Source organism: Lucilia sericata, unplaced genomic scaffold (assembly GCF_015586225.1).
Source record: "Lucilia sericata isolate MDLA Ls3-8-SP2 unplaced genomic scaffold, ASM1558622v1 Contig001074F_arrow, whole genome shotgun sequence".
In the NCBI taxonomy this organism is placed as follows: Eukaryota; Metazoa; Arthropoda; class Insecta; order Diptera; family Calliphoridae; genus Lucilia; species Lucilia sericata.
The window spans coordinates 64,397-136,485 of NW_023995051.1; the positions used below are offsets into that span (position 1 = coordinate 64,397).

The window sequence follows — 72,089 nt, forward strand, 5'->3', positions numbered from 1 at the left end:
ATATGTTAAATGTTCTTGAATCTCTCCAAAAATCGGCAAAACTAAGTTTTATATAGTGGCCTCCGGTAGGTAAGTGATTACAGTTCTACTCTGGTAGACCGGAGGAGATGGGTTCGTTTCCCACCTGAGGCATTGACTAAAAAGCGCACAACAGGCCGATAGAGGTCTAGGTATATTTCTTCAGGTTATATGTATGTACATATTGCTTTCACAATACTAACTAACTAACTACTAACTAACTAACTAACTAACTAACTAACTAACTAACTAACTAACTACTAACTAACTAACTAACTACTACTAACTAACTAACTAACTACTAACTAACTAACTAACTAACTAACTAACTAACTAACTAACTAACTAACTAACTAACTAACTAACTAACTAACTAACTAACTAACTAACTACTAACTAACTACTAACTAACTAACTAACTAACTAACTAACTAACTAACTAACTAACTAACTACTAACTAACTAACTAACTAACTAACTAACTAACTAACTAACTAACTACTAACTAACTAACTAACTAACTAACTAACTAACTAACTAACTAACTAACTAACTACTAACTAACTAACTAACTAACTAACTAACTAACTAACTAACTAACTAACTAACTAACTAACTAACTAACTAACTAACTAACTAACTAACTAACTAACTAACTAACTAACTAACTAACTAACTAACTAACTACTAACTAACTAACTAACTAACTAACTAACTAACTAACTAACTAACTAACTAACTAACTAACTAACTAACTAACTAACTAACTAACTAACTAACTAACTAACTAACTAACTAACTAACTAACTACTAACTAACTAACTAACTAACTAACTAACTAACTAACTAACTAACTAACTACTAACTAACTAACTAACTAACTAACTAACTAACTAACTAACTACTAACTAACTAACTAACTAACTAACTAACTAACTAACTAACTAACTAACTACTAACTAACTAACTAACTAACTAACTAACTAACTAACTAACTAACTAACTAACTAACTAACTACTAACTAACTAACTAACTAACTAACTAACTACTAACTAACTAACTAACTAACTAACTACTAACTAACTAACTAACTACCTAACTAACTAACTAACTAACTAACTAACTAACTAACTAACTAACTAACTAACTACTACTAACTAACTAACTAACTAACTAACTAACTAACTAACTAACTAACTAACTATAAATAATCCACATTTTTCTCAAAATTACTGGTGTAGGGTACCATACCCGACTATACATTTTTAGTTGTTTTGTAGTTGATGCAATGATATGAAAAGTACTAGGGCGTATGATGAATATTTCTATTAAAACTCTTAACTACATATTAATCATACGCACTGTATAACTATTTAAGAAACATGATGGAATTCATTGCATTTGTCATTACATTTTTAACTCATTCGGGTTCCTTAATAGATTTTTAGATCATTTTGACACGTCCGTTAGTCTGTGTGATAAAGCATGATCGTGTCCATTTCAAATGCTAACCCAAATGAACTCTAGCTCTTGTAGTTCTCAAGATCTACGAATTTTAGTATGTGAGTAATTCATATGAGAAATACAATGACCACTGTTGAGGGTCCACCAACTTTCGTTCCAAATATTTATATTGATACTAAAGTTACTCATGTAAAATTTGAAGACTCTAGCTCCAACAGTTTACTAGATCTACCATTCCATTTCCCACTTTCTTTATAAGGGAGGTGACGCGACGCGTTTAGTTAGTAATTTGGTGACAGAAGCTATTGAAGTTTTTGAAATACAAAACAATACATATAGGTCCCTAGCAGGCCTAGGTCCCTAGCAGGCCGTTCCTACCACTGGAAAAGTGTTCATTTATAACCCTATTGAAGTCCAATGCGGTCACGGTTGAGTCAGATTCCCGAAGAGATTTGCTATATTGTTCCCGGTATACGATCGGATAGGTCTACTGTTTGTGTACTCTGATCTTGTAGTGGTATTATGTTATAATTTATGAACAAAGCTGTCAACCAGTTTATAAAGTCCTAGTTGGACTAAGCCACAAAGTTTGTTCTCTTAAATAAGGTTCTTCTATACAGCGCCCAACATCGATATGCTTTGTAATATTTCTATTTTAATTTCGGTTCATGTTATTTATACCGATTAGAGACGCTTTCGCTTTAAACAACGATATCTAAAATATTAATGACATCATAAATATTTGCAAATTCAAAGTTTTAGCAAGAATTTTAATTTATTTTTGTAAATTTACTCCAACATAAAATTATTAAAAATAACTACCAAAAAAAAAAAACGGAAGAAAATTATATTTATAAAAATTTCACACAAAAAAAAATTCTTGTCAAATAATTTTCTGTCTTGCTTGCAAATTAAAACTGCCCAAAACTGCAAACGAAAAAAAAACAACTCCAAAGTTATGAACTTATAAGGGAAAAACTGTCATAATGAAGAGAAACTGTAAAAGTATGTAAATGAGAAAATGCCATAATACAATTGCCAAACAATTTGTAGTCAATATAACACAAGAAAATTGGAGGAAAAAACAAAGAAAGCCATGTTCTACTTTTGATGAGCAAGAAAATTAAAAAAAAAAATTCTAAAGGAAACCCAATAAGATGTTCCGTACCATAATGAAGAAGACATAATGCAACAAAATAATAAAATAATGTTTATAATAAAGCAAGGAAAAAAATATGCCATAAAATGCAATTTTCAAAATTGATCTCTGCGGAACTTTGTGTTGTTGTTGCTTATATGTCCCATCCCTTAACGCCACTGTCCTCCGATGCCAATTATAAGTAAAAAGAAATTGGGTAAAAACCTTCAGTATTTTTTTAATTTTTGTTCATTTTGTTATGTCGTAGCCGAAGGAGAATAAATTACAATTTGTACATTGACAAGCAGCAAGCAAGCACAACATGAAGTTTTTTTTTTTGTTTATTATGTTAATCAAACAAATTATAGGGTTTTTTTCTTGTTGTTTTCTTATAAAATTTTTATTTCCTTTAAATTGCATTTTTAAGATATTTTCAAAGAAAATATGAAAAGTATAAAAAAGAATTCAATTTTCTTTTAAATCCATAAATCATTTTACACTCCCGAAAAATTTTAATTTATTACTTTACACATTCTATTGTTTACACTGAGCACATACTAATAAATTTACATACACAGTTATGTATCTAGAAGTGAATATGTGTGTGTTTTCTTATTGTAACTGTGAGCGTAAAATAAACTACATAACTGTTAATGGGTCCTTGTAGATGAAGAAGAGCATGCAAAAACACGTTCATATGTTTACAGGAGTAAATGTTGTAATATATTAACACTATTTTGTATTTATGTATGTGTGTATATTTTATGTAAATAATTTGTTAATATCTATAAGGAAAATAAGCTTTTACAACTAAGTATTTTATAAGTGGTGCGTTTTGAAATTAATCTTAAATTTTCTCAAATCGTTAATAAATACTACATCGAGTTGGAATTTAACCTCTATTTTTCTGTGAAAAAAATGGGTGTATAACTTAAAAATTGGAAACATTTTTCCATCTTTCTGTCAATATAGATTCCACGCCAAAAGAACTGCTTATCATTTGAAGCCAAGAACGAATCAAGTCAGTTTCAGATACAAGGAGAGAGCGTTCCTTGCCAATATAACTGCTCATCTTTTGAAGCGAAGAACTAATCATAAAAATTTCAGATACAGGGAGAGAGCGTTCTGCATCGATCGATACAAATAGTAGTCTACTGGCGAAAGCATTACATAGTTAATCTAATGATCTTTTTTTTCAAATAGTTGTTTACATCTTCCATTCCGGAAGTTTTTCGGTCAATTTTTGTTTCAGCCAGACTCCCAGCTTAAATACTTAAGACCATTTTGGGTTCCATCATCCCAACTTTTCGCTATAAAAAATAGCGTATCTATCCCATGATACTCCATTGGATTCGTCCAATTTAGATGAATCCAAATGCTCGCAAACGTTTTGAAATTGCAGCTTGAATATCTCTCAATGACTTTGCAAGCTTTTGTTAAGTTTGACAACATTCTTCATTGATTAATGCGACCAATTCTTAGCCTTTAAACTGACCTGAACGGTCTTTACTTGACAACTATTCTCATTGAGTTTAACCTCTAAATCGTTGTCTTCATAGCCTTTATTTAGACCAAGTGTTCAATAATAAATGACAGACATGTACCATAGAACAATCCTTTTAATGACATACTTCCCTGTACTTACTGTTCCTAAATTTCAAGAAAGCCTACGACACCATCTGACGATCTGCAATATGTGAAGCATTAAGATGAAAAGGAATACCGTGATAAGAATATAACCAAATAATTCAGGTATACACGTGGATGTTGGTGATTCAGATAAGCATGTGGATGTAGAACTCTCAGTTCTTCGCAAGTCAATCATTTCACACAAACGCTGGAGTAAAACAAGAATGTCCTCAATATCCCGTCAAACGTTCACTTTAGTGTTGGATGAGACTTCGTTCCAATTCGAGTATTATGCGGATAATATTTGTCAATATCGCAGTACCAGACCAAACATTCGAATACGTATATAAGTTTTGGCATCTATGCAGTACACTGATAACGAAAGGTGGCGCTGAAGCAGATATAAAGAACAAGCATTTGGAAGACTTCAACCAGTATGAAAAGAAACTTACAAATATCTAAAATAACTTAGCTTTCAATATTCAACGCGAATGTAAAGTTTTCTCTGTACTAAGGATTACGAAAAAGCTACATATTCTGGCCCAAGGATATAAGCAACACGAATCTCTGGATCCTACCCATGAGGATTCTACACTAACACAAATAAGATTTATTAAATGGAGAAATAATCCTGATATTATAACTATGATGTCTCTAAAGTCGAAGCCTTAAGACTCAAGAATACACGGTCAACCAAAGATTACAAACAGATACATAATACTCCAAGAACAAGGACTATACAATTTTTCGTGAGAAGATGCGAAAACAAGTACAATATAAGATGGGGTGTTTTGTGGAAGCCATATGCTGCTAAGATGGGTTTAATATAACTTGTACCCTATCACGTTTAGTGGTTGAAATAGGGTGCATCTTTGAAAAAATTTAAGAGAATCAGAGTCTCCCAAATAAATCCAGTCAAAGAAATGGCTAATTCCCATGATAAAATGTAGTAGTTTGCGATGGTTCAATCCCGAAAGTTCACCCAGTTCCCAGCCATTTATCCGTGAGATTCTGTATTTTAGGACAGTGGCTAATTATATGCTTGATCGTCTCTAGTTCTTCTGCATCTTCGCATTATCTACAAAAGTCCGGTATATTATAGGCCCACTTACTGACAAAGACCCTAATTAGTTTTTATAATGCTGACATTATAACAAGGATGTCGCTAGAGTCGAACCCTTAAGTCTCAAGAATACACGGTCAACCATAGATTAAAGCAGATATATAATACTCCAAGAACTAGGACTATGCAATCTTACATGGGAAGATGCGAAAACAAGTACAATATAAAATGGGAATGTTTTATGGAAGCCATTTGCTCCTAAGGGGGGTTAATTGATTGAAGTATGGTGCATCCTTGAAAAAATATGATAGATTCTGAGTCTCCCTATTAAATCCAGTCGAAGAAATGACTAGTTTCCATGATAAAACGTAGTAGATTGTTATGGTTAAAACCCAAATTTCCCCCAGTTCTCAGCCATTTAAACCTGAGATTCTGTATTTTATGCTTGTTCTCTCTAGTTCTTCTGCATCTTGGCATTTTCTACAAAAGTCCGGTATATTACTGGCCCAATAACTGACAAAGGCCTTTATAATGCTGACATTATAACAAGGATGTCGCTAGAGTCGAACACTTAAGGCTGAAGAATCCGTGGTCAGACATAGAACACAAGCGAATGCATAATACTCCAAGAACTAGAACTATGCAATCTTACATGGAAAACAAGTACAATGTAATAAGATAGGATGTTTTGTGGAAGCCATTTGCTCCTAAGGGGGGTTAAATACAACTTATAAAGCCATATAGTCCACACGTTTACTGATTGCAGTAGGATCAGAGTCTCCCTATTAAATCTAGTCGAATGTCTATTGTTATGGTTAAATCCCGAAATTTACCCCAGTTCCCAGCCCTTTAAACCTGAGATTCTATATTTTAGGACAAAGGTTCGATCGTCTCTGGTTCTTCTGAATCTTCGCATGAGCCGGTATATTACTGGCTCACTTACTGATAAAGGCCCTAATTGGGAATGCCCCGTTAGCATCTCTTTCATAATCCTACGACGTCTATCCATTCGTATAAGTATGGCTCACATCAAGTGTTGGCCATAAAACCTTTGAAGTACTTTTATATGATTCAATGGATTGCCCTTCTATTTCGCACAAAATAGATTTTGACACTTATAAAAATATTTTTATATAGTATTTTTGAAAAAGTTTGAAAATGGAAATTTGTTTTAACTATAACCTAATCTATTTACTATATGACTTACAAGTGTAAATAAAATTTCCATTTCATTAACAATTAGCCCCAACCTAATTTACATAGCAAATGTTTCCCTTGCTAAAAGTTTTTTGTTGTTTTATTACATCTAATACTAAATTCTCAAAAAATTTTGAAAACATTTCAATGTAAAATTTTGCTTAGATATCATGACAACAACATGTAATAATATTTGTTGCCATTAGTAAACAATGTATTGCGAAGTAAAAGTAAATTGTATACCCAAAGGAAACATTTGTGTATTGTATGTATGTATGTGTGTGTACTGGAGGCGTAATATTTAACAGGATTGTAAAAAGTGTGTGTGGCTTTGAAAGTTTGAATTTTATTGGTGAATAAGGTTAAATAACTGATTTATTATTATAAATTCAATTTTATTTTCTGAAGTTTTGTTTTCTTTTTCAAGCGGCTAAAGGCAAAGTGTTATCGTATGTATGCAAGAAAATTAATGTTTGAATTTAGTAAAAAATTGAATAACATTAGTTATTGATAGCTAATTAGAAATTTATGAAAAAATGGCGGAAAGTCTTTTTCCTAAAATTAACAACATTTTGAAATTAGTATTTATTTATTCATTTTAGTTAAAATAAGTTCTTTAGAACAACTCTAGTATAATTACTTTAGAATTGTTTTCTAGCACGCATTCCACAACAATTTCGAACTATGTGTTCAACATTTTAAAGTCAACTTATTTTGCATTTAAGTTTCTTTAGTAAACTTAAAATAAACATAAGTTTACTCTAACATTACTTGATACTTATTACGAATAGTTCAGCATAACTACAAGCATGTATTAGCAGGACTTCACTTACTAGAATCAAATCTCTCTAAGCTTTCATTAATAGACCCGGTACAGGTTCGTATAATTTTCAACTACACATATATATCTTCAACTTTAAACAAAATTTAGTTTTAACTTTAGTTTGTCTTACAAAAATTGCGACCACCTTAATACTCATAAGTGCATTCATAAAGTTCTGCTATAAGTGTGTGTTAATTTTATACATTTCTAGATATAGTATATGCATATATGTTTCTATACTAGTACCAAGTAGCGTGAAGCATTTTAAGCAAATATTTATCATTAACTTTACACAAGTTTTCGCAAAATTAGAATTTGTGATTAAGACAGAAGAAACTTACTAAAGTTACTAGGGTTTCTTACTAGATTAAAAACTGCATTTCACTTACTAAAGGCACACAGTGGTATAGAAACAATATATTAAATAAATCGATATCTCGTGGAATCATATAGTCATCATAATGAAATTTTATATAGTCGAATTTGATTTACAATAGCTCAGTTTTGTAGTTGGAATGGGGATCAGTGGCTGGCTTCGCAAGTAGGCCAACTTATGTATGTATATACATATGTATCAGCTTTAGTTTAAGAGATATTTTTAGTTATTGGAAGAGAGATTAAAGAAATCGTTTCATTACAATATTTACAATAGCCAACTAACGAACAAGAGTCCTAGGTTCATATTCGCTGAGAGCAAAGCTTTCGTGCGTACATGTAAACAACATTTAACACCCTATTTGTATGTACTTATTCAAGTAGTTATATGTAAGCGAGCGTAGTAAGTACTTACCTCTAATATCACACCGGATTAAAATAATGTGTTATAATGCTAATGAAGAAGTAGTGAAAATTGTCTTTTATACTTCATTACTTTTCAATGTAAGTTTTTGCTGGAACGTTTGATGAGCTGAATTTAATCGATTTACTAATGGGACGTTTAAGTAAAGGGATGTTGTTATAGGTGCATGGGCCAAATGAGACCCAATAATTTTCAAAATTTGCAGTGTAATTTATGTCTATATATAATTTGTTTCATCATAGGCAAAATAATGAACAGATTTCAATCATTTTCAATAGGCTCCATCCCGAAAAACATACATGTATAGAACAAATTTCATCAAGATATCTTGAATATTGCGGCCTGTATCTTGCGCCCAAGATTTACATGACGGATATGGCTTAGTCGATTCAGAAAGTAATTCTCTCCACTATGGTGGTTTAGAGAATACAAATATTCATTCAATCTATGTAATCGATCAATAGTAAATCAACTAGAAAAAAATCTCAGTTTCTACCATGCTAAATTTCTTTACGATATCTCCAATAGTTCACAAGTAACAGAACTACGAAAACAAACAAGTAAGAAGTTATAGTCGGGCAAGGCCGACCATGTAGTACCCTACAACAGTTATAAAATAAAATGACATTTAGTGTTCTTAATAAAGCATTTAAGTTGAATTGTACCTTGTTTCAGATATACTTTAGCCATTTTTTGTTGAATAAAATTGTGGACGTTTAAGTCAAATTTTGAAGGGGGCTTTGAATAGGGGTAAGGGTCAAATGAGGCCCTATTATCAAAAAACTCATAAGGGTCATGAAGGCTAGTGTAGAACTTGGTTTTGTAGCTTTTTGTCGAGATACGAGTACATTGAACATAGTTATGAACTCAAAAGCCCTATTGGGGGTTCAGTTGTATGGGGGCTAGGTCAAATATTGGACCGATGTTACCCATTTTCAATAGGATTCGTCTCTACTATTATAGAAGATCATCTTCAAAATTACAACCTGTCCTTTACAAGCCTTTTTCGGGGGTTCTGTTGTATGGGGGCTAGTTGAAATAATGGACCGATCATAACCAATAGGCTTCGTCACTGAAACAATAGAAGATCTTGTAGCAAATTTCATTGAATTGTCTTCAAAAATGTGTAGTTTGATTACAAAGTTTACATGGACGGACAGACAGACAAACTAAATTGGCTCAAAAAATGATTCTACTTTAAGGTGGGTATGGGACCAATATTATTTTGCGTTACACAAACGCAATATACCCTCTCCACTAAAGTGGTGTAGGGTATAAATACAGCTTCTAAACCACTGTACTGCATGTGCTTAAAGCAGAAAACTCGCTATGCAATTTTAAGTAACTTTTTCATTAATAAAGCTGAAAAAGGGGTGAAGGGTTCGAAGATAACTTTATAAACAAAATTAAATTTATTACTTTGAAATTTAAAACTAAATTTTAAAGAAATTTAGAATTATAAATAAATAGTAATATTAAACAAATTTTCAAAGTTCTGAAAGCTAATGTACATCTCTAGATATAACAAAGACATAATTTTGTACGAAATTGTATACATATCTGTTGTAATGGAATATTTCCAAGAAGTTGTCTAAGAAAACGCTCAAAGATATTACATAAATGTTCATCTTTCATAATCATATTCCTGTTCCGTCACTTGTCCATTCCTCTTAAACACAACCAAATCTTTTTTCCCTATCATGTCAACCCTTTATCAAATGTTATACAGAGGGAAAAAAGGAAATACACATGTCTGGTACCAAATTGACAACAAAGTGTTTATAATTTTTCAATACCATCCGTTGTCAAAGTGTATACATACTGACTATTGACAAACAATCCGTTGTCAATAGTGAGCTTAACACGTTTGTTAACATTTAGACAACGGATGCATGTTATCAACATTACATAGTGTTGTCGTACGTATGTATATACTTTGAAAACGGATGGTATTGAAAAATTATAAACTCTTTGGTGTCAATTTGGTACCAGGCGTATATATATCCTTTTCCCTCTGTGTACATTCCTACATAAACTATTTTTAAAGGATATTTTTTCTAAATTTTAAGAGGATCAATACCTAATAGATCCATCTTACATACATAAATTCAGTTTATGTCACTAAATTATCCATAAATTATGGAATTAAGATAAAATTTGCCAAATTCTAAAGAGTATAAAAGGCACTCTGTATCATAACATCCTGATCCTTGTGTTAAAATCGATATATGACAAGGTTTTAATAATGGTAACATAATTCAATTTAATTTGTATACCCTACACCACTATAGTGGGAAGGGTATTATGCGTTTGTACTGATGTTTGTAACGCACTAAAATATTAATACTATACCCAAATTTAAGTATAGCGACAGAATCACTTTCTGAGTTGATTTAACGATGTCCGTCCGTCCGTGTGTCCATGTAAACGTTGTTATCAAAGTACAGGTCGCAATTTTCAAGATAATTTGATGAAAATTGGCATACATGTTTCAAGGACGAAGCCTATTGAAAATGGTTAAAATCGGTCCATTATTTCACCTAGCCCCCATACAACTGAACCCCCGAAAAGGGCTTTTGAGCTCATAATTCTGTATAATATCAATGTATCTCGATAAAAGTTCTCACAACTAAGTTTTATACAAGCCTTAATGACCTTGCCGAATTTCTAAATGATCGGACTTCATTTGACGCTAGCCCCCATACAAACCCCCCCCCCTTCGGAAAATGGCTTGAATATCCGCAATTCACCTTTTAACACTGTTATTGCAATGAAATTTATCACAGACAATTATTATATATAAATATAAATCTATCCAGCCCATTTTATCGGGATCGGTTCACATTTTCTCCTATCCCCCATATAAAGCCTCTTTCAGAAAATTAGTTTTTCGTCAATAAATTGCTTAAATAAATCGCAATCATGGTAATATTCCAGATAAATGCTTTATTATGAAAAATATATCACATTTAATATTCATAACTGGTGTAGGGTATCATATGGTCGGTCACGCCCGACTATACTTTCTTACTTGTTTTTGTTTTTAGAACAAATTGACATTAATTAAAATGTGTGTTTAGACCTTAATTAAGTTATATTTTAAAATAACTATAAATTATAAAATGTTTTGTGCGCTTTCATAAATTTCAAAAGCACGTTTTTTGCAATTTTTTTTTAAACACTTTTTTCTAATTTATGTTAATAACCACACATTTTTCGCACCTGTGACCTAATTATTAAAATACAACTTATTGCTGTCGTTTTAACAGTTTTTTTTTTTCAGATTTTTATTTTCTAATTTGCACTTGTTTTTGTTTTTTTTTTTCTTTTGGTTTTTTATGGTTTTGTACACACTACGCTTAAAATTTAACCCAAAAGCTGTAAATAGCGTTAATAAAAATTTATGTTTATTAATTAAGTTTTATGCTGAACAAAAGCACTCGAAGACAAAAATAATATTAAATGGTTGTTGTACACCAACAAACACACAATGATACATATATACAAAACAAACACATGTGCACAAATATGCAATGGGAAAACTTTGACATTTACAGGTGCATTTTCACACAAAATACTTAAATATACAAACATACATACATATGTATATGTAAAAATAAATTTAAACATTAGTGCATTAGACCTGTTCTTGAAAATAGGATGTATCACGAGAATCTCTGCAGGAAATATTTGAATTTATTTCTTAAAAAAAAGAAATATATTATAGGGGCAGGTCTTATATACATACATATGTAGGTATGACTGTGTGTGTTTGTGTTTTGTTTTATACAGAAAAATGCCTTGTGGTCCGGTTATAAATAAGCATGATAAAATTACATTTGTAGTAGTATAAACTTATGGAAACTATGTATGTAAGCAGTTATACTGTAGAATAAATTAACCCATATTGAGCTGCAGGTAACATTTTGCTGAATAAATTACAACTATTACATTGTCTAATTTTCTCCGGCTTGCTTCAATTTTATTACAAAAAATATGTTAATACAATTCTTGAAACATTACCTAAAGGTATAATTATAATTGAAATTCCCTTAAAAAATACAAAATGCAATACAATTGTTTAATACATATTATTTTTTATTATTTAATTTTTCTACTTTGTTAAATGATTAAACGTCCAACTAACATACACTGTCAAAACGTCAGTTTAGTTTATTAAAAAAACAATATAAAAATTGTAAAAGTCCAACTAGAATGCGAAATATGCATCAGCTTTTAATTAAATATCAGTCGAAGAGAAAAAAAAAACTGTGGCATAATATGACTTACCACAAAAATTGAGATTTGCAGCAAAAAAAAAAAAAAAACGAAAAACTTTTTAAAAAATAGCATAAATTAAAAGATAATTAAATTATTTATAAAATTTTATTAAAAACCAAACTGGCAGCACAATAGATGTTAATAAAGAAATATTTAAAATATTTTAGTCCCATCACTAGATATTAAATAACAGTAAAATATTATTAAATTTCGATTAATTTCTTTTTTTATAAAATTTTACATATTTACTTTATTGAAAGTTTATCACGAATTAACACCAGGGGTTAATACTAAAAATGTTAGCATGATAAAGATATTTAGCAGCCAACGTTGCATGCAGAAGTTGTAGCTGTTCGCAAAATGCTTATAAATGTCCACTTAAACTTGTTGTCTTAGGCAATACAAACACGAAGGAAATACAATACAAACTGCAGGCAAATATCACCTATATGTATGTACGTATGTATGTACATAAAAAGAAACACATACCAACAGAATGTTGAATTTTAGAGCTTAAAAACTTAAAAAAAATATTTTAAAACGTGCCTCACCTACTTTTTATCAAGTTTCTTTACAAATTACTGCAAGTCACAAAGTGGTTTAGAAACACTTTATGTTGCAAATTTCCTCTAAATATAAATTTCATATAAAAAACCCAACGCCACCTATCTTGTCTCCACAAAAGTAAAACACATCCAAAGTTGGGCCATGTATAAACAATCAAGTACATGTATAAGCGAATTACTAATAGAAACTGGAACTGAACTAAAACTAAACTAGCAATAAACTAGAACTGAGTCAGAACAGAACTAGAACAGAACTAGAACAGAACTAGAACAGAACTAGAACAGAACTAGAACAGAACTAGAACAGAACTAGAACAGAACTAGAACAGAACTAGAACAGAACTAGAACAGAACTAGAACAGAACTAGAACAAAACTAGAACAGAACTAGAACAGAACTACAACAGAACTAGAACAGAACTAGAACAGAACTAGAACAGAACTAGAACAGAACTAGAACAGAACTAGAACAGAACTAGAACAGAACTAGAACAGAACTAGAACAGAACTAGAACAGAACTGGAACAGAACTAGAACAGAACTAGAACAGAACTAGAACAGAACTAGAACAGAACTAGAACAGAACTAGAACTGAACTAGAACTGAACTAGAACTGAACTAGAACTGAACTAGAACTGAACTAGAACTGAACTAGAACAGAACTAGAACAGAACTAGAACAGAACTAGAACAAAACTAGAACAGACAGAACTAGAACAGAACTAGAACAGAACTAGAATAGAACTAGAACTGAACTAGAACTGAACTAGAACAGAACTAGAACAGAACTAGAACAGAACTAGAACAGAATTAGAACAGAACTAGTACAGAACTAGAACAGAACTGGAACAGAACTAGCACCTAGTTAATACCTCATAGTCTAAATCATCTGGAGCTATTTGTGAAGACATTTTCTATAACCTATGATTTAAAATTTTAAATTTTGTTATTTTCAGTGATTTGACTTTGCAGTTCATTATTACAATATACGAATAAAATAAATTTTAACCACCTTGGCTACGACAGCGTAGTCCCTGATAAAAAATTTGTTTCATACAAAACTCTCTTTTGAAAACACTATTAAGAAATTACGAATTTTCTTTCAAAAATTCGCTTCATAGAAGACTCTATAATTGACATATACCCGACATAAACGATAGTTTATCTCCATTAGACGCCATTTTTATACCCACCATCAAACAAGATGGGGGGTATATTGTTTTTGTCATTCCGTTTGTAACACATTGAAATATTCGTCTAAGACCCATAAAAGTATATACATATATATTCTGGGTCCTTATTATATTCTAAGACGATTTAGCCATGTCCGTTCGTCTGTCCGTCTGTCTGTTGAAAACACGATAGAGTCCAAACGGAAGCAGCTAGAGAGCTGAAATTTTGCACAGATAGTTATAGTTGATGCAGTTCATTTGGTATTGAAAATGGGCAATATCAGTCCACGATTTCGCCTAGCCCCCATATAAGGTTCCCTTCAGAAAATGACTTTAACACTCATAACTGACTAAAAGAAGCACCTATAGCGATGAACATATTTTATAGGAACCTTAAAATCTTTGTAGAATTTTATAAGGATCCGTCCATAATTGACCCTACCCCCCATATAAGGTCCCCTTCAGAAAATGACTTTTACGTTCATAATTGTCTAAAAGAAGCTCTATAGCGATGAAATTCGACATGAACATATTCTATAGAAACCTAAATCGCTTTATAAAATTTTATAGGGATCGGTCCCTAATTGACCCTACCCGCCCTATAAGGTCCCCTTCAGAAAATGTCTTTCATATTTTATAGGAACCTTAATATCATTGTAAAATTTTATAAGGATCGGTCCATAATTGACCCTATCCCCCATATAAGCTCCCCTTCAGAAAATGACTTTAATGCTTATAACTGCCTAAAAGAAGCATCTATAGCTATGAAATTAGACATAAACATATTTTATAGAAACGTAAATCGCTTTGTCCTGAATTGACCCTAACCCCATATAAGATCCCCTTCAGAAAATGACTTTAACGCTCATAACTATCTAAGAGTAGCATCTATAGCGATGAAATTCGACAAGAACATATTTTATAGGAACCCTAATATAATTGTAAAATTTTATAATGATCGGTCCATAACTGACCCTATCCCCCATATAAGGTCCCCTTCAGGAGGATCCTTCCATAATTGATCCTATCGATATACATAATATGTATGTTGGTAAAATTATACATAGATGTAATGAATGAGAAAATTGTTTTGATAATAACAAAAGCATCGATTCTTAAATATCAAAGTTTATTTATAAAGAAGCATTTTTTTTCGGCAATGTTTTGATGGTGGGTATAGCCTATGTCATTATAGGAAATTATATAGTCGAGCTTACCTAACTTATAATCGTCTAAAATGTGTTGTTGCTGTTTATTTCAGCTTAAGAGCAGTTAACATCAAATATTTTAGTATCAGAAAGTTTACCTTACGGTTATTTAGATCATGCTAAATAAAATGCATCCGCAGTATAAAATAAATGAGAGTAGTTGTACTAGTATTAGAATAATTTTATGGCAATTCAAAACAAACAAAAAAATTAAAAAAAGAAAAACTGAAAAAAATCACTTGTAAAACTGAAACACATAAACTTACATACAATGACTGAGACCCAGATATGTAACATTTATTCAGTGAATTTTTGGAGGCATAAAACTCATGCACACACTATTGCACTTGTCTTATTTATCTTCCTCGGAGCCATATTTGAACTTAGCCTCTTTTATATCTATGCCTCTTTCACATTTTGGAAGGCGCGTGTGTGTGTGTGTGAATATGTCTGAGTTTAGTTGTAACAAGTTTTGCGAGAAACTATGCAACAAAAGCGACAGTATCATCATCAACATGGCAAACGATGTATGACAACAATTTGTAAGTCAAGTGTAAATTCCATGCATTATGAAAAGGCTACAAGGGTTTTCTACTACATGCACAAACATACACTAATTCATACATGCATAAAATGCAAACACCAACAGCAAAATAAAGAAAGAATAAGAAAAAAGAACACAAAAATACAAACATACTAGAACAATCTTCAATAACAGCTGTGTGTATTAAAGGACATGTTTAAAAGTGGTAGTGTAAGAGAGTGTGTGTGGAAATAGTTTATGTTGCACATACATTCAAATTAAAGGCATTTAATGTCAACATCAGTAGCTGTTCTCATAACACAGGCATCCACACTTTCATTCATATATCCATAATAATGCAATCTAGTTTAGCCTAAAGACCACGTAGTTTTATAAGGGGACAATGTATAACTTATAAATTTTTATCATTTTAAAACCCTAGTAAAGAGTAATTCTAGTCATCAATGTTACAATTGATATCCAATTAAAATGTTAAAATAACTAATTGCTTAGCTATTTCTGTAGCCAGTAGTAACCCTAACTGATCACTTCAGAATAGACTCCCTAACTGCAGGACAGATATGTATACCCACAGAAAAATTAAAAATAGCATGCATTAATTTTAAATACAGACATACACTTTCCTGCATAGCCAGCAAGTATGTGTATGTATTTGTGAATGTATATTGCATATTAATGAAAACATGAAAAACAATTTTCAAAACAAAGAGAAAAATATGAAATACTTTTATGAAACTGTGTTAAATATTTTTCGATGGTCAAACTTGAATTTTAAAGATTATCTATTAGACTGCAGCATGATCATAGGAGATTTTTAGAGGCCAACTTATGCCCCTATTATGGTTTACAACTCAACTCTTCTTTAGTTGAAATTTTGCTCTTTGGTATTATCGATAACAACTTAAAATTTAAAGCTGAAATTTATTACAACTTTTTTGAAAAAAATTACAACTTATCAAAAGCAGTTGTAACAAATTACAACTCAATTGTTTAGAATAAATTTTTAAAATAAAACAAAGTAAAGTTTTTTTTTAAACATTTTTTTTAAATTTCATTAATCACTGATTTCAAGCGAATTTACAATAAAAGATGTTCAATACATTTGTCATTTACGAAAAACAGAAATTCATAAACTTTTCACTTAATTTTATGACAAAAAAGCACTTTTTAGGTTGGCAACATCAACACAATTACAACTGAAATTGGTTGTAATTCATAATACCAAATATAAGTTGAGTTGTTCTAAAGTTGAGTTGTTTCAATTTCAACTCAACTGAGTTGAGTTGTAAACCATAATAGGGGCATTAATTCCTATTTTATCATCAATAACATTTAAGAAAACTTACTTTCTGCTTAGTAACTTTTTTAAAAATTTACAAAATAGTGTAAAGAGAGTAAATTTTTCAAACAATTTTCTTAAGAGATTAATTTTTTTAAAAATTTAAAATTTACTCTCTTTACTAAATCTATTAATATTAACCCTCTTAAGTAAATTTACGAAAATTTACTCTCTTTCTGTAGGAAAATTTTTATCTTTGAAAATTTACTCTCTTTCTTTAGTAATTTCTTGTTGAAAATTTACTATCTTTCTTTAGTAATTTTTTTTGGAAAGAGTAAATTTTTCATAAATTTTTCGTAGATTTAATCTCTCTTTAGTATTTTTTTTTTTTGTAAATTTACTCTCTCTTTAGAAAATTTTTCGTAAATTTACTCTTTCTTTGGTAAATTTTTCGTAAATTTAATCTATCTCTATCTCTCTTTACTCTCTCTTAAGTAAATTTACCAAAATTTACTATCTTTCTTTAGGAAAATTTTCAAAAATTTACTCTCTTTCTTTAGGAAAATTTTTTTCTTTGAAAATTTACTCTCTTTCTTTAGTAATTCCATGTTGAAAATTTACTATCTCTTTAGTAAATTTTTCGAAAATTTAGTCTCTCTCGAGGCCCTATAGTGGCCTAGGTGTATTTCTTCGGATTTGATGTAGTATACATCCTCTTATCAACCTAACTCTCTCTATAGAAAATTTTTCGAAATTTACTCTCTCTGTAGAAAAAAATGTACTATCTTTCTTTAGTAAATTTTTGCGAAAATTTACTATCTTTCTTTAGTAAATTTTTGCTAAAAATTTACTCTCTTTCTTTAGTAAATTTTTGCTAAAAATTTACTCTCTTTCTTTAGTAAATTTTTGCTAAAAATTTACTCTCTTTCTTTAGTAAATTTTTGCTAAAAATTTACTCTCTTTCTTTAGTAAATTTTTGCTAAAAATTTACTCTCTTTCTTTAGTAAATTTTTGCTAAAAATTTACTCTCTTTCTTTAGTAAATTTTTGCTAAAAATTTACTCTCTTTCTTTAGTAAATTTTTGCTAAAATTTACTCTCTTTCTTTAGTAAATTTTTGCTAAAAATTTACTTCTCTTTCTTTAGTAAATTTTTGCTAAAAATTTACTCTCTTTCTTTAGTAAATTTTTGCTAAAAATTTACTCTCTTTCTTTAGTAAATTTTTGCTAAAAATTTACTCTCTTTCTTAGTAAATTTTTGCTAAAAATTTACTCTCTTTCTTTAGTAAATTTTTGCTAAAAATTTACTCTCTTTCTTTAGTAAATTTTTGCTAAAAATTTACTCTCTTTCTTTAGTAAATTTTTGCTAAAAATTTACTCTCTTTCTTTAGTAAATTTTTGCTAAAAATTTATTCTCTTTCTTTAGTAAATTTTTGCTAAAAATTTACTCTCTTTCTTTAGTAAATTTTTGCTAAAAATTTACTCTCTTTCTTTAGTAAATTTTTGCTAAAAATTTACTCTCTTTCTTTAGTAAATTTTTTGCAGAAATTTACTCTCTTTCTTTAGTAAATTTTTTGCAGAAATTTACTCTCTTTCTTTAGTAAATTTTTTGCAGAAATTTACTCTCTTTCTTTAGTAAATTTTTTGCAAAATTTAATCTCTTTCTTTAGTAATTTTTCGTTGAAAATTTACTCTCTTTCTTTAGTAATCTTTCTTTGAAAATTTACTCTCTTTCTTTAGTAATTTTTCGTTGAAAATTTACTATCTTTAGTAAATTTATATTTGTCCTTTTTCCATTCTTTCTATCAGTAAGTTCCTCTGGCGCTCTCTTTAGTCAATTTTAGTTTTTGCGAATATTTGAACTTTCTTGTTCTCTTCTCGTCTTTCTAAAGGAAAATTTTCAAAAATTACTTTCTCTCTTTGTTTCTTAAATTTTAAAAAATTTACTTTCTTTGGTAATTTTTTAGCATTGTCTAACTCTAAAAATTTTTATTTTAAAGGTAAAGATACTTTCAAAGCACCACTAACTTAGGTTTTAAATATCATTAGAATTTCCCTGTTCCTTCTACATTAGCATAGTTAAGTGTAATAAACTAAAAGTAATTTGCCAGCCAACTATGACAATAATAGGACCTCAAAAACTAAAGCAAAAAAATATCCTTATTAAAAATTAGGAACATACCAACTGCCATCATCATTAAAATACAGCCCCAACAATTCTTCTATTATAATAAATTAGAGTTGAGCACGAATAATAAGAGCATCATATAATACAGCTCACAGTCAGCCAGCCGCTTTGCAACAAGAATCACTAAAAAATTGCAACATTCTCTCTAACATAAAAAGCACAAAATGTCACACGTAAAGGAGATACAATACATGTACATACTGTGTATATCTACTTAGGATAAAAGTGCTTGTATGAATGTAGTATGTATTTATATGAGAGTTTTATATTTGAGTTATTTTTCCATTATCCAAATTCTATACAGGCTAAAAACGTGTGTTTTTTACCGCTTTAAGATTATACATGCCACTTGTATTATACTAAAGGTATTAAAAACAATCTCAACACAAAAATATGCACGTTTATAAATTATTATAAACATAAAATATTTTCACGGTTCCAGGTAACAGTTTTCATACAAGTATACTCTAAATATCTATACACATACATATGTATGCAAGTTTTAGCTAAAAGCATTTAAAGTTTTACTTTTTTGTCGTGCTCTCATGCAACAATTATATGTGTGTTTTCCAAGTATCTAACTTATTATGAATTTTCTCTTCTTATTAGGTGTTGCGTAAATTGTGTGGAGAAAAAACAGAAGTTGTGGCACAAAGTTTTCGTGTGAATGTATGTTTGTCGTTGTGTAGCAGTAGCTGCTTTTATTATTGCAGTTAGCTTTTAAATTTGCACTTGAGCCTAAAACTTGTTAATGTGTTTTTTAATTGACTTGTATTAACTAATTATAATTAATTTGTTTTAAGGGTTTAGTGGCTTTTTGCAAATTTTTCCCAAGAGTATATACCTGGGTATGTATATGGAAATTAATTGCAATTTGGGAAGACTTTTAGTAGGATGCTAATATAATTTAGCATTAAATAGGAGGTTTTAAGGAGAGATTTTGTGTTACTTTATATGTATACATTAAATGTAAAATTGTTATTGTAATCAACATTTAATTTTTACTAATTTCTTGGATAATTTCATAGACATCCTAGAATTATGGTATACGCACAATTGGGACGAACGACGAATTTCGTATAGCACGACGAACTAGTCGTTGCGTAAATTCGTCGAATGGAACACAATCAAATTATTCGTACTGCGAATTTCTTTCAAAATTTGTTTGTTCGAAATTGGAAAAAGTAAGAAAAAGGAATAATAATTATATTTTTGTGAATTCACACGATTTTGAAATAATTTAACAGCTTTAAAATTTATTCGAACATTATTTCGAAATTAAAAATTGTAAGAAATTGGCTTCGAAAAGAACTAAAATTATATTTTTGTGAATATCCCCAATTTTGAGATTATTTTAACAGCTTCAAAATTTTTTCGAACATTACTTCGAATTTTCGAATTTAATTTTAAATATTCCAACATAGCATTGTAGTGTCATCAAGTGTACTCCAGACTGCCAAATTTCCGACAATTCGGGCCACGAGAACTGGTTTTAATGGCTTCAAAATTTTTTCGAACTTTTATTTTTAGTTTTTATGACCCAGAGATTATTTTAAGAGCATAAAAAATTTTTCGAACATAACTTCGAATTTTCGAATATAATTTCGAATATTCGAACATAATATTGTATTGTTATTAGCTGTACTCACAACCGCTAAATTTCAGCAAATTCGGGCTACCGGAATTGGTTTTAAAACAATTTTCCCCAATTAATTCGTCGTTCGTCTGCGTAAGAAATAGAAATAAACCTATCGCATAGTTCGTTACGTACGACGAATTTCGTCATACGCAATGATTGTGTACATTTTCATATACCCAAGTGTGTTCTATTTCTGACGACGAATATTCGTTCCGAAAAATTCGTCGTTCGTCCCAATTGTGCGTATACTATTATTGTAGCGGATGAGTAGTTACCACTAGAGACTTATGTATATAGAATAAACGTTTTACTGGAATTAGGCGTGGCATCAAATTAAACCTTGTAATCCTTTAAAATCGGTGGCACTGTTGTTTCGAATCTTATTTGAGACTTTTTTTTAATATTTTACACCAGAAAGAAGGAAAAGTAAAAGTAAAGTCATCTGATATAATATATGGTTACCTTAACCGTAAGTTCCAATTAAAAATGTAATTCATTACTCATCCATATACGAAAGGCAGGCAGATTGTGGCAAAATCTTAAAGCTCGATACTTCTTAGGAGAAAGGATCAAAATTACTTGTGTAGAAGGGCTGAAGAGGTCCTAAATATGGCCTTAAACTGTACTCTACTTAGAGACCTGAGTGTTAACCGGGCAAATATTGAAATGTATATTTTCACAAGAAGAACAAATGTATATTATAGACTCTTTTCTGGGCAAGAGGATACCAGTAACCAACCGAGTAAAATACTTAGGTGCAATACTTGATTAGAAATTGAAATGGAGACATTACATAGAGGCTTAGATCAACAAGGCACATCGGTGTTGGACGCTATACAGGAGAAGCATAGGTACGAAATGGATCCTTAGTCCTACTATGATACATTGGCTTTATATAAGTGCCATTAGACCATTTCTACCTTACGCTTCAGTAATCTAATGGACTTCTTTGGACAAAAGTGTAATATCAAACTACTAGAGGGAGTTCAAGCTGTCAGGGTATAAGTGGCGCACTGCGTCAACCAAGGTTCTGAAAACATTGCTAAATATTCCACCTATTGAAGTATACATATATGATGTGAGTCGGCACTTACAGCCGAGCTGTTCTTAACTTTAGGTAAACTGACCAAAGGCGGTTATAGGAAAAGTCATCAATGTATACTGGACATTCTGGAATGCAATACACAATCATTGGACATGCCCGATCACATACCAGACACAGAATATGTCGGGAACTTTGAAACACCCATTGCAGATAGAATGTCATTATAAAGAGGAACTTTAGAGGAAATACAGCAAGGAATCCGTTGCTATAAAACTGACCCTAAACTGGGAGAGAAAACTAGGACCGATCCTGATAAAATATTGTGAATGGATTTAAATTTGTATAGTATTTATTTGTGCTGAATTTCAACCCGATATTAGTGTTTATATGTGAAGTTTAGACTTTCAAGTCATTTTCTCAAGGGACTCTATTTGGGAGCTAGGTTCAAATGAGACTCGATCTTTATGGAATTTGGCAAGGTCATGAAGGCTTACATATAACTTATTTGTGCCGACTTTTATCGAGATACAGGTATGTATATTTAATATAATTATGAGCTCAAAGGCCTTTTTCGAAGGGTTCTGCTGTATGGGGGCTAGATGAAATAATGGACGAAGAGAAATTTTAACTCAGAAAATGATTCTAAGCCGATTGGTATACTTTACGAACATCAGCACAAATCCAATATACCCTCCCCACTAAAGTGATGTAGGGTATACAAATGCTTAGCATTAGGAAATGTTAATTTCATTAGAAAATTTGCGTTTTGAATTTTATTAGCATCAAAAACCTTTAACTTTTGTTTAATTATTTTGTTTTTTTGCAATAACATTAAGTTTACAATTCCATAATTTTATTACATAATTAGCAAAAAGTGAAATAATACTTATGACTTATAAGAGAAGTTGTATTTCCTTTGAAAGAACATTATAAAAAGGGTATTTTGTAAGTTTATTTTTTTTTTTTTCTTATAAATACCAGTATTCTTGTTATATCTAGTTGAAAAGTTTATAAAGATATAATTTTTATAATTAGGTAAAAGTTATCTAATTCCTATCATTATACTTAAATCTATTTAGTACATTAATAAACTCAACTTCTTCTAAATAAATTTGCCAACGTCTAGAGTACATAAATTTAATTAAGTCCATTTAAGTCAATAGTAAATTTATTATATTTCCACACTGTATTATTTTTTCACAAATTTATTTGTACTCCTCTGCCAGGCAACTTAAATGAAAGTGTTTATTTTGCTTTTACCTCATTTTCAACGTAAGGTTCTTTTCTATAAGAAAAAAAAACAGAGAAAATTATGGCACTTAATTTTAAGCAGCAATAGTGGTTATAATTAGTCGTTAGTTTGTACTACATAAATATTTTGTTTTATATAAGTACATATATACATTCATACATATAAACCAAGTATATAGTGGTGACAGTAGTAGTAAAGATAGTGGTGGTAGTGGTATTTATGCACACAATGAAATTGATTGTTTGTAATTAAGGATGCATGTAGAACAAAACGTACTCTGCCTACCTACCAGCTTGGCAATCTCTGACTTGTGTCCTACTCTGCCGCCCTTGATGATACATATTCTTTAACGGATGATGATGGTACGAGTTGAGACTTTAGTTTAAGTAAAATTTATAGAAATTTAGGTTAAGTACCGCTATAACTATTCTCTACTTGTGTTTCATAAAATGTTATTACTTATCTTCTTATCATTATACTCGTATCAACAACATGATAATAATTATTACTTTCTTTTTTTTTTAATAGTTTACACAGAGAGTGCAGGTTAAACATTTGATTACTTTTTTATAATCAATTTATTAGAAAAAAAACCGTTGACAAGCTAAGAAGTAGAAAATTATTACAGTCTAATAATAAGAGTGACCTAATAATCATGTGCTAAAGAAATATGCACACAAAGTCTTAAAATTTGTATAAATGTTGATTTAAATAGAGATAACGAAATAATTTGTGTTTATCGGAGCGTATACATGTTGGAGAAAAACAAATGAAGAATAAAAATTACTCATACAACCTGTTGTCTGTACAATACAAGTGATTTGAGTAATTTGCAATTATTTATGATATATGAACATACAAATATTCTAAAAACAAGTAAGAATTTATGATCGGGGATTGCCGACCATATGATACCCTACACCTGTGATTATGTTTCATATTTTGATTATTTTTTTAATAATAAATTATTTAATAGAGAAATATTTTAACAATTTGTTGTAATTCTAAGAATTTGTTGACAAAAAAGGTATTTTCTAAAAGAGGGGTTATATGGGGGTAGGGGGTTATAGCAATCGTATAATATCATCGTAATATTAATATTTATAAGTGAATTTTGATCATCAAATCATTTTCTGAAGGGGACTTAGTATAGGGCATAGGGTTAAATGAGGCCCGATCATTACGAAAATCAGCAGTATCATTAAGACTTATATAAAATGAAGTTTTGTCGATTTTTGGAGGAATACAAGAACTTTATGAGCTCAAAAGCCCTGTATTCGGGGGGTACGGTTGTATAGGGGCTATATGAAATAATGGACCGATTTTAATTATTTTCAATAGGACTCGTCCTTGGGTCAAAAGAAGATAATATGCCAAGTTTCATCTGAAATCTTGAATATTGCGAGTGCGCACAAGATTGATATGGACACACAGACGGACGGACAGAAAGACAGACGGACATAGCTAAATCGACTCAGAAAGTGATCTGAGCCGATTGGTATACTTTAAGGTGTTAAGGACTAATATTTTGGGTGTTACAAACATCAGCACGAACGCATAATACCCTCCTCGCTATAGTGATTTAGGGTATAAATAGGTATTCTAATCATAGATAAGTAAATTACTTTTACTTATCGGAACGTATACATATTTGAAAAAAAACCTGAAATAAAAAATTATTCATACCACCTGTAGTCTAAGAAATGTAAGTGATGTGAGTAATTTGTACTTACAATTGCAAGTCTGAAAATCAAAAGAACAAAAAAATGAAGAAAATAATAAAAATAGAAATGTATTATTGTTTTGTTAAAACTTTTATGATTTGTAGTAGATTCTTTTAATTATCATAGAGTTTATAAAAAGAATATACTATAAAAATTTCTAGTTTTTCTAAAAAATTTAGAAAGATTTCATGCTGAGCTGGCTTAAGCAAACGGCGAAATGCGTATAGAAACTAGCCGATACCTAAGTTATAGTTCCCATTAATTAAATTAAATTATCCAAAACACAGCCGAAAGAATAGCAAACCTCAGTTTGGGAAATTTAGAATAAAGCGAAAAAAATGCGCAATTTTCTATAAAATTTTACAAAATGATTTTTGCTCCTCTAAAACTTGCTAATTTCAAACCACATCTCTATACTGGTATTTTGAAGCCAATTATGAACGTAAGAGTAATTTATCGAGAGGGACTTTTTATAGGGAGTAGACTCAATTATTCTCTGATCCTCACCAATTTCATCAAAAAGGTTTTGTCATTTATAAGACTTATTTGTGACGAATTTCATTGCTACATATACTGGTATTTTTAAGCCACTTATATACGTTAAAGTAACTTTCTGAAGGCGATCTTATATCTGGGTAGTGTCAATTATGGATCGATCCTCATAGATTTCTACATGATATCATGGACCTATATTGTCCATTTTCAATACCCAGAATAAATGTACATATAAATGAGACTTAGAGCAATATTTCGATATACATATTACAAACGGAATGACAAATCTTTTTTGATTTTGGTGAGTATAAGAATTTTGTATGGATGTCTTAATTCAGTAATGAGTTATGTGCGTTTAGGTGATTTTCGGGAGGGGACCTGTGCAAGCAATATTTGTGCCATATCATGTATGGATGTCTTAATTTGAAATGAGTTATGTGCGTTTACATGATTTTTGGGAGGGGATCTTGTATTAAAGTAACATTTGTGCCAAATATTGTGTGAATATCATTATTTAGTAATGAATTTTGTGCGTTTAAGTATTTTTCTGAAAGGGACCTTGTATGGGAGCTATGACCAATTAATTGTGAACCGATTCGAAAAAAATTTACAATAACATTTCTGTATATAAAGGCAATATTTGTGCCTAATCTTGTATGGATATCTTAATTATGTAATGAGTTATGTGCGTTTAAGTGATTTTCGGGAAGGGACCTTGTATGAAAGCTACGACCAAATATGTACCGATTCAGAAAATTGTTCCTCTATATGAAATCTATTAATATAAAACTTCAATTTGTAAATTTTTGTAAAGATATCAACATTCTAACGAAAGTTATTAACAATAAAATAATTTTCCGGTAATATGTACATTTGTATGGGAGGTATATGAAGTTGTGAACCGATTCTGTCAATTTGCAACAGAAATAAAAGAATTTTTTCGGAGTTTTTTTTAATTTTGATTCATAACTTTTCCGGATGTGAACTGACCTCAATTTAAATACCAAATAACTTTGGAAAATGAAGAGCATTTTGGGTGAATTTGGTTAAATTTGTTTGCTTCATTTTACACGAACAGACGCCATAGGTAAATCGACTCAGAATTTGATAAGGCACATATACTTTGTTGGGTCTCAGATGAATATTTTTAGTGTTACACACGAAATGACAAACTTATATATACCCTCTATCTCCACTGATGGTGGTGGAGGGTATAAAAAAGTTCTTTTTAATGGTTTTTATGATTTTTTTATATTAACGAAAATCAGTAGGGTCCTTGGGCCAAAAGTAATGTGTGTACCAAATTTCATCCAAATATCTTTAATGTTTACATGGACAGACAGACAGACAGACAGACAGACAGACATACGAACGGACTCAGAAAATGATTCTAATTATAAGTCACAAAGATAAAAGTTTTGATGGTGGGTATAAAGATTCGCCATAGCTAAATATAATACTATTACATGATTGTTTAAAGGGTTAAAATCTTATGGGTTATTTATGGCCAATTATTTGTTTTCCAACTAATTAAATAATAATCAAAACACTTCTATTTTTTACTTTCTTTAAAAAATATGTATATTCAATCTGTACCCAAACATTCAAACCCTATGCGTATGATTAATCTATATATATAAAAGAGTAGCGTTACTGACTGACTGATTCATCATCGCACAGCCCAAACGGCTGAACCTAGAATCATGAAATTTTGACAGTAGATGTGTTTTTGGTTATGTAGATCCACTAAGGAGGGACTTTGGAAATTTGTACATTAATGGGTAAAAAGGGGGAAAAACGGGTAAAACAGGTTTTCTTAATTATCTTACACAATATTAGTGATACAAGAAAAATTTTAAATGCACCTGTATCTATTCTTAAAATGAGCATATGGGTGTCTGGTACTTTTTTGAAATTCGTACTGTTAAGGGATAAAAATGTGTAACAAAGGTGATTTTGGTACCTTTTTTGGCCCTTTAAAACTTTTGAAATAATTAACATAATCAAATTTTTATAAATATTTTGGATACATCTCCCAAAATTATGAGACACTTGTTTCGTACTTTTTTAAAATTCAGTCCTTTTTGGGTGTAAAAGGGAGAAAACTGTATTTATGATACTTTTTTTAGCACATTAAGAAAACTTTTTCGGTTTATTGAATTATTCCTATTAAATTACGGACTAACTCTGTAATATTTATTGTAATAAATTTTTTGCTATTTCACTGGGGAAAATGTACCAAAAAGAGAAAAAACGGGAAATTTAGTTTTATTCAAATTATTTTGGAATTCGAGTACTAAGGCCTATATAGGACCAAATTCGAGTAAATTGCTTGGTACTTTTTGAAAGCACTATTTTTCTAGAAGAAATTAATGGAGATTTGAATCGTTTGAGTTTTATCTGTGATATATAGATTTAAATACGGAACATTTTGTAAACTTAATTCTCGAAAAATTATATTTCTAAGCGAAAAAGGGAAACATTGTACTCTTTTTATTAGTACTTTCCACTTAGGTAAAATTTATTCCACTTTGGTACTTTTTCTTTCTTCAAATGATACTCTTTGTATGTTCTTTAATATGAACTCAAAACACATGATTATTAAACTACACGGTCCTCATTGCATAAGATTCTTTTAGAGACAACTTTTTAGTACTTTTTATCTTATAAATTGTACTTTTTTATTTTTCTAAAATATTCAACCTAGGAACCTTAATTTTAACATACATGGTCTTGACTGAATAATATTCTGTAAGTGGGAACTATTTGGTACTTTTCTATTCTTCAAATGGTACCTTTTAGATTCTTTATAATGGTTAACCGGAACACACGGTCGTTATTAAATGAGAATTTATTGAGAGGGATTTTTGTACTTTTTCGTTTTTCCGATGGTACTTTTTGATATTTTTACGATATTGAACATAGATATTGAAAATAAAATTTAAAATGTAGGGACCTTAGTGAATGAGAATCTACTGAAAGGGACATTTGGTACTTTTTCATTCATCAAATTATATTTTTTGAATTGTATATAATATTGAACACAGAAACATAAAATTTTTTATTAAATGATGATCTATTAGAGGTATTTGATGGTACTTTTTTTCAAATATTACTTTCGAAATTTTATATAATGTGGAAGCTAAATGAATGAAACTAAAAATACAACCTTCTTAATGAATGCGAATTTGATCACGTGATATTGAACGTATAAAACTGAAACATTAAAAAAAATGTTTAATCAATTTTAATTTTCTATAAAAGAAAACAAAATTTTGAATGTATTTTATTTAAGTTAGGGTAGCGAAGCACCCAGGGTATGCTAGTATTAAATAAAATACAGTTTTAATATAACTTACCCGTATGTTAGTTTGTGATTGTTTTTAACAAATTTATTTAATTTCAATTAAATTTTCATAATTTTTCAAGCAATTTGAATAAATTTACACAATTTTATTGAATATTTTTTCTTTGATATTTTAAACACCTTTTAATATTACATTGAATATTTGAACACTATTATTTATTGAATTATTTTTTGCACAATAATATTACGATTTTTTTTTTTTCATAGAAATTTATTTTATGTATAAATGCTTTAATTATGCAGAACATAAAAATTTATTTTATTTATTAAATTATTATATTTGCTGGTGTTATATTTTCATGATTTTAACTTTATTTTTTTTTTAATTTTATTTGTTACAAACTTAAATGATTTTGTTATTACAAATGCTGGTATTTGATGTTTATAAATAATTTAATAACACATTGTTATGTTGGATATTAATATTATTGTTATTATTTCACACTTATTTTTTTTAAGAATTCAAAAGATATTTTATTTGTGGCAGATGTTTTAATTATAATAATTTTTCAAATGATTGACATGCTATTTTTTTTTAATTTAGCAATTTTTGCAAAATTTGATTTATATTTTTGTTAACACTTTATTTATTTTAAGCAGCATATGTCATTTGGTTGAAATTTCCTTTTTCTGGTTGTTTTAAACTTTTAATTGAATTTTATTCAAAATTTATTGTATTTTTATTTGCACATTTTACCCAGAGACAAAAAGTTTTAATATTGATTTTATTTTTTTTAAATTTTACTTTTCTGTAAATGTAATTTTCAACATTCATAAATTATGTCTTACTTCGTATTTTCTCCCCACTTTTCTTTTTCTTTGGTTGTGGGTTGTATGTCTGTAAATGGTTTTGCCTAATTAATTAAGTTTTTCGTTGTGTTTTCACTGTTTCTCACATTTTTCTTTTTAATTTATGTTTTGATTTAAAATTCTGTAAAAAGCTTTTAAGATTTTTAAACGTTTAAGTAGATTAATATTACTTGTACGTCTAGGTTACGTTTTTTTTTTTTTTTTTGTTATTTCTTTTTCAATTTAATTAAAAAAATTTGTTTAATTTGATTCTGCAAAGATAAGAAAAATAGAAAGAAATTTTTTGATTTATTTGTGATTTAATTAGTTATGGGTAAAGTAAGCATAAGATTTCTTAAGATTTTAATAAAAAATTTCATTGTGTTTATAACCTAAATGATAGCGGAGATAAGGGTATTATGAGGTTTATGATGATGTTTGTAACACTAAAAAATAATAATATCACATTAATTTATAAGTATTGAAGATGTCTGAGAAACACTTTTTGTCAGTGTTATACACTCTAGCGTCTATCTGTACATATAAACTTTATAATCAAACAATAGAGCGAAGTTTGGATTCCTGAACTAGAACTGAACTAGAACTGAACTAGAACTAGAACTGAACTAGAACTGAACTAGAACTGAACTAGAACTGAACTAGAACTGAACTAGAACTGAACTAGAACTGAACTAGAACTGAACTAGACTGAACTAGAACTGAACTAGAACTGAACTAGAACTGAACTAGAACTGAATTAGAACTGAACTAGAACTGAATTAGAACTGAACTAGAACTGAACTAGAACTGAACAAGAGCTGAACTAGAACTGAACTAGAACTGAACTAGAACTGAACTAGAACTGAACTAGAACTGAACTAGAACTGAACTAGAACTGAACTAGAACTGAACTAGAACTGAACTAGAACTGAACTAGAACTGAACTAGAACTGAACTAGAACTGAACTAGAACTGAACTAGAACTGAACTAGAACTGAACTAGAACTGAACTAGAACTGAACTAGAACTGAACTAGAACTGAACTAGAACTGAACTAGAACTGAACTAGAACTGAACTAGAACTGAACTAGAACTGAACTAGAACTGAACTAGAACTGAACTAGAACTGAACTAGAACTGAACTAGAACTGAACTAGAACTGAACTAGAACTGAACTAGAACTGAACTAGAACTGAACTAGAACTGAACTAGAACGAACTAGAACTGAACTAGAACTGAACTAGAACTGAACTAGAACTGAACTAGAACTGAACTAGAACTGAACTAGAACTGAACTAGAACGGAACTAGAACTGAACTAGAACTGAACTAGAACTGAACTAGAACTGACTAGACTGAACTAGAACTAGAACTGAACTAGAACTGACTAGAACTGAACTAGAACTGAACTAGAACTGAACTAGAACTGAACTAGAACTGAACTAGAACTGAACTAGAACTGAACTAGAACTGAACTAGAACTGAACTAGAACTGAACTAGAACTGAACTAGAACTGAACTAGAAACTGAAACTAGAACTGAACTAGAACGGAACTAGAACTGAACTAGAACTGAACTAGAACTGAACTAGAACTGAACTAGAACTGAACTAGAACTGAACTAGAACTAGAACTGAACTAGAACTGAACTAGAACTGACTAGAACTGAACTAGAACTGAACTAGAACTGAACTAGAACTGAACTAGAACTGAACTAGAACTGAACTAGAACTGAACTAGAACTGAACTAGAACTGAACTAGAACTGAACTAGAACTGAACTAGAACTGAACTAGAACTGAACTAGAACTGAACTAGAACTGAACTAGAACTGAACTAGAACTGAACTAGAACTGAACTAGAACTGAACTAGAACTGAACTAGAACTGAACTAGAACTGAACTAGAACTGAACTAGAACTGAACTAGAACTGAACTAGAACTGAACTAGAACTGAACTAGAACTGAACTAGAACTGAACTAGATATGTCTTTCATCTATCGATTTGTCTGTCTTTCTGTCGGTCATTCCGTCCCTTTATATGTCCGTCTGCATCTTTTTCGCTTTGTCTGTCCATTGATTTTTGCGTTTGTCTTGGATCCATGTGGCAAAATATAATTATATGAAAATTGAACCACCTTCGACACGATCGCACGTATAAAAATTTGATTCGAAATAATATTGTTCGTAATTCTCATAATAGAATCGGTAACAATTTGACATAAATAATTTTGAAGTAGAGTACATGTTGTACTGTCTGGCTTGCTGGATACTTGATATACTGTTTAATATTTCTTAGATTTTAATTAAATTGAAAAAAGTTTATTTGAAAATTTATATCAAAATTTTGCCAACAGTTTGTTTAGGCCATGAAAAATCATTTTTGGTATCAATTTATTTCTAAAAAATATAAAATTTTCTTTTATATAATTTACAATTACTACCACCCCCTACCGCGATACATAAAGAAATATCCTAAGCAATTACTCATATTTCTTAACTCTTTCACAGCAAATATTTTCCAACATTAATCTAAATCTACTCCAAGGAATACACACATTTTGAAACATTACACTTGCTTTAATCTTCGAATCATTTCCTTCAATTATAACAATAACTTTTTATTTTAAGATAACTTAGATTGCACATAATAATAAACAATCAAAATATCTTTTGATTTTAACGACAACATCAAGAATTTATGGTGTCTGTGTTGAAAATTTCTCATAATATTTAATTGATTTTTGTTTGCTTTTGTATACAAACTCAATTGCTTGTTTTATTGTTGCTTTTATCATATTGTTGATTATTGTCTTGATGTCTTGAGATTTTATAATGGACACACGTACTATGTTATATTACGACCATGAGCATGACCAGCTAAAACGAAAATGTTTTTAAAAGTCTTTGTTTTTATTAAAGCCACATAAAATTGAGATGAATTAAGTTGAATACAAAATGAAAGCGAATTGAAATGAAATGAAAAAACCAAAAAAGAGGTCAAAATACAACACTAAGATTTATGATGACAGTAATAATGTTGATGGCTTTTTAATGACCATATTTCATTTCAGAAACGAATTACGCCACAAAAGAAGTCAGACGAAGAAAACAAAAAAATATTGGCCAAATAAAGGATTACGCATGTTGACGGACATTATATTGTTTTAGTATTTTTAGTGTTATTATATATATAGTTAAAGCAACTTAATTAAAATTTAAGCATAATATAGAATTTAAGATTAAATTTAATTATTTTTGGAAAATTTAAGTTTTGTGCCTGATAGTTTCTGAAGGGAATTTTGTATGGGAGCTAGGGTCACATGACGCCCCATCATTACGAAATCTGCAGTTTTATTTACAGAGTAGAGATACTGGATCATTTAGTATAATTTTCATCCATATTCAATTACCCTTTCTTTTGTCCCTAGGTGAAGAGAAGAGTATGTGCTAAATTTCAGCAAATTATATTGATAATTGTGACTTGCAACGTGCACCTGTAACGTGCACACACAGACGGATATAGCTTAATTGACTCAAAAAGTGATTCTGAGCCTATTGGTATACTTGGTACAATATTTTTGAATGTTATTAACATAATCTCAAACCCACTATGGGAAGGATTTAAAAGTCATAACCGGAAGTTAACAAAAAATTCATTCATTAAAAACAAATTTTTTAACCGTAATACCCATCATTTGTTATAATAGTTGATAGATTGGACTTGTTAGCTTTAATATCTATATATATATAAATGAATGTGTGTTTGTTTGTATGTTTATATGTTTGAACGTTAGAGACTACTAAATTTTCACAATGTATTCCTGCATGTCTGGAATAGGTAATGGGCTACTTTTTATTTTGAAATTCCATGTGGGCGGAGAGCCACGCCCATATTAAGAAAATATGAAATCCGTATATTTGATCGGAGCCACTTTAGTGTCAATATGATTATTTAGGACAAAAAGTAAGCGGACTAGCATTAGGGGGCGTGGCACCTCCCATATTAATTAAATAAAAAAATTCGTTTATCTTGGAAACTATTACAGTTAGAATCTTAAAATTTTGCACGAATAACTTTAACATCCATTTAAATATTTTGAGTAATAAATTGGCGGACTACCCAGAGGGGAGCGGCACCTCCCATATTAATTAAATACAAAAATTCGTTTATCTGGGAAACTAATGAAACTAGATTCTTCAAATTTTGCACGAAGACCTTAAATATTCATCGGAACATTTTGGAGGAAATAGTGCGGACTTTCATCTGTAGAGCTTGAAGTTCCCACATGAATCAAATAGAAAAATTCGTATATCTGAGCAACTATTAGAGATAGAATCTTCAAATTTTACATAAAGAACTTTGACATTCATGGGAACATTTAGAGAATAACGGGCGGACTTTCAATGGGTGGCTTGGCACCACATATATGAATTAATTACAGAATTTCGTGTATGTTGGAAACTCTTATATTCTTCAAATTTTTCATAGATAGATAGAAATGGGCAATTGACAGAAACTGGCGAACTTGCAATATGTAACATATAGTAAATCTGGAAAACTAGTGTAGTTAGAATCTACAAAATCATTAAGTAGGTTTTTTATTTATACATATTGCTTTCAGGGTAGCAACGCACACTGGGTATTGCTAGTTTTTACATATTTTTGTAGATAGTTCCTTTTGTTTGTTGTTAAATCGCAAATATTGGTCCAAGCTGATTTTTTTTTTTGGACTTTGGCTTTGATACAATACATCAACAATATAATCCATTTCGAATTTTTAGTTAGTTAGGACCGTTTGCTTTTCCGGAGACGACATGTGAATAAAATATGTTTAAATTTGCTTTTGATTAAAGATCTTTAGATATATTAAATTTTACCAATTATCTTATTTATAAATAATTTCAAATTTTTATATTGGCTCCTTAAAGTATACTAAGAAATATAAAATTATTTCTGGTATGTATGTGTGTGAATGTTTTCAATAAGTTAAGAGCTAAAAGATCAAACTTATTTTAGAATTGGTGCAAACAGTATCAACTCAGGTTTTCAAAAAGCAACATTGAAACTGGTGATGTCGCAATTGATTCAGTAACATGTTCTGTGGAAAATTGTATAATTCATATGAGTTATTTGTGCAGAACTTCATCGTGATACTAATATATACATATAAGTCAAACAGAACCCGTTCATTTATAAAATTTACAGTATTTTTAAAAATTATATGAAAGTTAGTTGCTCCATGTATAGTATTTGTTCATGAGTGACATATGCCAAATTCTAAGGTGACAAATACGAAGAGAAAGCATTGAGTAGCATAACCTTTCTATAGAACAAGTGTCGACTATAATTTACAATTTAAGATATTTATAACAACACAAAACTATTTTTCTGATCTACATAAAAGTTAGTCCATACAACAATCAACAAGTGAGAGTGTTACATTCGGATGTACCGAATCTCATATACCCAACATCAAATCGTATGCCGTATGCTCCCCTATATACATCAGAGTGATATTTGGAATATGGCTCTTTTGGATTAAATAAATATAAATTTTTTAAAACAAAATATTTTTTGTAAAATTTTAAAACATGAACATATGTACATTAGGGTAGCCCCGTTTGTATGGAGTAAAAAAAGGTGTCAATGTTTCAACTAAAATGAAAGTTTAATTGATTCTAAGATACCGTTACTCAAAATTTTTGTCCTAGCGTCAATATTTGGTGAGCTTTATCAAAGGACAAAAAGGTATTTTTGAAGTTTTTATGATTTTTTTTTATATTTTTTACAAAGAAAAGATATAAAATTTGGTATCTAAGAATGGTCCATGCGAGACGCACATCAGAAATTGTTGTGTAACAGCAAAAGTAATCGAAATTTTCTAATTTTCTAATACATTTTAACACAGATGAATTTAATATAATTTTCTGAAGCGGCAGGTAAGGTAGGGTCAATTATTGACCGAAACATTTCGATAGGAAATTCTTTCCAATGTTTCATATGTCGAATTTCATAACTGTACACATATTTTTTAGCCAGCAATGATCGTTAAAGTAATTTTCTGGGTCAATTATGGACCGATCCTCATAAAAGTCAGTAGAGAGGTTTTGGCCCATAAGAAACTTACTTATGTCATCATTCTTGTATTTTTAGGCCAGTAATGAGCGTTAAAAACATTTTCTGAAGGGGACCTTATATGGGGTGTGGGGTCAATTATGATGTGCTCCTCATAAAATTTTGAAGAGCGATTTTTCTTCACACAGAACTTGTTTATGTCGAATTTCATCGCCATAATCGCATTTTTAAGCCAGTAGTGGTCGTTTTCTGAAGGGGACCTCTGAAGGGATAGGGTCAACAATGAGCGTTAAAAACATTTTCTGAAGGGGACCTTATATGGGGTGTGGGGTCAATTATGATGTGCTCCTCATAAAATTTTGAAAAGCGATTTTCCTTCACACAGAACTTGTTTATGTCGAATTTCATCTCCATAATCGCATTTTTAAGCCAGTAGTGGTCGTTTTCTGAAGGGGACCTCTGAAGGGGTAGGGTCAATTATGGTTCGATTCTCATAAAAGTCGGTAGAGAGATTTTGGCTTATAAGAAACATACTTATGTTGAATTTCATAGCTGTACTCGTACTTTTAAAACAGATATGCCTGTTAATGCTGTTTTCCCGGAGTCCACTTTTATCCGAAAACGTCGTCCGATCTTGCCCATTTCCAATACCAAACAACCTTACCCATAAGGAATATTTCTGGAAAATTTCAATCTTCTATGTCTTTCTGTTCGGACTCTATCGTGCTTTCAACAGACATACAAACAGACGGACGTACTTGGCTAGATCGTCTTAGAATTTAATAAGGAGTCAGATTACAAACACTTTTGCGGGTCTATGACCAATATCTCAATGTGTTACTAATTTTCCCCATCTTTTTTGATGGTGGGTATAAAAACACGTTTTTAATTTGTTTCATATTTGACTAGTGTTTGGCTAAAAAATGATTACGATGTTAAATCCACTATAAAGTTTGATTTAATAAATTCGTGCACTAAGTCCTTTAGAACGTAAATATAAGATTTGCATTGCTGTTGTAGTATATCAGTAATGAAATATTATATTTTATTTTCATTTCCTTGTGTAATCAATCTAAAACAAACAGTAACCAGCACATATCTACATATACACACCTTCAGCTATTTTTATTATCCTTGCTCACGTATAGAACGTTATTTCAATTGTATAAATATTAATCCTTTTTTTGTATTCGATGCTTTGGCAAAACACAAAAACGCCTTAGGGTTATTGCATATTTTTTTTTGGTTTTGTTAATTTATATTCTATTCTTTTGATTTTTTTTTAGTTGAGCAGAAAATGTAATATGCGAGTTGTGAATAAATTTGATTGAAATATTTTGATTATTTTTTAAGTTATTTTCTTTGTTATTTTAAAATTTTACACTTAAAAAAATTTTTTTGATTTTTTATAATCTGATTTTGAGCAAAAATTTATTTAATTTTTTTTTTTTGATTTTTAAGTTTTTGTTTAAAAATTAAATAAATTTTGATTTCTTTTTTTTTAATTGATAGGATTTTTTAGGTTTTTTGATGGGATTTTTTTTATTTTATTTGATTTTTTTCCATTTTAAAGAAATTTATACAAATTTTGTTTTGAAAGAATTTATTTGAGCAATTAGTTGGTCGAATCACTTATTAAAATTTTTTTATTTTTTTTTATTTGTTTGATAAATAGTTTTAATAACTTTGATTATTTTTCAAAATTTTGATTTTGTGGCCAAATTTTTGTAATTTATTTTTAAGAATTTTTAACAATTATTTCCTTAACATATATCAGAAATATATCTTTATATTTTTATATTTTTTTAAATATTTTTTTTAATATTTTTTAAAAAATTTTTGGTTTAATTTTTTATTAAAATTTAATTTAAACTTTTAAATTTTACAACTTTTTATTTGAGTTTCACATAAAGACATTGAAATTGTTATGAATATTTAAATTTAATTTTTTAAATTTTTATAAATATTTTTGATTATTTTTAGATTTTCACAAACTACGAGCCGCTTAATTTTTCTCTTCCAAACTAAATCATTAAAGCTTTTTCATATTTTAAACAAACTTTTCACTTTTATGCATAAATCTTGAGAAATGGCAATTTATTTCTTAAATTTTTTTGTTTGATTTTCAACTTTAAATTTAACTCAAGTCACCCTTATAGGTGTATCCCGGTTTCTGGTTTTATGTTATTAAATTTGTTAAAGAATTTCCGTTTTATATCTTCTTTTTTTTTTTTTTTTTTGCTCTAATATTCCTTTAGACTTTTAATTACACGTTTTGTTACTCTAGACAACAACATTTTTTTGTGTAAATTCTTTAAAAAAAACTGATATTCACGTAAATCTCGGCGTTTAAAGCGTTGTTAGCCCAAAAAGCATCGTCGTTAAACTGGATGCTGTTACAAAATTTCCTACTTCAAAAAATTCACAACACACTCACAATTTTCGGCTTTTCGGAAAATATTAAATTTAACCTTAACATACAGAGTTAACATGGCATTATATAGAACAAAATACTCTCCTTAAAAAATGCTCTCGTAATTCTACTATGAAAAACTGTTAGAGAAATTTTATTCAGAAGAACTAACAAAATATTAAAGGAAAATTTTGGCGCCAAGTTTATTTAACATGTGGTTTGTATTGTCAAGCGCAGACTCCTAAATTTATTCGAACTTCTGCTAATATAACACAAACTTTGCTCATTTACTGTTAACTTTACTCCAGCAGAACACGTGTCTTTCAATAAAAAACACTCACACACAGAGAATGAAAGATAGCGAGAGAGTATTTGCACACATGCTTTATATAGTTTTATATAAATCTAACTATAATTTTCCTTAACTCACTTCCTTATTCTATTTAGAATAACAAACATGTTTGGTATTTAATTTGTTTCGGTTTCTGTTAGAAAATCTCAAAGTTCCCTAGAGAAATATTGTTAAACGCTTTTTAGCTTTAAGTTATTTCCCATCCCTCTCATCTGTTTGGTGACATAGTTTCTTATTTATGCTTCACAATTACCAAAACACGTAATCTCTTGAAGTTGCAAAACAACAACTACAATACACAAATCATATACGAAATCTTTAAAAGTAAATACAACACTAACATTAGGAAAAATCTCATAAACCATAAAAAGGAAAAAAAAAAAAATAAGCACAAAAGAAAAAAAGAACTACTCATAATGTATTTCCGGTTTAACTTAAATACTCAGTCAAATACTTACTCATACAATCGCCACAAGTTGCTGTAGGTTAGTAACATCCTTTTTAACACTCATACACACACACTCTCTCTCACATTCAATCCCACTTATATAAACCCTCTACTATATTATATGTGTGTATATAACAACATTAATATATATAATATTTTTCCTTTTTATACCCACCATCAAAAAAGATGGGGGGTATATTGTTTTTGTCATTCCGTTTGTAACACATCGAAATATTCATCTAAGACCCATAAAAGTATATATATTCTGGAACCTCATTAAATTCTAAGACGATCTAGCCATGTCCGTCCGTCTGTCTGTCCGTCTGTCCGTCTGTTGAAAACACGATAGAGTCCAAACGGAAGCAGCTAGCGAGCTGAAATTTTGCACAAATATTTTATATTGATGCAGTTTGTTTGGTATTGAAAATGGGCAATATCGGTCCACGATTTCGCCTAGCCCCCATATAAGGTCCCCCTCAGAAAATAACATTAACGCTCATAACTGACTAAAAGAAGCAGCTATAGCGGTGAAATTAGTCATAAACATATTTTTTAGGAATCTTAGTATCATTGTAAAATTTTATAAGGATCGGTCCATAATTGACCCTATCCCCCATATAAGGTCCCCCTCAGAAAATGACAATAACGCTCATAACTGACTAAAAAAAGCAGCTATAGCAATGAAATTCGACATAAACATATTTTATAGAAATCTTAATATCATTGTAAAATTTTATAAGGATCGGTCCATAATTGACCCTATCCCCCATATAAGGTCCATCTCAGAAAATGACATTAACGCTCATAACTGACTAAAAAAGCAGCCATAGCGATGAAATTCGACATATACATATTTTTTAGGAACCTTAATATCATTGTAAAATTTTATAAGGATCGGTCTATAATTGACCCTATCCCCCATATTAGGTCCTCCTCAGAAAATGACATTAACGCTCATAACTGATTAAAAAAAAGCAGCTATAGCGATGAAATTCGACACAAACATATTTTATAGGAATCTTAATATCATTGTGAAATTTTATAAGGATCGGTCCATAATTGACCCTATCCCCCATATAAGGTCCCCCTCAGAAAATGACATTAACGCTCATAACTGACTAAAAGAAGCAGCTATAGCGATGAAATTCGTCATAAACATATTTTTAAGGAATCTCAGTATCATTGTAAAATTTTATAAGGATCGGTCCATAATTGACCCTATCCCCAATATAAGGTCCCTCTCAGAAAATGACATTAACGCTCATAACTGACTAAAAAAAGCAGCCATAGCGACGAAATTCGACATATACATATTTTTTAGGAACCTTAATATCATTGTAAAATTTTATAAGCATCGGTCCATAATTGACCCTATTCCCCATATAAGGTACCCCTCAGAAAACGACATTAACGCTCATAACTGACTAAAAAAAGCAGCCATAGCGATGAAATTCGACATATACATATTTCTGAGGAACCTTAATATCATCGTAAGATTTTATAAGAATCAGTCCATAATTGACCCTATCCCCCATATAAGGTCCCGCTTAGAAAATGACATTAACGCTCATAACTGACTAAAAAAAGCATCTATAGCGATGAAATTCGACATAAACATATTTTTAGGAACCTTTATATCATTGTAAAATTTTATAAGGATCGGTCCATAATTGACCCTACCCCCCATATAAGTTCCTCTTCAGAAAATGACTTTAACGCTCATAACTGTCCAAAAGAAGCATCTATAGCGATGAAATTCGAGATGAACATATTTTATAGGAACCTAAATCGCTTTGTAAAATTGTATATGGATCGGTTCATAATTGACCCTACTCCCCATATAAGGTCGCCTTCAGAAAAATACTTTAACGCTCAGAATGGTCTAAAAGAAGCATCTATAGCGATGAAATTTGACATAAACTTATTCTATAAAAACCTAAATCGCTTTGTAAAATTTTATAACGATCGGTCCATAATTTATCCTACCCCCATATACGGTCCCCTTCGGAAAATGACTTTAACGCTCATTACTAGCCTAAACTAAAATCGTTATAGAAAATTTGACGACGATCGGTCCATAATTGACCAAACGTCCCCTCAGAAAATAACTTTTTGCTACCTTAAAAATACAAGGACAGCGACAAAATTCGACAAAAATTTCCCTATACATACATAGATGTAATAAATGAGAAAATTGTTTTGATAATAACAAAAGCATCGATTCTTAAATATCAAAGTTTATTTATAAGGAAGCATTCCTTTTTGGCAATGATTTGATGGTGGGTATACAAGATTCGGCACAGCCGAATATAACACTCTTACTTGTTTTTTGCTCCTTTTGTTGTATGTTTTTGTTTTCCTTTTCAAAATCTAATATTTCCGTTTTCTAACAAAAGCTTTAATGTTAGACTTTAAAATAAATGTGTTTAAATATGTTTTAGTATTGTTGTGCTGTGGGTGTAGGTTATTTTCTATGTGTTTAGCTGTGTAACTGACATTTTTCCCTTTTGTTTTCTTTGCTGTCCTTTTTCTGTACCAGTTTTCCTTTTCGTTTTCCAAAAAGGTTCTTTATGTAGTTTTAAATTGTTGTTGTTTTTATGAGTGTTAGTAATTGTTGAATTTACAAATGTGTGCAAAAAGTTGGATTGTTGTACCCAACTTAAATATGAATGGAATAAAATTTGCTTAAATAAAGTTTTCTTAAAGTTTTTTTTTGGGGGAAATTTATAATTAGGTTATTCCTAAAGTTTACGAAAAGTTACTTTTGTATATTGTACCTTTAAGAATCTATGATCCAGGAAATAATTTTGAATTTGTTATAAAATGGGAGCAAATAAAACCACTTCCGAATCTTTAACAGCAACCATGGAACTATTGATTACTTCTATAGGCTGTAGATCATCGTTCAGATTTCAACGTACTTCTAAGGAGTTTTCAAGTAACTTTGTGTTTAATGAAACACATATCAGTTCAGAAACAACTTAGAGGATTCTTTCATAAAGCCATTGGACAAAGTGAAGTAGAGTTGGATGGTCAGTTGAATTTCTCGGGGGCACACTGATCACATGCTGGACATTTATTAGGGAAGGCTCGGTCTATGCGAGATCAGTACTTCCATTTCGATCTCAATTGTGCCATGGCCACTCTCGTTCTTCTGCTATATTTTATATTGTGTTCTCTGGCTGAAAGGATATTCTCGAAAAGTGTGGCATAGCAGACTATGTCAAATGATTTTGACAGATCGAGCTCCAATAAGATCGTCCTTAAAAGTTGCGTTCTAATGGATCCTGCACATATATGTATATGTTCTCCTTATATATAAGTAGGTGCTTTCTGACATAGATCGGCAAAGCATCCTCTGGTGATATCCCATTAGGAGCCGCTTGGTCAGCACTATATTGTGTTCTCTGTCTAAAAGGTTATCCTCGAAAAGAGTGTCAAAAGCTTTTGGCAGATCGAGCTCCACTAGGATCGTCCTTCCACAAGGCTTCCGCTGGTTTAATTCCTGTGAAATCTGAGTTGCAATGGCATTTAGTGCTTTAGTGTTGAAATACATTTTACGGAATCCATGCTTGTGACGATTTGTTGTGAGGTGGCTTGTAGGCTGTGGGGAGAAGAATAGCTTCACGAGTCTTCGCAGCTGCTGACAGGAGGGAGTTCCATCTTTTCCCGATTTAAGTATCGGGATGAGTATACACATTTTCCAGGTATTATGTTCGACTGAGAGGTAGATGATACCTTTGTCAGGTAATCAACTCCCCGCTCGCCAAGGTTTTTCAACACCAGCATGGGTATTTCTTCGGTGAGGATTGCCTTCGATGGTTTGGCAGTGTTGTGGTAGGCCCAAGACTGTAAGGTTGTGATGTTTGCGGAAAACTCTTCGTTTCTCCTTATCTCTCTGAATGCTCAATGAAAAGCCGGCCTGTGGTGGAGGTAGGTATTCTACGGTCAAGGAGGAATAAAGCGACCAACAACTTTGCGACAACTTTATTTCCTTGTCAATGCTACTGTACTCAGATTAAAAACATCTCTTCCACTTGTTTCTATGAAGCCTATTAAACATCTTCCCTTAACTATTGATTGTTTCACAGAAGGACAGGTTGAAAAAAACTCTCATTTAGTCTAATTGATGATTGTAGAAAGTAATTACCCAGGCCGACAAAATTTGAAAAAAGACGAAACAATGAGATCATGTTGTATTTGAGGATTGATTGACGCTGATTGAGCCACGCTGAATACGAATCTGTCCTCAGAATTTTTCCATCATATCTACATTAACTTGAGATATCCTATAGGTTCTGTAAAATTTATTTTAATGTATGTATTTGTTTCCAGGAAGCCAATATGGCTCATACACATACTAATCTTTTCACTATAGGAATATTAAATATGTATAAATGTTAATCAGAAAAACTAACTCATTATCTGAGAATTCTGTTTCATTAAGTAAAACTGATTTCGGCCTTGAAATCCTTAGATACTACTTAAATTTGTGCATTAATGATTCATAATGTTTCATTAAAGCCACATGTTAACACATGATCGCAATATTTTTTTTCATATTTCTTTTTCTACCAAGAAATAAAAACCAAAACATGCTGAAAGAAGTAAAAATTACATAATATTATATTTGTACGTTAATATCACATTCAAACCCACATACATTTTTTTGTACAGATTGTAAAAATGTAATCAACGTGTTTTCTGTTGCTGGTAATAATAATATTTTGTAAATGTTTTCTTTGAATGTGTTTAATATGAATTTGGTTTGATTTCCTTTTTTTCTTTTGTTTCAATGGTATTATATGGGTTTTTGGGAAGTAAAAAAAGGCAGAAAAAAGAAGGATTTTATTAAATTGTTTTTTCTTTGATTTGCCGTAATACTTTTTTAGTCGTTACTACTGAAAGCTGCTACTACGGACAACCTTTTTCTATTGGTATTTCCTTAAATTAGATGCGAAAGGTATGTATTGAATTTTTGTTGTTTTTCTTTGAAAATTGATTATTTAAAGAAAACTTGTTTATGATATCTGATATTTGTTATGAATTTTAAATTTTGTTATTTTTTCTTTTAAAGAGAAAATACAGAAGGAAAGTTACAATAAAAAATGAATTTGAATCTGGCATAAAAAATGTGATTTTTATATGTTCGACCAAATTCCTTACACCCATAATTGATTGATTGGTCTATGGTCTAGTCTATAGTCTAGTCTATAGACTAGTCTATAGTCTAGTCTATAGTCTAGTCTATAGTCTAGTCTATAGACTAGTCTATAGTCTAGTCTATAGTCTAGTCTATAGTCTAGTCTATAGTCTAGTCTATAGTCTAGTCTAGTCTATAGTCTAGACTATAGTCTAGTCTATAGTCTAGTCTATAGTCTAGTCTATAATCGAGTCTATAGTCTAGTCTATAGTCTAGTCTAAAGTCTAGTCTATAGTCTAGTCTATAGTCTAGTCTATAGTCTAGTCTATAGTCTAGTCTATAGTCTAGTCTATAGTCTAGTCTATAGTCTAGTCTATAGTCTAGTCTATAGTCTAGTCTATAGTCTAGTCTATAGTCTAGTCTATAGTCTAGTCTATAGTCTAGTCTATAGTCTAGTCTATAGTCTAGTCTATAGTCTAGTCTATAGTCTAGTCTATAGTCTAGTCTATAGTCTAGTCTATAGTCTAGTCTATAGTCTAGTCTATAGTCTAGTCTATAGTCTAGTCTATAGTCTAGTCTATAGTCTAGTCTATAGTCTAGTCTATAGTCTAGTCTATAGTCTAGTCTATAGTCTAGTCTATAGTCTAGTCTATAGTCTAGTCTATAGTCTAGTCTATAGTCTGTCTATAGTCTAGTCTATAGTCTAGTCTATAGTCTAGTCTATAGTCTAGTCTATAGTCTATAGTCTAGTCTATAGTCTAGTCTATAGTCTAGTCTATAGTCTAGTCTATAGTCTAGTCTATAGTCTAGTCTATAGTCTAGTCTATAGTCTAGTCTATAGTCTAGTCTATAGTCTAGTCTAGTCTAGTCTATAGTCTAGTCTATAGTCTAGTCTATAGTCTAGTCTATAGTCTAGTCTATAGTCTAGTCTATAGTCTAGTCTATAGTCTAGTCTATAGTCAAGTCTATAGTCAAGTCTATAGTCTAGACTATAGTCTAGTCTATAGTCTAGTCTATAGTCTAGTCTATAGTCTAGTCTATAGTCTAGTCTATAGTCTAGTCTATAGTCTAGTCTATAGTCTAGTCTATAGTCTAGTCTATAGTCTAGTCTATAGTCTAGTCTAGTCTAGTCTATAGTCTAGTCTATAGTCTAGTCTATAGTCTAGTCTATAGTCTAGTCTATAGTCTAGTCTATAGTCTAGTCTATAGTCTAGTCTATAGTCTAGTCTATAGTCTAGTCTATAGTCTAGTCTATAGTCTAGTCTATAGTCTAGTCTATAGTCTAGTCTATAGTCTAGTCTATAGTCTAGTCTATAGTCTAGTCTATAGTCTAGTCTATAGTCTAGTCTATAGTCTAGTCTATAGTCTAGTCTATAGTCTAGTCTAGTCTAGTCTATAGTCTAGTCTATAGTCTAGTCTATAGTCTAGTCTATAGTCTAGTCTATAGTCTAGTCTATAGTCTAGTCTATAGTCTAGTCTATAGTCTAGTCTATAGTCAAGTCTATAGTCAAGTCTATAGTCTAGACTATAGTCTAGTCTATAGTCTAGTCTATAGTCTAGTCTAGTCTAGTCTATAGTCTAGTCTATAGTCTAGTCTATAGTCTAGTCTATAGTCTAGTCTATAGTCTAGTCTATAGTCTAGTCTATAGTCTAGTCTATAGTCTAGTCTATAGTCTAGTCTATAGTCTAGTCTATAGTCTAGTCTATAGTCTAGTCTATAGTCTAGTCTATAGTCTAGTCTATAGTCTAGTCTATAGTCTAGTCTATAGTCTAGTCTATAGTCTAGTCTATAGTCTAGTCTATAGTCTAGTCTATAGTCTAGTCTATAGTCTAGTCTATAGTCTAGTCTATAGTCTAATCTATAGTCTAGTCTATAGTCTAGTCTATAGTCTAGTCTATAGTCTAGTCTATAGTCTAGTCTATAGTCTAGTCTATAGTCTAGTCTATAGTCTAGTCTATAGTCTAGTCTATAGTATAGTCTATAGTCTAGTCTATAGTCTAGTCTATAGTCTAGTCTATAGTCTAGTCTATAGTCTAGTCTATAGTCTAGTCTATAGTCTAGTATATAGTCTAGTCTATAGTCTAGTCTATAGTCTAGTCTATAGTCTAGTCTATAGTCTAGTCTATAGTCTAGTCTATAGTCTAGTCTATAGTCTAGTCTATAGTCTAGTCTATAGTCTGGTCTATAGTCTAGTCTATAGTCTGGTCTATAGTCTAGTCTATAGTCTGGTAGTATAGTCTATAGTCTAGTCTAGTCTATAGTCTAGTCTATAGTCTAGTCTATAATCGAGTCTATAGTCTAGTCTATAGTCTAGTCTATAATCTAGTATATAGTCTAGTCTATAGTCTAGTCTAAAGTCTAGTCTATAGTCTAGTCAATAGTCTAGTCAATAGTCTAGTATATAGTCTAGTCTATAGTCTAGTCTATAGTCTAGTCTATAGTCTAGTCTATAGTCTAGTCTATAGTCTAGTCTATAGTCTAGTCTATAGTCTAGTCTATAGTCTAGTCTATAGTCTAGTCTATAGTCTAGTCTATAGTCTAGTCTATAGTCTAGTCTATAGTCTAGTCTATAGTCTAGTCTAGTCTATAGTCTAGTCTATAGTCCAGTCTATAGTCAAGTCTATAGTCTAGTCTATAGTCTAGTCTATAGTCTAGTCTATAGTCTAGTCTATAGTCTAGTCTATAGTCTAGTCTATAGTCTAGTCTAGTCTAGTCTATAGTCTAGTCTATAGTCTAGTCTATAGTCTAGTCTATAGTCTAGTCTATAGTCTAGTCTATAGTCTAGTCTATAGTCTAGTCTATAGTCTAGTCTATAGTCTAGTCTATAGTCTAGTCTATAATCGAGTCTATAGTCTAGTCTATAGTCTAGTCTATAATCTAGTATATAGTCTAGTCTATAGTCTAGTCTAAAGTCTAGTCTATAGTCTAGTCAATAGTCTAGTCAATAGTCTAGTATATAGTCTAGTCTATAGTCTAGTCTATAGTCTAGTCTATAGTCTAGTCTATAGTCTAGTCTATAGTCTAGTCTATAGTCTAGTCTATAGTCTAGTCTATAGTCTAGTCTATAGTCTAGTCTATAGTCTAGTCTATAGTCTAGTCTATAGTCTAGTCTATAGTCTAGTCTATAGTCTAGTATAGTCTAGTCTAGTCTATAGTCTAGTCTATAGTCCAGTCTATAGTCAAGTCTATAGTCTAGTCTATAGTCTAGTCTATAGTCTAGTCTATAGTCTAGTCTATAGTCTAGTCTATAGTCTAGTCTATAGTCTAGTCTATAGTCTAGTCTATAGTCTAGTCTATAGTCTAGTCTATAGTCTAGTCTATAGTCTAGTCTATAGTCTAGTCTATAGTCTAGTCTATAGTCTAGTCTATAGTCTAGTCTATAGTCTAGTCTATAGTCTAGTCTATAGTCTAGTCTATAGTCTAGTCTATAGTCTAGTCTATAGTCTAGTCTATAGTATAGTATAGTCTAGTCTATAGTCTAGTCTATAGTCTAGTCTATAGTCTAGTCTATAGTCTAGTCTATAGTCTAGTCTATAGTCTAGTCTATAGTCTAGTCTATAGTCTAGTCTATAGTCTAGTCTATAGTCTAGTCTATAGTCTAGTCTATAGTCTAGTCTATAGTCTAGTCTATAGTCTAGTCTATAGTCTAGTCTATAGTCTAGTCTATAGTCTAGTCTATAGTCTAGTCTATAGTCTAGTCTATAGTCTAGTCTATAGTCTAGTCTATAGTCTAGTCTATAGTCTAGTCTATAGTCTAGTCTATAGTCTAGTCTATAGTCTAGTCTATAGTCTAGTCTATAGGCTAGTCTATAGTAGTCTATAGTCTAGTCTATAGTCTAGTCTATAGTCTAGTCTATAGTCTAGTCTATAGTCTAGTCTATAGTCTAGTCTATAGTCTAGTCTATAGTCTAGTATATAGTCTAGTCTATAGTCTAGACTAGACAATAGACTAGACTACAGATCAGACTTTAGACTAGACTACAGACTAGTCTATAGTCTAGTCTTTAGTCTAGTCTATAGTCTAGTGTATAGTCTAGTCTATAGTCTAGACTATAGACTAGACTATAGACTAGACTATAGACTAGACAATAGACTAGACTATAGACTATTGCAATCATGGGTGTGATCACAAGTGAATAAAATTTGTAGTGGTCACTTATACCCACCACTGTTACTACCTATGTGAAGTTAGTCTTAAAGAAATAAACTTAGATTCTCCTTGTCGACGCACATATAAAATATTATAGCCAGTGCTATAACAGTGTGTTCAGAAACTGTTTAGAAATGCCATATTTATGTTCAAAATATTATGATTGTTCCCACCACGTGCTTGTTGAATGTATTAAAAAAACAATAATACCTTATTTATAACGAAACCTGTTGAAACCTTAAGTAAATATTTATTGTCCTTTAAGTCTCATGATTTCATAAATAGCTCAATATATTATTATTAAAATTTATTTAGCTTAAATTTTATTTTCAAAATATTCCAGTTAAAAGTTCATTAAGAACTCTTCACATACTTTTCTTTTTTCCATTTTTTGGGTTATTTGCTCTTCAGTCGCTTTTGTAAAAAAGGAAGTCAAACAAATATGTTTCTGCAACAACAAACAATTCGAATATGTAGAGGAGATGAAGAATGAAACAACAAGTCGCAAGAAGAAGGTAAATATGTCAAGTATAGGAAAAACCGGAATTCCAAGAAATAATGTCATGTGTTCTAAAGAAATGAAGACGAAAAACTAGAAAAAATAAGGTAAAAGTCGCTTAAGAAAACAGCATTCAAAACGGATGTCACAAAAGTAAGAATTCTAGAGAAAAATTAACAAAAAGAAAAGAGTTTTATGTATGGAAAGGAATAAAAAGTAAAATAACTTGAATACAAATAAAGAAGCTTGACTTCTAGAGAACAATTTATTAAAAAGAAATCATGAGAAGTATATGCAATAAAAAAGCAACAAAATGAATAGAATTTAACGCAAACCGTTACACAAGATGTATGTTTCGTCTGTAGCTGAACATAAATGTGTATATTTATTTTCTCGTCATTCATACCCATACATGTTCTGTAAGCCAAAGAATCTTTTATTTTATCTCAGCTACGTTTATTGATTTCTTGTAAGGATTTTTAGGATTCTTTTTGTTTTATAAAGTTTTACATTTTTTACCATTTTGTTTACCGATGTTTTCCCTCTTCAGTTCCATACTAAAGTTTTTGCAGCAGAATATAAAAGGAAAATAACAAAACACACAAACACATTAACTCTGTAGCAAACATTTACACAAGTTACCTGAAGTAGAAACGGAAACAGGTAAGTGTTTATGTATTGGTGTCGGTTTAAGTGTGTTTCATCTGTATGTGTGTGTGTATAATACATAAAAAACTTAACTTTTTCACAAAGTCAGTGGCAACAAAAACATGTTGCTACCATATTTATACAACGTTTAAACAAGAACATTTGTAGAAAAACGTTGCACACAAGTTGTGTGAAATAATCATGTTAATGTAGCTTAACATTCACTATAAATACCACTGAGCAACCATATAATAGATTCAAAAATATTCAATTAGTTTATGGTATTTTGGTCTGTTGATTTTCTTTTCCTTGTTGTTGGCCCAAAATTGTAAATTTTAGGTCGAGTTTTTTTTTATTTGCTGCCACATTAAAACTTATTTTTGTATGTATAAGTATTAAGGAAAAGATTTTTTTTCTTAAAATATTTAATATGCGTCAGTTGCCTCATGAATTTTTATTTTAATGGTTATTTCTGTTAATTATGTTTTGTTTATGCTGGTAGTAAACAATTTGAGTTATTGTATTTAAATCAATGAAAACTTTAAGAAATTTTATGAAAAAAGTGAAGTCAGGTTTGTATTAAAGATTTAAACTAATGTATTAATAAAAGGATATTATACATTAGTCCCGTTAAAAATTTTTACTTACTTTAAAGGATTTGACTGTTTTTGAGGAGACAGAATTGCATTAAGAATGTTCATTCGTCTAAGCGTCTTAGGGTTTCTAAATACCTTTATATCATGGTACATTTGCATCTTAATCTTAGTTTGTCTATATGTGTTTAAAGGGTCATTAATATGTCATCATTGAAATTTCACACTTTTTTTTTCATTTCGTAAATAGGGACGCAGTACGTATGATTAATATATATGTAAGTAAAATCTTTATAAGAAATATTCCTCATTCGCCCTATTGCAGTACATTAGAAAAAATTTCATTGTGATGAAAAACTCAGTACTATTCTACATTTCGGTAGGTCCACATTTGGCACATGATAAATTTTTTTCACACTTTTTTCATTACGTAAATAGTTACTTAGTACGTATGATTAATATATAAATGAAATATTTATAAGAAATATTCATCATACGCCCTAGTATTATAGTACATTAGAAAACATTTAATTAATGTGTTATCATACAAATTTCACACTTTTTTTTACTCACCATCAAAATGATTTTGAATATTGATTTTGTCATTCCGTTTTTAATACATGGAAAAATCGCTCACATACCCCACAAAGTAGATATAGTTTGGGGTCCTTGTAAAATTCTAAGACGATCTAGATATGTCCGTCTGTCTGTCTGTACGTCCGTTGAAGGCACAATAGAGGAATGGAGCAAGGATGATGAAATGTTTCCAAAATATTCTACATTGATTGATTAAATCGTCGTAAAAATTTTAATTGGTCAGTAAATATAATGTTTTAAGTATAAAGTTTTAAGTACCGAGAAACTATTCTGTAAAGTATGGCTGACATTAACTGAATTCCCTGACTTTTCAATTCCCTGTGCATGGGGGCTTTTAGGGAAATGAACAGGCAGATGAGTTTGCTAGAACGGGATCAGCTCTTGATATCTCCAATGGCGTTTCAGTAGCAACTCCGTTCTTTCTTCAGAATGCTGAAGATAAATGGAAGGCATAGTGGACTTCTTTCAATGAGAAACTCACAAGACACATTATAACTCGAAATATGCTGTTGATGCAGAAATAACAAGACACTGAGTGCTAGGCAAATATGCAAGTCGGCTTGGGCTACCCTTCAATAAGTACAATCGCAGTTGCAGGGAAAAGGAAGAAAGTGTCTTCCATCTTCGCTGTGAATGTCCTGCTCTAGCCGCTAAGAGAAACTGTTTTTTTGCAGTAACTTCATAGCCAACCTTGGTAGCCAAGGTAACTAACAGTTTCTCTTATTGGCTAGAGCAGGACATTCACAGAGAAGATGGAAGACAGTTTGGTAGTTTGCATACCATAGGACTACTAAACAGATCATACTTCATAGGCAGAGGAATAGTTAATTATTAAAATAATAAGATTCATTCATACTTCTTAGAATTAAATAAATATAAGAAAAGATCAACAATTCCGTTATTTTGTGGAAAAATGTTGAGCTATTGAGATAAAATGTTTGGTTCTATTTGTACTTACTTCAAGTACAAAGATTTCGCTAGGGAAAATCGCTAAGTTTTGCAAAATATATTACAAATACGTTACTACAAATTTCCCGTTTTCCAGGGAATGAGTAAAAAAATTTCCCGAACCCCAAACCCTAGATGGGATGGATTCAGTACTACATATTTTACTTTTCTACTTTTCTAGGTTCAGATTGGGTAAATGTAACACTCTGTACTAGGCTTATTATACTGAAAAAAGTGATATTTGTAGTAAATAAACTTTTCAGAGGTTCTGTTATACATAAAGATATGTTTCTTTATATGGAAATCCAAAAGTTGATAGAAGTCTTCGGAATAGTCTTATAAGACTCAATGGTGTTCCATTAAAATGGCTGACTACTTACAACTACAATCCTTTTTTAATGTATCTTCTTAGGTTGCATAGTTCCTTCCCTATTACTTACATACATATACATATGCAATGTACATACATACATACTTCATTACTAGCATCAATTAACAATTCAACAATTCAATTCAAAAATCACATCAATAAATCCATTATATTTACTATAATTCAATCGTTTTAGCTCACTAACAACACGATATAGTTGTAGTACCCCAGTGATAGTTGCCACAAAACTGCAACAAATCGAATTTAGCACTTATAACTCATTAAATTATCCTTGTTTACGCTCCTGATGCCAATATTACTTACGTACAAACATATATTGCTCGTTTTGCTATCTGTGACTTCAGCAAACTATTTATTATGAATGCATTTGTACAAATATGTATGTGATACTCTCATATCTTGTTTAAATTGTTTCTTAAGGGATTTTATGTGAAATACTACGTGCAGAATTTATGCTGAAATACTTTCAACACTAGTACATACGCATAATAGTAGACATACAAACGCTAGCGAATGCCAGTTGTTCCTGTAGTTCGGCTTGGTAGTCTCAAACTTTTGAAATCGATATCGCAACTTGTTCTTGTTCTAAGAAAGAAGTCAATTAATCATTCGCAGTTTAGAAGCACATTTCACTATGATAAAAAAAATTGGCTCTGAACTAGATTACTTGTTCTGGCAGATATTACATTGCTCCGGATCAGTGATTGGAAAATTGTAAGGAATTAAGTCTGAGAAACTGAGTTTCTGAAGATCATACAATAATATACTCATGGAGCACTATATAAAGTCTTTACCAACGGCATTGCCCATGTAAAGGAGAGCATAAAAGTAGAGCACAGAAGCGACCTAGGCCGCGGATATGATGTTTAGGAGTAATACATTAACTCCACGGAAAAACAGCTGGGTATATTTATATCCGTAAGTGTGGCACAATTGTAAATGCTTGCGTGTATGTTTGGTTACTGATACTGCTGTTAAATGTGCAACATTTTGCTCAAGTGTAAATAAAGTATCATTTCACTGTCATTCCATTCATTCATTCATTGCAAAGCTGGGTGTATTTTGTAGTGTATCACTTTTTCTTTTGTTTTTTTTTTATTCTTTATTGCTTAAAACAACCGTAGTTGCAATGTTTGGCTGTTGCAACTATAAAATGGCAAAACACCTGCTCAGTGATATGAGCAAAATGAAATAAAAGGTAGAAAGACACACAAAAAAGAACAGAAATGAACAAACACTTCACATTCATTTTAACTGCATATTTCTTTTTTTATTTTTGTAAAATAAACACTCGCTTTTATTGAAGCAGTTCCTGCAACATCTGGTGCAAGCACATGTGTGTGTGTGTGTATGAGAGTCTGTAATAGAAACAAAACCGTATTAGTGTTAAACAAACATGAGTTAACTAGCATCTTCAACATCATTGCAGACTTCAAAATTATCTGTTTTTTTATGTGTGTACTGCGCTTGTTGTTATTTTATTCCCAGCAGTTTTAGTGGCAGTCAATGTATCCTTTTTAGATAAAATTCTTTCGAAAATGTCTCTTTTCTAGTCTATGGGTCTTTTGTCACGTGTGAACTGATTTAAATAAAGAAGGGAAGTCAGTTGTCACTTAGCTATAACCAAGTCTTGGAAAGAGGAAGTCAATCACCACCTATGTTTCCCTAAGTTATTTCAAGAATTACTTAAAATATTTAAAAAAAAAAAAAAAAAAAAAAAACATAATGAACTCCACGAAATATTCGAAAATTCATCAAATTCTTGCCCGATAAAAAATTTGTTCAAAGAAATGTCCGTCTGTCCAGCATTCAAAAATAAGAGAGAGCCTAATTAATAGTGCCACTGAAACTGCAGGGTTGTTGAAAAATAACAACAGCAAAAACGCATATAAGTGTATTTGGTTTCATCTTAGTAGGTGTAAAGTGTATTTAGTGTATTGCAATTTTAATCCGTCTGTCTGTCTGTTCTGCCAGTCGTTTATATGATTATATGGCTGTATATCTATTACAGAGTTTCATAAAAAGTAGATACTTTCTTTTACATAATCTTTGTATCAGTATGATGTACTAAGTACCGAATAGCAAACACTATTCACAGTTGTAATAATAGCGGCTTAAATTAGTTATTTGTGGTACTCTACGCTGAGAATGAGCAATACTTTATCTGTTCTAGAGGATGAATTCATATTATCAGTAGAAACATCAGCACTAACAAATTGATATAAAGACATAATAAAAATCACTAGATAAAATCTTTTTTAGGACAAGTAGTTAGTCACTTTCAGTTGTATTTTCCCCTAGTAGTGATGAATTAAAGCGATTAGATAGTTCTCACCATAAATGAACAAAATATGACTTTCTGCTTAACATCATCTATATATATAAAAGAGTAGCGTTACTGACTGACTGACTGACTGATTCATCATCGCACAGCCCAAACGGCTGAACCTAGAATCATGAAATTTTGACAGTAAATGTGATTTTGGTTATGTAGATCCACTAAGGAGGGATTTTTGGAAATTTGTACATTTACGGGTAAAAAGGAAAAAAAAAACTGGTAAAACTGGTTTTCTTAATTATCTTACACAATATTAGTGATACAAGAAAAATTGTAAATGCACCTGTATCTATTCTTAAAATGAGCAGATGGGTGTCTGGTACTTTTTTGAAATTCGTACCTTTAAGGGGTAAAAATGTGTAACAAAGGTGATTTTGGTACCATTTTTGGCCCCTTATAACTTTTGAACTAATTAACATAATAAAATTTTTATAAATATTTTGGATACATCTCCCAAAATTATGAGACACCTGTTTCGTACTTTTTTAAAATTCAGTCCCTTTTGGGTGTAAAAGGGAGAAAACTGTATTTATGGTACTTTTTTTTAGCACATTAAGAAAACTTTTTCGGTTTATTGAATTATTCCTATTAAATTACGGACTTACTCTGTAATATTTATTGTAATCAAATTTTTGCTATTTCACTGGGGAAAAGTACTAAAAAGTGGAAAAATGGGAAATTTAATTCAATTCAAACTCATTGAGCCAATTTTTATAAAATTTGAAAAAGTAGTTTATTTACTTGAATTTTATCTGTAACTTAATTCTCAAAAAAAGTATATTTATAAGCGAAAAGGGGAAAAATTGTGTTCTTTATTAGTACTTTCCACTTAGATAAATTTTATTCCACTTTTGGTACTTTTTCTTTCTTCAAATGATACTCTTTGTATGTTCTTTAATATGAATTCAAAACACATGATTATTAAACATACGGTCCTCATTGAATAAGATTCTTTAAGAGAAAAGGTTTTAGTACTTTTTAGCTCATAAATGGTTCTTTTTTAATTTTCTAAAATATTCAACCTAGGAACATTAATTTTAACATACATGGTCTTGACTGAATAATATTCTGTAAGTGGGAACTATTTGGTACTTTTCTATTCTTCAAATGGTACCTTTTAGATTCTTTATAATAGTTAACCGGAACACACGGTCCTTATTAAAGGAGAATTTGTTGAGAGAGATTTTTGTACTTTTTCGTTTTTCCGATGGTACTTTTTGATATTTTTACGATATTGAACATAGATATTGAAAATAAAATTTAAAATGTAGGGACTTTAGTGAATGAGTATCTACTAAAAGGGACTTTTGGTACTTTTTCATTCATTAAAATAATATTTTTTGAATTGTATATAATATTGAACACAGAAACATACAATTTTTGATTAAATGATATTAGAGGTACTTTATAGTACTTTTTTTTCAAATACTATATATTGGACGTATAAAACTGAAACATAAAAAAATGTTTTATAAATCAGAATCAGATCAGTATATCCCAAGTAATCGGCATCTGATAGTTTTGTACAAAATGACATGTAACATTGACTTAAAGTATAAAAAATAACGAAGTTCATTCATGAGAATTTTTTTCCAAACATTTAAGAGGCAAGTATTGTCTTTACAACATTCATCGAGTGCAAGGGAGGAATTTAAAATGTTTGGTATGTAAGAACAAGGAAAATGGACTTTCAGATCGAATTTATTACTTATAGCAAGTTTATTTCCTATTTTATTGTGTATTATTCCCGAGTGGACTGGTAAAAATATGTTGCAACGTCTAGATGAGTATTCGCTTAATTGCCTTCTGCCTGACTTTAAATATGACAAATTCTGTTGACACCATATTCCAATCCATCGCACGAATCATTTTATTTCACGAACTTCTTCCGAGAAGTTACCATTGTGAATAGTTTCAGTTTCTGAGTTTTCATTGTAGATTCCCAGCCCCGTTATATGTATTTCTCAGTTTAGAGCATTTCATATGCTAACGAATTCCTACAGGGTATTTGCTCTAATAATGGACCATGATATTTTATCTGTCATTATTGCCTCAAAGATCCCGACTAATTCTGTATCTGACATGTAATAAAGCACATCCAATGTTTGTGTGTAGACTTCTAATGCGTCTAAGGTACATTGATGATGTGTCGTATACTTAGCCCCCTTTGGTCAATTCGCCTAAATATGTATGTATATGTGCCGTACTGCTATAAGAGCCGCCTCATGGTTGGTTGTTGGTTTGTTATCGTGGTAGTTCCCTGCGAGCGTATAGTCAAGTAGAGTCGGAGGGACTCCGTTTTGACAGCATAACTCTACTCGTTAGATGTAATATTTTATGTAACTGCAAAAAAAACTGTTTCTCTTAGCGGCTAGAGCAGGGCATTCACAGAGAAGATGAAAGACCGTTTCTTCTTTTCCTCCATATTTGCAACTGCGACAGTACTCATTGAAGGGGAGCCCGTTATTACTGCTATCAACCTTGATATATCCCACCTACTTCGGGTTGTAAGGTGTCTTGCGCGTTTCTTATTGAAAGACGGCCATAATAACTTGGTTGTTCCAACTATTTTCAAGCTTTTGATGAAAGAATCTGAGGATACTGCTTTTGATACTGACTTTGAAAACTCTATGAATGTCCATGTGCGGGGTAATATAGTCGGATGGTTGGTTCAAGATTGGAGGTAGTAGGCCTAAAATCTTAGCATGTCCATATGTTCCTGACATCCAACATCCGGAGTTAAGTCTTGCTGCACCTCATTTCTTGTATATTTTCCAATTAGGCAAATATCCTGCAACGCTTCCAGAGCCTTGATTGAAGTAGTACTCAAGTTCCCCTTATACCCAAGCAACATTTACGCCGAACACCCTGTAATAGTGTTATATTAGAAAGATATCCACCAGATTAACAGACTTCCTGAGTACTTAACTCAATAACAGCATTAGTTTGTACGTTTTGCATCCAAAATAATAAACAGTTGTAAAAAATGATCAGGATAATAAAAACATTACTAAGGATCAACAATATTGGTTTACGTTATAGTACATCCTTTAGCCTACACTATTTATACCCTACACCACTTCAGTGGGGAGGGTATATTTGGTTTGTGCTGATGTTTGTAACGCACAATAATATTTCTCCTATACCCACCTTAAAGTATACCAATCGGCTTAGAATCATTTTCTGAGTCGATTTAGCTATGTCCGTCCGTCTGTCCGTCCATGTAAACCTTGTAATCAAACTACAGGTCGCAATTTTGAAGATAACTCAATGAAATTTGGCATATAATCTTTTATGGTACCGTAGACTAAGTCTATTGAAAATCGTTAACATCGGTCCATTATTTCACCTAGCCTCCATACGACAGAACCTCCCGAATAGCGCTTTTAAACGTTGTAATCAAACTACAGGTCGCAATTTTGGAGATAATTCAATGAAATTTGGCACATGATCTTTTATGGTACCGTAGACGAAGCCTGTTGAAAATGGTTAACATCGGTCCATTATTTCACCTAGCCCCCATAAAACTGAACCCCTCGAATAGGGCTTTTAAAACTTGTAATCAAACTACAGGTCGCAATTTTGCAGATAATTCAATAAAATTTAGCACATGATCTTTTATGGTACCGAAGATGAAGCCTGTTGAAAATGGTTTACATCGGTCCATTATTTCACCTAGCCCCCATACAACTGAATCCCTCGAACAGGGCTTTTAAAACTTGTAATCAAACTACAGGTCGCAATTTTGGAGATAATTCAATGAAATTTGGCGCATGATCTTTTATGGTATCGTAGACGAAGCCTATTGAAAATGGTTAACATCGGTCCATTATTTCACCTAGCCTCCATACGACAGAACCTCCCGAATAGGGCTTTTAAATTTGTAATCAAACTACAGGTCGCAATTTTGGAGATAATTTAATGAAATTTGGCACATGATCTTTTATGGTACCGTAGACGAAGCCTATTGAAAATGGTTTAAATCGGTCCATTATTTCACCTAGCCCCCATACAACTGAACCCGCCGAATAGAGCTTTTAAGTTCATAATTATGTTTAATATACTCATATCTCGACAAAAAGCTGCAAAAACCAAGTTCTATACAAGATTTGATGACCCTCACGAATTCCATAATAATAGGTCCTCATATGACCCTGGCCCCTATAAAAAGCCCCCATCAAAATTTCACTTAAATGTCCACAATTTTATTCAACATTAAACGGCTTAAGTATGTATATCTGAGGCAATGTACAATTCAATTTAAATGCTTTATTATGGCAAATAAATCAAATTATATTTTTGTCAAAGGTGTAGGGTATTATATGGTCGGCCTCGCCCGACTATAACTTCTTACTTGTTTTATCTCTGTTAATTTAGGGCATTACAAAACCCGTAGTTGAAGAACTATTATCATATTAATGTTTTTCTTTAACAAAACATGTTATGGTTTCTTTCATTTACTAAAAAATTAAATACAGTGGGTTGATATGAGCATAATATTACATTAGATTTTCAAATGATTTAGAATAACAAATGAAATGAAAAATAATAACATGTTTTGTTTATAGAACCATATTTAATACGATTTTCTTATCATTAAGATTTTAAAATGTATTCATTTATAGAGCTATAAAAAGGCACTTATATAGATATTGCCTTGTAAAACCAACATAAAAGTAAATAAATTATTTATATTTTACAAATTGTTTTTCAGTATCATAATAATTTTCCATTTTTCTTTAATATTGCTGTTACTTGTTAAATTAAAATTCATACCACTGTTGGCCCTTAATGCTACTTTTTGGTATTTTTTTTCTTTCATCCTGTTACTATAATCATTAAACATTTTTTTTATGATCTTCAACATTATTATTATATATTTTGAATGACTCAATCCACACAAGTATCTACTGAATACTTACCTCTTAGCATGTTGGAATAAGTATTTGCTTTGCAAACCTGTCTGCATGGAGCAAAGCATAGAAATGTAATGAAGAAACAAAAATATATATAAAAAAAACAACTCTAGAGATAATTCAACATTCATTTATTCCGGCTGCAGTAGCTGATAGTTATAATGGTTGTTGTAAGTAATAAAATGAGGAAACGAAAAAAAAAATGTGTAAAACAAACACACACAAAATAACTACATACTGTGTAAAAGAGATGTAAAAATGTAATTCACTTTATTTTCTATTAAAATATGCAAAAGAATTTTGTTACTACATATAACTATCATCTACTTACAACTGGTATTACCACTGCTGGTAGTAGATGCTGCTACTACTTGTTTAATGCTGGTGATAGCTTTTGAATGGAAATAGCTTTTCAGCTATATTGTAGCACCAACCGGATATGTAGTTCTGAGACTGCTAGTACCCTAAAGGAAATGAAAATTTTAAGAACATTAAACAATTTTGTTTTATATTCGTAATAATTGGCAATATAAATGTTTTGTTTTATCTCCGAAAGTTATGGTTATGAATATTGATTGTTGTAATTAATGTTAGCTTCTGGCAGGAAAAATTATTTTATAAAATATTAAATAGTACAGAGATTTTGTTTGGTTTTGATTTTTAGGAAAATATCTATGGATGTTTATGCAAGGAAGGATACACTGGGTGACATAAGATAAAGAACGAAGAGAAATTTTCGAGAAAATAAAACATTTTTGTTTTCCTAAAGAAATATGTTTTATGAACTAGAGGGTGGCATTCCAGGTGAAAAGAGGTTCTAACCTGCCGAGACAATAAACTGGTGATGATTAAATATATCCTCGGCCTTTCCTTCGTATGATTTGACATGAGATTTGAAGAAGAGAACCACACAAGTTGCTCCCACGGGAACAGTTTTCTGACAGGGCAGAGTTTCGGTCTTTGTCTTGTCCCGATTATTGGAGAGATCCTTTCGGGGTGACTGAGGTTTAAGCCCGAATTCGCGGGAAGAGAATGTTGGTTTAAAGAATGTTGCACGGTAAAGTCTATAATACTGGATAAGTGGGATGCTATTGCCAAGACAACAAATATCCCACAGAGGAGTCCCCCTCGGGGCATGTTTCCATGATCTAATGTCCAATCATGGTGTATTGCAATCCCGGGGTAAAGAAGAGTCGGGACTATAAGCTGGTGATGATCAAATGTATCCTCGGCCTTTCCTTGGAATGATTTGACATGGGGTCTAACCAGAGAACCACATAATCTGGTACTACGGGTGGCCAGTTGCTCACAGGACTTGTCCTGGCTGGTCAGTTGGTTGAGGTTCCTTCAGGATCCACGTAGTGGCTGCGGTTTAAACCCAAATTCGCGGGGAGAGATTGTTGGTTTAAGGACTGATATACCCTATATATAATGCGTTTTCTAATTCTCTATTCAAATGACACAGGTGTGTGTATAAAGCAGCATATGCTGGATTCCTGAACCCGGTCGGTATTTCTTACATTCAGCAGTTGCCTGTCATTCCGTAGAAAGATCTTTATGATCATGGGAATGGAACTGATGCGAAAATTGGTGAAAGATTGGGAAAGTCTCCATATATCCGGGGAAGTTTCTCGGTGCTGTTGCCATCTCAACAGGATATTGAGATTATTGGGTTCAGTTGACTTTGGAAATTCTTACATCATGAAGAGGGATCGTGATTTATTATCTTGGGTATTTCGGACTACCAAATATGTCTCTAAGTGCTGTTGCCAAACCAACAGAAGCCATCTCAGTAGTGTGAAAACACCCTATTGATGTTATGAGGAATGCTCTATCCCTACAAACATTCTCAACATCTAAAGATTTACCCCAGTGCATTCCTGGTTGGGCGACTTTAAGACTGGTCGATTGGGGTGAATCTTTAGATGATGAGAATATTTGTATGTATGCATTCCTCATAATATCAGTAGGGTGTTTTCACCTGATGTTGGGTACGCCTTTTCCTTTGTCGGGGTTAGATTGAGCTGGCTTATGGAACCTGCCCTTCCCCAACGGGACTTCTATGGCAAGAGATTAGATAGCTAGAGTACTTCAGTAAAGTGCTTGTACATGGACCGGCTCAGCCATGTACAAAAATTGCAACCTGATTTCTTCATTGAAGATTGATGAACTATGGTAGATCGTTCTCAAGGCTACCCAGTGGTTGAAAAAAACCACCGTGAGATAGGCCAACATGACAGGTACTCACGTAAAGCACTTCGGCATTTATTCCACAGAGGAGTGACTGTGGGACTAAGATTTGGAAGTGAGTTGGTGTTAAGTGTATATGATACGGGATGGATGTATGGGTATGTAGAGCTTACCTACCCGTATAGCTAGAGTGAGTCTCTCGGATGTTTTTCCCAATGAGTTGTCGGATGTAAGGTATATTATATAAGTGTTGCCATTGAATGTTTCTTCCTTGTCCGGGTATTTTCAGGGTTTATTGTATTCATACCAGCTTTACCTCAGTGTGTTCTCTGTGTGTATGAACTAATCCACGGCTCATTTAATGGATTCGTGTTTCGGTCTACCGATTACGTCTATAGGTGCTGTTTCCAACATCCCATCTACATGGTGGTAATCGGAAGTGATGTTTTTTATGTCGGAAGTTAAGCAAAAGTGCAGAAATGGTCAGAGATTAGATAGCTCGAGTACTTGAGCAAAGTACCGGCAGAACCATCTACAAAAAGCTCACCCTGTGGATGGAAAAGACCACCTTGAAATTAGGCCTTCAAGGCAGGTTTCACGTAAAGAACTTCGACATCTTGTTGCAATATACAAGGAAGCGAAATAACGAATGAACCAGAAATAGTTCGAGCCGATACGAACAGGAATTGAATATGTCAGGAAGTCGTATTTAATAAATATTAGCAACGACCTTATCTTTCAAGTCTTTTAAGAGAAAATTAAACATTCTTAATGAAAAACCCTATATTTCATTTCGAAATTACTGCTAGAATTTAAGTAAAGTTAAATAGTTCTAAAAAAAAGAAAAATATTTGTTTTTGTATTATATAAATGTTGTTGTACATTTATCTTAAAATCGATTTTTTTTTTTTTTGTTCAAGAAATTTTCCTTAATATGTAACTATGGTAATGGCAAAAATAAAGTATTTTAATTAAATAAAAATTTTACTTTAACTTTATTTTAAAGTATTTAATACCCTTTATGATCAAAATCAAATGAGGATGTTACATGCATATGTGTATTAGGGCGGTCCCGCTTGTGCAGAAGAGAAATAAGGTACTGTTGTTCTTATCGAAAATTAAAGTTTAGTTCTGTTTAGATGCTGTTTATCAAAATAATATATTTGTCCGGCCATATACCATACCATATATCGACGTCAGGACAATAACTTTCAGAAACGGAATCTTAGAAAGAGAAACTATAATTTTGAGCCATCCTAATGATTAAGTTATCTCGATGAGATTTTTTTTGGCATATTTCATTGTTTAAATACTGAATTCTATATGTTTATCTTATTTCTTGGTTTTGCTTTCAAAACAAACAAGAAATAAATTAACAAATAAACAATAATGAAAAATAAATATTAACAATCTGTAAAATATTGATCGATTTGTGTAAAAAACAAATAAATATACACAGCAATTTAGGAAATTAAAATAGTTTCTAATGATAATTTGGTATAGATAAAAAAGTTTTAATAACAAACAATTAAAATTAAGTTTATAACATCAATATTCATACATATGGGCAATTCCATACGATTTTATATGACATTCGCACGCCTTCAAAGTGGTATAGATTTTGTAAAATTAGGAGTACTTGGAAAACAATTGTCATTCTGTTCCATTTAAAGAATACTATATTTGCTAAAGGAATCATCCCATTCGGAACCTTGTTTTCCAAAATATGCGTGACAAAAAGCGAAAGTGTGTTTAAAGTACATGTACATATTTACGAAAATCTGCGAATTCTGTAGGTGTATCTTTTTTGTTTTAATTTCTTACACTATGGGACATATTTTACATTAGTAATCCATAATTTTTAAATAAAAAAGAAATTAATATAATTTTATAACAAGTTAGAGTGCGATATTCGGCTGAGCCGAATCTTAAATACCCTCCACCAGCAACTTTTGTATTAATAAATTTCTAATTAATAAAATATTTGTAGAAATAAGTTTTCTCATGTCTTGAATAGAAAAATCCCAAGATTTAAACAGCTTAAATCAACTACAATTCCAAGATTTGTTGAACAATAGAAACGCCACTTTCTTTTAAATTTTTATAGCGCCCTAAGATATGCTTTAGCGATATTTAGTATTTGCATGTATGAATGTGTGTGAAAGATTTAAGGGTTTTCAAAATACATACATATATATAATTTTGTTCTACACAAATTGATAATGCAAATAGTTAAATACGGTTAAAGCGCTTTTAGGGGCAGGACCTAGTATGAGAGATATGACCAAATATGGACCGATCGTAAAAAATTCTTTAAGCAAAATTTCTGTACATAAAAACTATATTTCAGTCAAATTTTGTATCTATATCGTTTAGTAATAAGTAATGTGCGTTTTAGTGATTTTCTGAAGGGAACCTTGTATGGGACCCACCGCACCCATGTTATGAACCTATCGAGAAAAAATCTTGAAATATAATTTTTGTATACAAAACTATTATTTGTGCCAAATGTTGTATCAATGGCTTTATTTGGCAATGAGAAATGTGCTTTAAGGAGATTTTCGTAAAAGGACCTTGTATGGGAGCTATGACCATTTATGTATATAAAGACAAAATTTCAAAATTTTGTATTTATATCGTTATTTGGTAATGAATATTGTGCATTTAAGTGATTTTCTGGAGGGGAGCTAGTATGAGAGCTATGACCAAATATGGACCGATCGTAAAATAATTTTATAGTGTAATTTATGTATATAAGAGCAATATTTTTGCTAAATGTATGGATATCAAGATTAATGGTAATGAGTTATGTGCGTTTAAGTGACCTTGTATGGAAGCTATGACCAAGGATGGACCGATCGTGAAAAAAAATTTGAAATAACATTAAGTGTTTTTTGCATTACAAAATAGTTTTTATGAACAAAAATAGTATTTATTTATATCAATATTTGGTAATGACTTATGTGCCTTTAAGTGTTTTTCTGAAAGGGTCCTTGTATGGGAGCTATGATCAATTATGGATCGATAGGAAAAAAATTTATCTGTAATATTTCTGTGCATATGAGTAATATTTGTACCAAATTTTATATGGATATCTTAATTTAGTAATGAGTTATGCGCGTTTAAGTGATTTTCGGGACCGATCCAAAAAAAACTTTCATAGTAATATTTCTGTACATATGAGTAATATTTGTACCAAATTTTATATGGATATCTTAATTTAGTTATGAGTTATGCTCGTTTAAGTGATTTTCGGGAGGGGACCTTGTATGGGAGCTATGACCAATTTTGGACCGATCGGAAAAAAATTTCACAGTAATATTTCTATGCATATGGGCAATACTTATACCAATTTTTACATGAATATCTTAATTTAGTAATGAGTTATGCGCGTTTAAGTGATTTTCGGGAGGGGACCTTGTATGGGAGCTATGTCCAATTATGAACCGATCCATAAAAATTTTTCCTCTGAAAGAATTCTATTGACATAAGATTTTAATTTGTAAAATTTTGTGAAGATATCGACATTGTGACGGAAGTTATTAACAAAATACCCATTTTCCTGCAATATGTACTTTTGTATGGGAGGTATATGAAATTGCAGACCGATTCTAGCAATTTTCAAGCTCCTGCGTAGAAGCAAATGTATGGTAATTTTCATGTAATTATCTTGCATAGTTTTCGAGGAAATTACATCACAATGTGTAAAAATGCTTATTTTTTTCGAAGTTATTTTAAATTTTGATTCACAACTTTTCCCCATGTGAACCGATTTTGCCCATTTGCAATACTAAACAACTTAGGAAAATGAAGAACATTTTGGGTGAATTAATTTAATTCATATAAAACTTATTTGTGCCAAATTTTATCATAATACTAGTGATTAGAGGTTAGTTACGGACGTTTAACTCTTTTTCTGAAATTAAACTTTGAATGGAAAAGAGGTCCAATCGTTATGAAAATCGGCATAAAGGTTTAGGCTTATAAACATTTTAGATCTGCCCATATTTTTAAGGGATAGTATTATAATTAACAGAATTATGAGCTAAAAAGTGATACTTTCGGTTCCGTTTGTATGGCGGCGAGGTGTAAAAATAGACAGTCTTCGTCTTTGGCGCTACAAAAGATCATATACCAAATTTTGTTGAATTATCTTCAAAAACGCAAAAGCTATAAGGGTTTTATTTTCTCAGTCGTGGTTTACCTTTTCATGGAATTGCCCATATGTATGTATGTTCTCATTCAGAAATTTTAAATTTCGTTACAGTAAAAGAGCATTAGCATAGGATATGTTCAACTATAATTTCTTATTTGCTCTTTTCAAAAAACAAAATAATAATTAAGTTTTACATTTCAAACTAAAACGTATGACATGACATACATATTTCTAGTTAGTAAGAACAGCTAATTAAAAGTACAATAACAAAAATAAAATGTTTAGTTATAAAATAGAGCAGCAAACTTGTAAAAGTCATAAGTACAAATAAAAGAAAACAACAACAACAAAAAATAAACTTGCAATCTCTGACTGACAGACTGACGACCCAAAGAGACACTGGTTGAAATGATAAACATCTGGTGATAGAAATAATGAGAAATATTAGTATGTATATTAGCATTTTTATTAAGTATATAACTATTGTACAATTATAAAATAACTATGCTATGGAAAACAAGTAAGAGTGTTATATTCGGCTGTGCCGAATCTTGTATACCCACCATCAAAGCATTGCCAAAAAGGAATGCTTCCTTATAAATAAACTTTGATATTTAAGAATCGATTCTTTTGTTATTATCAAAACAATTTTCTCATTTATTACATCAATGTATAGGGAAATTTTTGTCGAATTTTGTCGCTGTCCTTGTATTTTTAAGGTAGCAAAAGCGTTAAAATTATTTTCTGAGGGGACGTTTGGTAATTATGGACCGATCCTCGTCAAATTTTCTATAACGATTTTAGTTTAGGCTAGTAATGAGCGTTAATGCCATTTTCCGAAGGGAACCGTATATGGAGGTAGGATAAATTATGGACCGATCGTTATAAAATTTTACAAAGCGATTTAGGTTTCCATAAAATAAGTTTATGTCGAATTTCATCGCTATAGATGCTTCTTTTAGACAATTATGAACCTTAAAGCCATTTTCTGAAGGGGACCTTATGGGGGGTAGGGTCAATTATGGACCGATCCTTATAAAATTTTACAATGATATTAAAGTTTCTATAAAATATGTTCGTGTCGAATTTCTATAGATGCTTATTTTAGACCATTCTGAGCGTCAAAGTATTTTTCTGAAGGGGACCTTATATGGGGAGTAGGGTCAATTATGAACCGATCCATATACAATTTTACAAAGCGATTTAGGTTCCTATAAAATATGTTCATCTCGAATTTCATCGCTATAGATGCTTCTTTTGGACAGTTATGAGCGTTAAAGTCATTTTCTGAAGGGGACCTTATATGGGGGGTAGGGTCAATTATGGACCGATCCTTATAAAATTTTACAATGATATAAAGGTTCCTAAAAAATATGTTTATGTCGAATTTCATCGCTATAGATGCTTTTTTTAGTCAGTTATGAGCGTTAATGTCATTTTCTGAGCGGTACCTTATATGGGGGATAGGGTCAATTATGGACCGATTCTTATAAAACTTTACAATGATATTAAGATTCCAAAAAATATGTTTAAGTCGAATTTGATCGCTATAGCTGCTTTTTTTAGTCAGTTATGAGCGTTAATGTCGTTTTCTGAGGGGGACCTTATATGGGGGATAGGGTCAATTATGGACCGATTCTTATAAAATTTTACAATAATATTAAGGTTCCAAAAAAATATGTTTAAGTCGAATTTCATCGCTATAGCTGCTCTTTTTAGTCAGTTATGAGCGTTAATGTCATTTTCTGAGGGGGACCTTATATGGGGGATAGGGTCAATTATGAACCGATCCTTATAAAATTTTACAGTGATATTAAGATTCTTATAAAACATGTTTATGTCGAATTTCATCGCTATAGCTGCTCTTTTTAGTCAGTTATGAGCGTTAATGTCATTTTCTGAGGGGGACCTTATATGGGGGATAGGGTCAATTATAGACCGATCCTTATAAAATTTTACAATGATATTAAGGTTCCTAAAAAATATGTATATGTCGAATTTCATCGCTATGGCTGCTTTTTTTAGTCAGTTATGAGCGTTAAAGTCATTTTCTGAGGGGGTCCTTATATGGGGGATAGGGTCAATTATGGACCGATCCTTATAAAATTTTACAATGATATTAAGATTCCTATAAAATATGGTTATGTCGAATTTCATTGCTATACCTGCTTTTTTTAGTCAGTTATGAGCGTTAATGTCATTTTCTGAGGGGGACCTTATATGGGGGATAGGGTCAATTATGGACCGATCCTTATAAAATTTTACAATGATACTAAGATTCCTAAAAAATATGTTTATGTCGAATTTCATCGCTATAGCTGCTTCTTTTAGTCAGTTATGAGCGTTAATGTCATTTTCTGAGGGGGGCCTTATATGGGGGCTAGGCGAAATCGTGGACCGATATTGCCCATTTTCAATACCAAATAAACTGCATCAATATAAAATATTTGTGGAAAATTTCAGCTCGCTAGCTGCTTCCGTTTGGACTCTATCGTGTTTTCAACAGACGGACAGACAGACGGACAGACGGACGGACATGGCTAGATCGTCTTAGAATTTAATGAGGATCCAGAATATATATACTTTTGTGGGTCTTAGATGAATATTTCGATGTGTTACAAACGGAATGACAAAAACAATATACCCCCCATCTTTTTTGATGGTGGGTATAATAAAAGAAAATTTAAGTCAATAGTCGTTTTCAAAAAATTATCTCAATATAAATTTAAAAAAAACTGATAGCAATAATCTACAACTACTACACTATAGGTTATCACAACGTCACAGAAACAAATTTTGGTTACATCCCCAATGTATGTTCGTAACTAATGGTAATACATTCATACGCATGAATTCAAACTTACTTACAGACAGATATTTTAATTGCATTTTAGTGTAGAATAATAAAAATAACAACAACAACTAAAAACAAGTCTGTCAGTAGAGTCAAAATAACCTACTCTAATATAAGCTAATTTCTGAAATATCGGCCACAGCTTAACTATTATGAACCAATTACCAAAAATTTGATATAGTTTTTAACAACTATAGAGGATTTTCGATATATGGATCATATGTATGTAAAGGAAACATTTTAGCTCACCATGAAGCATTTTATTAAAGATCCTTGTGTAAATAAATAAATTTGTCCTGGGTACATTCATATATTTTCATCTTCTAGAGTCATTTTAAAATTTACAAATTATGTTTTTTTTTATACCCACCACCACCATCAGTGGTGATAGAGGGTATATATAACTTTGTCATTCCGTGTGTAACACCAAGAAATATTCATCTGAGACCCAACAAAGTATATATATTCTGGGTCCTAATCAAATTTTGAGTCGATTTAGCTATGTCCGTCTGTCTGTGTAAAACACGCTCACGATAAAACGAAGCAATAGAGTTTAACCAAATTCACCCAAAATGTTCTTCATTTTCCTAAGTTGTTTGGTATTGCAAATGGGCAAAATCGGTTCACACCGGGAAAAGTTATGAATCAAAATTTAAAACAACCTCGGAAAAAAATAAGCATTTTTTACACATTCTGATGTAGTTTTCTCGAAAACTATGCAAGATAATTCCATGGAAATCCATACATTCGCTTCTGCACAAGATCTTGATCCCTGCTGAAAATTGCCAGAATCGGTCCACAATTTCATATACCTCCCATACAAAAGTACATATTCCCGGAAAATGGGTATTTTGTTAATAACTTCCGCCACAATGTCGATATCTTCACAAAATTTTACAAATTAAATTCTTATATCCATAGAATTCTTTCAGAGGAAAAACATAGCTCCCATACAAGGTCCCCTCCCGAAAATCACATAAACGCGCATATCTCATTACTAAATTAAGATATCCAAATAAAATATGGTATAAGTATTGCGCATATGCATAGAAATATTAATGTGAAATTTTTTTCCGATCGGTCCATAATTGGTCATAGCTCCCATACAAGGTCCCCTCCCGAAAATCACTTAAACGCGCTTAACTCATAACTAAATTAAGATATCTATATACAATTTGGTACAAATATTACTCATATGCACAGAAATATTGTTGTGAAATTTTTTTCCGATCTGTCCATAATTGATCATAGCTCCCATACAAGGTCCCATCCCGAAAATCACTTAAACGCGCATAACTCATTACTAAATTAAGATATCCAAATACAATTTGGTGTAAGTATTGCCCATATGCATAGAAATATTACTGTGAACGCTTTTTCCGATCGGTTCATAATTGGTCATAGCTCCCATACCAGGTCCCCTCCCGAAAATCACTTAAACGCGCATAACTCAGTACTAAATTAAGACATCCATATAAAATTTGGTATAAGTATTGCCCATATGCATAGAAATATTACTGTGAAAGTTTTTTTCCGATCGGTTCATAATTGGTCATAGCTCCCATACCAGGTCCCCTCCCGAAAATCACTTAAACGCGCATAACTCATTACGTAATTAAGATACCCATATGGTACAAATATTACTCATATGCACAGAAATATTACTGTGAAAAATTTTTTCGATCGGTCCATAATTGGTCATAGCTCCCATACAAGGTCCCCTCCCGAAAATCACTTTAACGCGCATAACTCATTACGTAATTAAGATACCCATATGGTACAAATATTACTCATATGCACAGAAATATTACAGATAATTTTTTTCCGATCGGTCCATAACTCGTCATAGCTCCCATACAAGGTCCCCTCCCGAAAATCACTTAAACGCGCATAACTCATTACTAAATTAAGATATCCAATAAAATTTGGTGTAAGTATTGCCCATATGCATAGAAATATTACTGTGAAAGTTTTTTCCGATCGGTCCATAATTGGTCGTAGCTACCATACAAGGTCCCCTCCCGAAAATCACTTAAACGCGCATAACTCATTACGTAATTAAAATACCCATATGGTACAAATATTACTCATATGCACAGAAATATTACAGATAATTTTTTTTCCGATCGGTCCATAACTCGTCGTAGCTCCCATACAAGGTCCCCTCCCGAAAATCACTTAAACACACATAACTCATTACTAAATTAAGATATCCATATAAAGTTTGGCAAAAATATTGCTCATATACAGAGAAATATTACTGTGAAATTGTTTTCCTATCGATCCATAATTGATCATAGCTCCCATACAAGGTCCCTTTCAGAAAAACACTTAAAGGCACATAACTCATTACCAAATAATGATATAAATAAATACTATTTTTGTTCATAAATACTATTTTGTAATGCAAAAAGCACATAATGCTATTTCAAAAAATTTTCACGATCGGTCTATATTTGGTCATATCTCTCATACTAGGTCCTGCCCCTAAAAGCGCTTTAACCGTATTTAACTATTTGCATTATCAATTTGTGTAGAACAAAATTATATATATGTATGTATTTTTAAAATCCTTAAATCTTTCACATGCATACATGCAAATACGAGATATCGCTAAAGCATATCTTAGGGCGCTATAAAAATTTAAATGAAAGTGGCGTTTCTAATGTTCAATAAATTTTGGAATTGTAGTAGATTTAAGCTGTTTAAATCTTGGGATTTTTCTATTTATGACATGAGAAAACTTATTTCTACAAATATTTTATTATTTAGAAATGTATTAATACAAAAGTTGCTGGTGGAGGGTATTTAAGATTCGGCTCAGCCGAATATAGCACTCTAACTTGTTTTTTTTTTTGACTTTCAGAGTCAGTGGTAATTCTGCCTTAGAATAGGGTACCGTAAATCTTGAAAAATACACACTAAGATACTCCTGTTTGTATGTAGAACTAGAAAATTATGTACTAACTTTTGAGTCTAAGGTGTTCGATAATAAGTACTTTTATTTCGGGTTTTACGATTTTTCAAACAGGAACCATCCTAATGTGCAAACATAGCACTGAAATGACAAGCAAGGAATATGTATATGTAACGAAAGTAAAAAAACCAACTACATTTCAGACAATAAATGAATGTGATTATATTTTAAAGAAAAAGGATTTAAAATCATACTAAACCAAATCTTTTTGCTTTTAAAGTAAAAATAAATTGCCTTTCTGTACGTAATAGTCTGATGATTAGTTACCTTTTTTGCTCAACATTACTGCAACATTAGTTAGTTAGTTGTTAGTTAGTTAGTTAGTTAGTTAGTTAGTTAGTTAGTTAGTTGTTGTTAGTTAGTTAGTTAGTTAGTTAGTTAGTTAGTTAGTTAGTTATTAGTTCGTTAGTTGTTAGTTAGTGTTAGTTAGTTAGTTAGTTTGTTAGTTAGTTAGTAGTTAGTTAGTTGTTAGTTCGTTAGTTAGTTAGTTAGTTAGTTCTTAGTTAGTTTAGTTAGTTAGTTAGTTTAGTTAGTAGTTCGTTAGTTAGTTAGTTAGTTAGTTAGTTAGTTAGTTAGTTAGTTAGTTTAGTTATTTTAGTTAGTTAGTTAGTTTTAGTTAGTTATTAGTTAGTTAGTTAGTTAGGTAGTTAGTTAGTTAGTTAGTTAGTTAGTTAGTTAGTAGTTAGTTCGTAGTATTAGTAGTTAGTTAGTTAGTTAGTTAGTT

The 72,089-nt window shown here is 31.1% G+C and overlaps 1 long non-coding RNA gene across 1 annotated transcript; it reads right to left on the reverse strand.

The window, feature by feature from the left end:
• Positions 1-29,626: 29,626 nt before the first annotated feature.
• Positions 29,627-37,155, reverse strand: LOC119609870. The gene is made up of 2 exons (XR_005231961.1): positions 36,865-37,155; positions 29,627-29,948 (listed from the first exon to the last, which is right to left on the reverse strand). It is a non-coding gene; the product is annotated as an uncharacterized LOC119609870 (long non-coding RNA).
• Between the last annotated feature and the right edge of the window lie 34,934 nt (positions 37,156-72,089).